The sequence below is a fragment of the Sminthopsis crassicaudata genome, chromosome 2 (genome assembly GCF_048593235.1).
Source record: "Sminthopsis crassicaudata isolate SCR6 chromosome 2, ASM4859323v1, whole genome shotgun sequence".
NCBI classification, from domain to species: Eukaryota; Metazoa; Chordata; class Mammalia; order Dasyuromorphia; family Dasyuridae; genus Sminthopsis; species Sminthopsis crassicaudata.
In genome coordinates, this window is record NC_133618.1 from 518,795,791 (window position 1) to 518,867,879 (window position 72,089).

General features: G+C 35.8%; 3 long non-coding RNA genes across 3 annotated transcripts; all 3 read right to left on the reverse strand.

Annotated features, from left to right (window-relative positions):
* Positions 1 to 3,575: 3,575 nt before the first annotated feature.
* LOC141557960 (uncharacterized) lies at positions 3,576 to 17,943 on the reverse strand. Its single transcript, XR_012486925.1, has 3 exons — positions 16,949 to 17,943; positions 5,708 to 5,776; positions 3,576 to 4,470 (listed from the first exon to the last, which is right to left on the reverse strand). It is a non-coding gene; the product is annotated as an uncharacterized LOC141557960 (long non-coding RNA).
* A 2,403-nt stretch (positions 17,944 to 20,346) lies between these two features.
* On the reverse strand, positions 20,347 to 40,781 carry LOC141557961 (uncharacterized). Its single transcript, XR_012486926.1, has 2 exons — positions 21,747 to 40,781; positions 20,347 to 20,867 (listed from the first exon to the last, which is right to left on the reverse strand). It is a non-coding gene; the product is annotated as an uncharacterized LOC141557961 (long non-coding RNA).
* Positions 40,782 to 67,628: 26,847 nt separating this feature from the next.
* Positions 67,629 to 69,690, reverse strand: LOC141553685 (uncharacterized). Its single transcript, XR_012485579.1, has 2 exons — positions 68,692 to 69,690; positions 67,629 to 67,839 (listed from the first exon to the last, which is right to left on the reverse strand). It is a non-coding gene; the product is annotated as an uncharacterized LOC141553685 (long non-coding RNA).
* Positions 69,691 to 72,089: the final 2,399 nt, after the last annotated feature.

The window sequence follows — 72,089 nt, forward strand, 5'->3', positions numbered from 1 at the left end:
GGGATGAGGGTGGGAAGCAGAATCAAAGAGAATAGGTAGTAGTCTGAAAGAAATTCTCTGTAAAATTCAGCATTATAGAAAAGGGTTAGATGTTTCTTTAACGATAGAGTAGAAGGAGATGGTGAATGATACTAAAAAGTCAATTAAAAAGATATTCTGACATCTTTTAGCTACATTTAACCAGACTATTTTGGAAAAGAATTAAGACCATGATATTATAAAAACAAAAGAATATAAGATGATGATATCATCTCAAATTGTAAGGAACAAAGAAAGCACTTGGCTTTAATTGATAGGGAAAACTGCTTTCCAGCAGCTCTCTACAGTATGGCACCTCAAATTCAGACCTTATCTTCATCCTAAAAGAATCAGTAGGATGTTGTTGGTTTTTTTTCTCCTTCATTTTTAAAATTAATTTTTATAATTATAACATTTTCTTTGACAGTACATATGTATAGGTAATTTTTTTTAAACAACATTATCCCTTGTACTCCCTTCTGTTCCGAATTTTTCCCCTCCTTCCCTCCACCCCCTCCCCTAGATGGCAGGCATTCCCATACATATTAAATATCTTATAGTATATCCTAGGTACAATATATATGTGCAGAACCGAATTGTTGTTGTTACAAAGGAAGGATTGTATTCAGAAGGTAAAAATAATCTGGGAAGAAAAACAAAACAAAACAAAAACAAAAAACAATGCTCACAGTTTATACTCATATGCCAGTGTTCCTTTTCTGGATGTAGCTGATTCTGCCCATCATTGATCAATTGGAATTGGATTAGCTCTTCTCTATGTTGAAGATATCCACTTCCATCAGAATACATCCTCATACAGTATCATTGTTGAAGTGTATAATGATCCCCTAGTTCTGCTCGGTTCACTCAGCATCAGTTGATGTAAGTCTCTCCAAGCCTCTCTGTATTCCTCCTGTTGGTCATTTCTTACAGAACAATAATATTCCATAACATTCATATACCATGATTTACCCAATCATTCTCCAATTGATGGACATCCATTCTAGCCACTATGAAAAGGGCTGCCACAAACATTTTGGCACACACAGGTCCCTTTCCCTTCTTTAGTATTTCCTTGGGATATAAGCCCAGTAGTAGCACTGCTGGGTCAAAGGGTATGCACATTTTGATAACTTTTTAGGCATAATTCCAAATTGCTCTCCAGAATGGCCAGATTCTTTCACCAACAATGCATCAGTGTCCCAGTTTTCCCACAGCCCCTCCAACATTCATCGTTATTTGTTCCTGTCATCTTAGCCAATCTGACAGGTGTGTAATGATATCTCAGAGTTGTCTTAATTTGCATTTCTCTGATCAATAGTGATTTGGAGCACTTTTTCATATGAGTGGAAATAGTTTTAATTTCATCATCTGAAAATTGTCTGTTCATATCCTTTGACATTTATCAATTGGAGAATGGCTTGATTTCTTATAAAGTCAAGTCAATTCTCTGTATATTTTGGAGATGAGGCCTTTATCAGAACCTTTAACTATAAAAATGTTTTCCCAATTTGTTACTTCCCTTCTAATCTTGTTTGCATTAGTGTTGTTTGTGCAGAAACTTTTTAATTTGGTGTAATCAAAATTTTCTATTTTGTGATCAATAATGGTCTCTAGTTCTCCCTTAGACACAAACTCCTTCCTCCTCCACAAGTCTGAGAGGCAAACCATCCCATGTTCCTCCAATTTTTTATGATTTTATTCTTTATGCCTAAATCTTGGACCCATTTTGATCTTATCTTAGTATGTGGTGTTAAGTGTAGGTCCATGCCAAGTTTCTGCTATAGTAGGATAAAGAGGTTTGATTCTCTAGGAAAGGATTTTTGGAGTTTAGATAACTTTGTGAGAGGGATTCTCTCAGAGTATGTACGTGTATGTGTACACATATACATGTAAACATATACATGAATATATACATGTGTATGTACTATACCAAGAAAATGTTCAATTGATTTTTAGCATTTAATAGACACTCTGTTGAACAAAAGAAAGCCATCAGGGATTATTTTGGGTCATTAGCCAGAAAGGATTTTCAGAAGTCAATCAAGTAGAATCTTTAATATCCATGGTGCCACTATGTTGTTAAGCAGCACACAACTTCTCACTAGTTGGAAATTTATGTAATATTGAGGATATAATTACAATGCTTTATAATCAGTGAATTCTTTTTGCTTTTCCAATTTGAAAAACAAAACAAAACAAAACAAAAAAAACACATCCGATTTAACAACCTGCTGTGGAAAATATAGTGACAAGGGCACTGGGTCAGGAGTTTGCAGATGAAGAATCTAGTGCCAAATCTATCACTAATAAAAGATAAAGTCAATTTATTTTAATTCTGAGAATAAATCTATAAAACTGGGATAATACCAACTTTCCCTACTTCTAGAAGTCTACTCAAGACAAACAAAAATGTTTAAAAGTGCTTTGATAATCATTAAAAAACACTGAAGACATGATCTGGTGAGGGAGACTAGTTAACTATCTTAATAGCAGACTCCCAATGGAGTTACATCAAGTCTAATGTTTAGCTTCAAAGATTAAGTCAATCAGGAAGTCAATAAACATCTATTAAATGCTTACTATGTTCTAAGCACTGAGAATACAAAAAGATTCCTGCTCTCAAGAAACTCACAATCTATTATGAAGGAGACAACAGGCAAATTGGGCAAACAAGATACATATGGAATAGGAAATATTTAAAAGATTATCTAAGATATCAGAATTAAGAAGGATCAGGAAAGGCATTTTGTAAAAGATGGGATTTTAGCTGGAACTCTGAGGATGTTAGTGAAGTCAGTAGATGAAGAGGAAGGAAAGCATTACAGTTCCTTGCTCATATGGCAGTGTCACTGGAGTAAGGAGTATACTGATAGGTTTATATATAAGGTATTAAGAAAACTGGAAATCTGGGGGAAAGAGGATAGGTTATGATCATCTACTAAACAAAGGATTTGTATTTGATCCTGGAGGCAAAGAAGACACCTTAGAGTTTATTGAACAGAATGACATGTCAGGTTTGTGCTTTAGAAAGAAATACTTTCTGTGGCTGAACAGAAGATAAAGAGGAGTTAGAAGAGACTTGAAGCAGGGATATGGTAGCAGGCCAACCATGAGGTATGAGGCAGCCTGGTGATGCAGCCTCAAACTCTCACTGGCTATGTGATCCTTGGCAAGTCACTTAAACATGTTTGCCTCCACTTCCTCAAGTGAAAAGGCAACCCTGGAGAAGGAAATGACAAACTACTCTAGAATCCTTGCCAAGAAAATCCCACAGGGCTCACAAGGAGTTGGATATGACTAAAAAAGCCAAATAAACAACAAATACAAGGCGAACTGGGTCTACACAGTATGATGGCAAAATCAGAGAGCAGAAGGGAGCACATTCAAAACAAAAAGGTGGAATAGACAGGTCTTGACAACAGATAGGATATGGAGTCATCCAGTTAAGAGGTGATAGGGTTTAAGGGAAACTATCCATACTAAACAAACTTACAAAAAGACTAATTTTTGTAACCAGAATGCCAATTTATTGACAAAAAACAGACATGCCTGTTGAGTGTTCGCACCAATTGTTTTGATAGAATAGAGGCTGAGCAAATTCATATAGAAGACCAAGTTACAAAGAAACACAAGCTTGCTTATTGGGATCTTTCCATTCCGATGGGATATGCCTTAATCATATATCTATGATAAAGTTCTGCTGTATCCAAAGATATGGAATTATTTAATGAGCACCAATGCTGGTTAAACAATGACAAATGGTGGCAAATTGGTTCTCCTTTATCAGAATTCCTTGTAGATCACCACCTTTTGTTTCCACTTCATACAACTGATGTTGTGAATTAGAAGTATTGACATCTTTTTTTCCCCCTCTTTGTGGAAATATCAGAAATTACCTTAATTTTGATAGTAACTCACATAGAGAGAATTCTGAGGATATGCTATTTAAAATGGCAACATTCTGCCACAGCTCTCTGAGCTTATAGTGGCCATTTTCTGAAGTTCTGGCTTGTTCTGACACCTCTTCAACTGCTACCTTTGGGAAGTGTTATTGTTCTTTTCAGAGAGAGAGAGAGACCTCCCAGGCAACATGCTTTGAGCTAGTCAACACATTTTCAGCTCTCCATTGTATCTGCTTCACTGACCCTCCTTTAGGTGCCAGCCTTTAACTCATACCCAAACATTCACATTTCCTTCCAATCTCTGAGAAGCTTTTAGAAAGCATTAGAAACAATGGAAAAGAAGGGAAAAGTTAGCTATATATCTTGATATTCCTGAAGCCTTATGAAAAGTCCTCAAATACATAAAGTATTATTTTCAATTTAAGCATCACATGTGAGCAAACAATTACAGGAGTTGGACCATATCCAGTAAAAGAAGAGCAGGAAGATGTTGGAACTATAGATGATGCTGCATGAGAATCCACTGAAGGTGTTGGCAAAGTTTAGCCTAGAAAAAAAGAAGACATATGATGGGTATGTAACTATATTTGAAAGATGTCAGAAAGATTAGTTTGTCACACTTGACTTATAGGACAAAATTAACATCTCATAACAGTATAATATCCAAAGTCTATAGATAATTGAAAGAAATCAATTAGATCGAAAGCCAATACACACATGTTCAGAGGATGTAAATAGCTTTCAAAAGAAGAAACACAGAATATCAATAACAATCTAATCTAAAGCTGTGTTCAAATCACCAAAAACACACAATGCAAATTAAAATAATGCAGAATGCAAATTTATGTGAAATCATCAAATTAACTGTTTTGTCTGTTTTTTTTTTTTTTTTTTTTTTGAATATGGGAAAATTCACTACTGAATAGCCAGGAAAACACAGGCTAGTGGAGCTGTAAAACTAGTTCAATTAATTTGGAATTCTCTTAACAAATTCTGTTATACCTTTTGCCCCAAAGATTTCACTACACAGGTTCAAAAGATTTGTGCAATTATTGAAACCATGAACATACTCTTATGTATAATGATATTCAAGGCAACATTATTTGTAATAATCTAAATCTTAACATACTTTTTTTCAAAAATGCATTATTTACTCAGGTTCTTAAAAGAACTGATGTTCTTTATTTGTCTACTTCACCTTGTCAAAAAGGCTGTTCCATTCTTCTGAATATAAATGGAAAAAAAAGGCCTTTGCTTAATGATGCTTGTTGTTCTTCTCTTTTTCCTAGTAAGTGTCACCTCTCCACCATATCCTCATATAGTATTTGGATGTTGAAACTTTCCTTCACCTCCAAGAGCAAGTGATCAACAAGAGCTTCTAAGACAAAGAATACTGAGACAACACTGTTCCAAGCAGGAGCAGTTATTGGCTGCTTTTAGCCTCCACTTAAGAAAAGTTGCCCTTACTTCCCCTTATTACTTCTCCTAACAAGGCCTAGTTGTTGAGTATACTTTAGCTACTCATAGGTATAGATCCTCTTTAATGGCCTCTTTATCAGAATCTTGGCAAATAGTCATGACAGTGCTTTTGAGTAAGCAGTTATCTTCTTCACATGGCTATGCCTGACAGAGCCAACAATTCTTTCTAAACAGATCAGAATCTAGTCTGAGATGTACAAATTAACCTTTATACATTCAGTTCTGACATGTGTGGAGTATGCACAGTTAACCCATTTCTTTGGTCTGGATTTGGAAGAGCTTGGGATATAAGGGAAAAGGTGAACCTGTTACTGAAGTCTTGCTGAGGTTCCTCTGAGAAGACTGGGGTGAAATTTTTTCTTTGAGAAGAGATTCTACAAAAAAGAAATTAAAATCCAATTAATTTATTTCTTCTATGTTTAGAAATATTATGGCCAAACCTGGGAAGACAGAACAACTTTGTTGCTGTGGGGTTTCTATAATGGGGTCAAACATACTAATTCAAGTCTTTAGCAATTGATAGAATCTGCACTATGCCCTCTCCCCATTGAACTGGGGACAATGAGATTTTTAAATTAGGAAGATATTATTTACTGATTCATATATTTCCTGCTCTGGACTAGTCACTGTGGAAAATGAAATGGTTGATGGGGTTATTTATAAATAGAACCAAAAGATACCTTCTACCTGTCTCTTCCAATAGCCTTCAGACATTCCTACTCTTTCACAGATTTTCAATTTCTCTCTCTCTACTGGCTCATTCCTTTATGACCACATCTCCCAATTCAGAAAAAAAAAATCCTCACATGAACCTTCCATCCCCACTAATTATAACATTTCCGCCTTTTGTAACTAAATCCTTGAAATAAGTTTGCAGTAAATAACTACCTTCTCTACTCTCTATTCTTCTTACAATCCAACAAATATGCTTTCCAATTGTGCCGAAGATCTTAAGAGTCTTCAGTAGAAGATAAATGATTTATAATAAGTATCTATGCTGGGATTAGGGCTAAAGAATGATATGGCTTTGAAAGCAAATGTATTTAAGGATATTAAGTTGAAATGTGTCTTCAAGTTCTTATGTATTGTGCCACAAATAGCTTTCACTTCCTATTTCTTGTTCTGTTTTTTTTTTTTTCCTCCCCATGTTCAGTCTCATAATATAAATAGGAGAATCCAAGAATTTTCCAGAATCACTTTTCTCTATCTATTTATTTGAATTTCCACTCTTTTTCTCTAACAATTTACCAACTCAAGGAGTGAGATGCTTTACATATCTAGACAACTATATTTAAAAGGAATTGGGTCTTGAGATATCTCAAAAACAAGATTACTCTATTTAACATCAGGAAATATTCATTTGAACCTGATTCTATCACTTACTATCGATGTGATTTCTGGCAATCACATCACCACTATGGTCTGAATTTCCTCTTGATAAAACGATTAATAATAAGTATACCATTTTGCTGATTGGATTTTTTCTAGCATCAGCATTTGTCTACTAGTAGATCCCACAGATTGAATCACTTTCATGTAAAGTATTAAAGCTTTTTTTATAATTTGTCCTATTAGGCTTTAAATGATCAATCATAGAGAGGGGTTAAGGTGGGCACAGGTCACAAAGACAAACATGAGATGAATGAGAAAAATTACCCCAATTAATGTCTTTTAGCTTCAGATTATTTCATAATTTAAAATAACTCCCTCCCTCTGCTTGCCAGTCCTGCCCTGCTTTACCTATTACAATCATCTTTTTGAGGAAAGAGTGAAAAACACTGATTTTTCTTTTCTAAATAATAGTTTCAGTTTCTTGAGGCAATCAACTAAGGAAGCAGATTACAGCAGTCTTCTTGATCTCTAAAATGACTGATCATCTTGGGAAGTGTTTATCAATGGTTCTTCCTCCCTCCAGGATAATCATCAGAGAGAATGGTTGCTCTAATTGAAAGTCTAATAACAATTTTCCTTCTTAAGGATTCATTTAGGGATACTTGTTAAAATATACCTGCATTATCCTAACTTTAAAATCAATATCATTGATTCCTTTCTACACACACACACACACACACACACACTATACATGTAGTATCATTTCAGGTTAAAAGATGACTTTCTCTTCTTGATTTTATATTAATGCAAGAAAATTACACTTCTACCTCCTTTTAACACCAGTAAAATACTTACTTAATTCATCGTTTGTCTTGACTTTTTAATGATCAGTATCTAGTTAATCTAAAAAATGCCTCCCTCAAATCTTGGACCTGAAAGTTGATAAAAACTTTCCCTCCCAAAGTTCTGGGTCAAAAGACTGCTATAAAGTTAAATGTCAAGTTTATACTTTGACCCCATAAGTCTCAGGGATAGAATTCTTTGAAGTGAGGTAAGAATTAGAAATTCATAGGCTGCAAGTTGTAATAAACTTACCTTGCATATTACTAGGAAGGACCAAAATCCAGCCACTTCACTTATGTGATCAGAAAAGGGCTGCATGGTAAACACACTTTAAGGAGTAGACACTATTATATTCTTCTCTGGCATTACAAATAAACAAATATGAAGTTTCTTCCCCCCCAATATAGCCTTAAATTTCCTAGCCTGTTTTTTCTTATTGGTTGGTTCCATCCTAAGCTTACTTGTTTCTGTGTTCTGGTCCAATCAAATAAGAATAGCAGATGCTATGAAAAGAGGAACTGTCCAATATGTATACCATTAAAATGCAAACTCCTTGTGAACAGGAATGATTTCACTTTTAGTAGCCACTGAACTTATCAACACATTAATTTGCATATTATTAACAACTATTTTTCATTCATCTCTGCTATGAATCAGTATAGGGGACCCAAGCAGCCCTGGCCTGAAATGTAAGTTAAAATGTGACTGTATTGGTGATAGGTAAAGTATATTTTTCTTAACTGAGGCAGTCCCAATGGACTTTACTCTTTCCATCTTGAATTGTGGAGCAAAATTATTTCTAGCATGAAACCTCTAGGATATTTCTTTTCCTAGGCCTACTCCTTTTAATGTTTATCTTTTTGCTCTTCCCCTGGTGGTCCTAAATGTCATGATGAGCTTATCCTACTAGTTTAGACTCCCATTTTCTTCATTTTGTCTCCAATTTTGCTGGGTATTACTTTTTCATTTGTTGTATTTTTTAATAGTTTTTATTTACCAGATATATGCATGAGTAATTTTTCAGCATTGACAATTGCAAAACCTTTTGTTCCAACTTTTCCCCTCCTTCCTCCCACCCCTTCCCCCCAGATGGCAGGTTGACCAATACATGGTAAATATATTAAAGTATATGTTAAATACAATATATGTATATATGTCCAAACAGTTGTTTTGCTGTACAAAAAGAATCAGATTTTGAAATAGTGAACAATTAGCCTGTGAAGGAAATCAAATGCAGGTAGACAAAAATAGAGGGAATTCTATCTAGTAGTTTGTAGTCATCTCCCAGAGTTCTTTCACTGGGTATAGCTGGTTCAGTTCATTACTGCTCTATTGGAACTGATTTGGTTCATTCATTGTTGAAGAGGGCCAAGTCCATCAGAATTGTTGTTGAAGTATATAATTATCTTCTGGTCCTGATCATTTCACTTAGCCTTGGAGGGACAATTTTTAATTCATTGCCCCCAAATTACCCTTCTTTCACTCGATAATGTCAGATAACATTATTTTAGATCTTCTTTTAGTATGCATCGTTTGTTTATTTTAAGAATCACATTTTTTTGCTCCCTATAACATGACTCCCAATTTAGTCCTATTATATCTATTAGAGCTAGCCCTGAATGAAATTTGGTTAATTTAATTTTTTTTATTTGGAATTTTTTTTCACAGTATATATGCATGAGTAATTTTTTTTATAATATTATCCCTTGTATTCATTTTTCCAAATTATCCACCCCTCCCTCTACTCCCTCCCCCCGATGACAGGCAATCCCATACATTTTACATGTGTTACAGTAAAACCTAGATACAATATATGTGTGTAAATACCATTTTCTTGTTGCACATTAAGTATTAGATTCCGAAGGTATAAGTAACCTGGGTAGATAGACAGTAGTGCTAACAATTTATATTCACTTCCTAGTGTTCCATCTCTGGGTGTAGTTATTTCTGTCCATCATTGATCAACTGGAAGTGAGTTGGATCTTCTTTATGTTGAAGATATCCACTTCCATCAGAATACATCTTCATACAACATTGAAGTGTACAGCGATCTTCTGGTTCTATTCATTTCACTCAGCATCAGTTGATGTAAGTCTCTCCAAGCCTCTCTGTATTCCTCCTGCTGGTCATTTCTTACAGAATTTGTTGTATTTTTAAGGCTCTCTTTATCCCATGCTGAACATGTTATCTAAGGATCCCTAAGTGAAAAAACACTGTACAAGACCAACAATGATAGTTATTGTCTGTTGTGATCATCCTATAAGTAAATCATGGATCTAGTTGATTTTCCTTGAGAGAACTAAGTATACTTCTGTTTATTCAAAGAATTCTTTCAGAATCAGTAACTGATCAATGATGGATATACTTTGGGGAAAGAGAATCCTCCCCTATGGACCCCAATTCCACATCATAAATTTGAATCCTCTTTTAGATTGACTCTAATCTAGCATCAGTTCAACAAAGAATTATTATCTTCATAGTTTCCACTAACAGGTGTTTCTAATTACTTGATTTTTAGTCTTAGTGAAGAGACATGAGAATAGTTAAAAGAGGAAACAGCCTTATTTTCCTGTTGTTTCTCAATAATAGTCTCCTAATTGAAGTCATGATGGCTTACAGATTCTTCTTCTTTGATAACCCCTGGGAAAGAGAATAGTAAGCCAGTTTTACTTAGCAGATCTTACTATTTGTGAACCTTCTGCCTTGAAATGTCAGGAATGGTAAGAAAAGTTAGGCATCTTTTAGCCTTGTTCCAGTTTCCCAATTGGAGATTTTTTTCCCAGTGAGTCTAAAAATATTATCCTGGTCAGAACATTCTACTTTTTCTATTCCATATCCTCCATAGCAAAGATACACCTACTAAAAATGTTTTCTTTTGATGTTGAGATTAGAAAATTCTTTCAGTGCTCTAGAGTCTCTTTCATGCTAGCCTCTTCCAAACCTCCAACAACAGCTTCACTCTTTCAACTCAGAAGTTTTACTTTTCTTTCATTCTTGCTAGGAATTGTTGATAGATGGCCTCAGCACTACACAACTAGTAATCACTATGACCAAGCATCTCTAAGTCTTCCTTATTCCCAGAAAGTATTTGTCTTTAAGTGTTCTTTACTGTCTTTCCCCAGAGGCCTCTCGCCTTTTTGCTAACCCTCCCCATTATTATGTTTTAACTATACTTTTTTCAAAACCATAAATTCATCTGATATCCAAAGCTCTTTGGAAGTCCTTTTGGTATGAGATGAACCAAATCAATTCCAATAGAGCAGAAATGAACTGAACCAACTACAACCAATGAAAGAACTCTGGGAGATGACTATGAACCACTACATAGAATTCCCAATCCCTCTGTTTTTGTCCGCCTGCATTTTTTATTTCCTTCACAGGCTAATGGTATATTGTTTCAAGTCCTATTCTCTTTGTACAGCAAAACAACTGTTTGGACATGTATACATATATTGTATTTAACTTATACGTTAACATATTTAACATGTATTGGTCAACCTGCCATCTGGGGGAAGGGGTGGGGGTAAGGAGAGGAAAAGTTGGAACAAAAGGTTTTGCAATTGTCAATGCTGAAAAATTACCTATGCATAAAATTTTTGTAAAAAATTAAATTAAAAAAAAAAAACCAAAACTAAGTCCTTGTGGTACATTTCCTTAAAAAAAATCTAAGATAACTATCATAGGGCCATTTTTGTCAAGAAATATTAAGTGCTGCTAGATCATTGCTGGTGACTGTAAAGCTGGTTTCATCCATTAATTGCAGAAAAGAGAACTATGTTGACTCCAGGTTCCATAATGGACATCTATGTGCAATTTCAATTTAACACCATGAAACATGTATTAAGTGCCTATTATATATAAAACAATTTGCAAAGTCCAGGGAGATAAGAACAAAGATTAAATAGTCTGTACTATCAAGGATCTTATTTCTACTGGATATTTTTAGGTACTGTACATCAGTAAGTAAACAGAAGATAACTGGAGAATCAACAAGCATGTATTATCTTCTGGCATAATGCTTGATGTAGATATCATCCAAAGACAAAAATGAAATGGTATTGTTCTCAAAGGGTTTACATCCTATTGCAATAGACAACTTATACACATATTCTATGCTTATGTATATATGCATATATCTGCATGCTTACATACACATATATATGTAATACACATTTATCCCACACATGACATATACTGAGTATGTAATCCTTGGAAAGTTACTTAACTTTTTACTGCTTTAGGTACCTTTTTTAAGACTATAAATAAAATATCAATGAAATTTATTTGCTTTGGTGAGGGGGTGTAGTAGCTGAGGTAATCAGGAATGCCTTTACATAGAACATATGGTATTTGGGTAGAATTTTAAAGGAAAATTAGGGATTCTCAGAAGTGGACAGCATGAGAGTACATTCTAAGCATGAGACAGACAGTGAAAAGCTGTGGGGATGGGAAATACACTTATATGAGAAACAGCAAGGCGGCCAATTATGCTAGACCACAGACTATTTAATTGTTTTTATTTGTGTCTGACTCTTGTGACCCATTTGGGACTTTCTTAGAAGAGATTCTGGGCAGGGTCACACAGCTAAGTATCTGAGGCTATATTTGAATTTAGGAAAATGAGTCTTCCTGACTTCGGGTCAATCATTCTATCCACTGTACCACCTAGCTAGGAAGGAGAGCAATGTATAAGGAAATTAAGACTTGTGAAGGCCCTTAAAAGCTAAACAGCAGATTCTCCGATCTTAAAGGAAATAGAGTAAAGGAATAGGGGAAGAACATGGTCAAACTAGTATTTATGCAAACTTACTTTAGCAGAAATGTGGAAAGTGGAGAGGGAAAAAAGACTGAAAACCAAAAGGATATTGTAATACAAGAAATGAATACCTGGACTAAGATAGTATCTATGTGAGTAAAGAGAATATAGATGAGTGATGTCATAAAAAGTCAAAAAAGGGGGTATGAAAACATATTTCCTTTTCTTCTTTTCAGATGAATGCTACATAAAGTTATTCCTTTTACATTGTGACTTTTCCTATCAGAGTTCAGCATAAAAAATTACTGTAAATGGGAATTTGGGGGGAGCTTTGCAAAAGTCACAAAAACATGCAAAGGCCAGCAGACTACACAGCTTTGACCTATATATGTTGCTGCTGTTGTCTTTTGTACTAGAAGAGGACCATGACATCAAAGCAGTGATGCCATGACATCAAGTGAATTGGATTTAAGTGAAGGTGGGTTATGAAAAGTCACCTGCTCGAAGAAACATCTGATACTGAAAGAGCATGGCTGATAAGGAGACTGTTAAAGAACTTTAAAACCAGCAGAGATTATTGGATTCCTTGAGGTAAAAAACTGTTGATGAGACCATTGAAGGACTTCAAAACTTGCAGGAATTATTGGATTCCTGACACATGAACTAATGGACAATGGATTCCGTTTGGACTATTTCTAGGACTTATGGGCATATATAAATTCTTAATTTATGATTAGTTGATCATGTTATTTATTATATCACTTCTAGCATGTGATACTATGTGTTTATGTAATTTATGTAATTATGTGTAATATCTTCCATATTGATGGATTTATGTATACCTGTTTCAAGGTCATGACCACCCTATGTTCTAAATCAAAAGAAAAGGGGAGAGGCCCACGTTGGGCGCCAAAATGTAATGTTCTGTTGTCTCTCAATTATAATCCTTCTCTGGGAGGAGGTTTCTTTTCTGTAAATCCTTTTCTCTGGGAGCAGGTTTCTTGGGAGGCTTCTGGAGACTCCAGTCAGAGAGTAGGTAGACATGGGAATGAATCAGACTCTGCCTCCAAAAGTGTGGGATTGTAGGTTTCCCAGAAGTCAATCCTAGTTGTGAATTTCCATGAGCAGGCTTTTCCTTTAGTTCTTGTGAATCTGCTCTTGTCCAAGTGATCCCAGGCAGCACCACAGTAAAAATCCTTTCCTTCCTGAATCTTGGCTCCTTTTATCCTCCCAGAGAATGGGCTTGTGGGAACTCCTCACAGACCAATGAGCAAGCTCCTTTTAAAGGTGTGAACTAAAGGTTTGAATTCTGAGCTAGAGAATTGTTAAGTATCGACTTACCACCTAGTAAGGAACCTAACAAGCCTGCCTCACTTTCTTCCCTAGAGCCATCTGGGTCCAGTGACCAGATAAAGATCAGGATGTTTAGAAATGGCCTTGTATATAGTGGGAGACTTGTTAAAGACCTACATACAACCTATGACCAAATACTGAATCCAAATTTTCCAATAAGGTATTATAAACACCCCTCCCCCCAAAAAATTCAAATTTCTTTTCTGGTATAAAGGGAAAAGCCAAAAAAAATTTTAACAGATTTTCCAGATCATGGGGTTACATACTCCTAACCCCTGTGATGTGGAAGGGATAACTGTACACTGTGAAACTAGGTTTATATGTCTGTTAGTTTTGTTTACCTATTTTTTTTTCTCATTAAAAAATTATTTGTCCTAAGAGACTTCTTGCTGGGAACAAAGGAAAAATTAACTTTAAAAAATGGTCAGATTTCTAGGCCACAGCTTAAATTATGATAATGTAAGACTTTTGGCTAGGAAGTGAACCTAATACATGCTATTAAAAATGTTATTTGTCTTTTTTTTTTCAAATCTAATTACAAGGCTTTTAACTCAGCTTCTATTCTACACAGGTAGTTTCAGAGGATTTGTGAACTTTGGGTAGGAAAAAATTTTCATAGCCTCTAATTTGGCATTTCTTTCAATTTTATTAATAAAAACACACTAATCTGAAGTCTGGGGGTTCCTTCACCAGGCCGCCAAAGTTCCAGAAAACAAAAAAAAGTTAAGAACTGCTTTCAAATTAAAAGGAGACAAAAAGAAAATTGCCTGTATGTATCTATTAGGTAAAAGCTAATGAAGGGAAAAGAATAGTGACTGAAATTCCCAGGAGTTCTTAGACCGCAAAGTACAAGAAAATCAGAATTAACACACATCCTCAAATTTCTATACAAAATTTAAGCAATAAGCTATTTTAAATAAAATTCTAAAACCCCAAAACTGCAGTAAATTAACCTCAGGATGAGTGAAGAAATTTAAACTTTTAATACATTTGTGTAGAAGCGGGTGTAAAACTCCATATGAGTTCACACACGATATAGAAAGACAAGCTTGTATACTCTAAGGTTATAGACCTACTCCTCCCTTCAGAGTTCTGGTTGGCCAAAGCCCTTCCAATTTAGTCTTCCACATCATTCTAGACATGTTCCCCCTCCCTGGTTATATATTCCGTATTCAAAGAACTTATCCCACTCCTAGGATATGTCTTGATAATATGCAATGCACCTTTAAGCAAGCACTTTCTGGTCACTGACCCTGGCTGGGTTAAGCAGTTTCTACCCTAGTCCCCTTTATCAGGATTTTGTGGTTAGGCTAGTTCTTTCTTCTGAAAGTAGAATGGTCAGTAATACTTATATTTTGTAAATGTTTAACAATTAGCTCTTTGAAAAAGCAGGACACACTTCAAAATTTAACATTTTTCTCTATCACTTTCTAAAATCTGGACAATAAACCTAAAAATTAATCAACTCCTGATTTATAGCATTTGCTGATTTCTGAGATATAAATGCTCACACTGAAAATTTAACAATCCATAAGAGAGAGAGACCTTAAGAACTGCAGTCAGCACATCCCTAATTACCTAGTTTAATTTTTTAAAAGTGATCATGCAACAAATTTCCCTTTTATAAAAAGAATGGAAAAAACTTGTCCGCCCAAGCCTCACTTCATATCTGATCCCACCCTTCCATTGAAACTGCTCTTTTTCCAAAGTTATCAACAAGGTTTTAACTTACCAACCTTTTCTCAGTTCCCATTCTTCTTTAAGGTCAGTGAAGCTTTTGTCTGTTGTCCCTCCTCCATGATGCTCCTTCCTCCTCAGGCTTTTGTGAAATTGCTCCCTTCCACATGCCTTCTACAAATCCTTCTTGTCTACTTTGCTAGATTATGTTATCGCCTTGACCCTGGATTTTTCCAAAGGTTCCATTGGAGGCCATGCTGTCTTTTCCCTCTACACCCCCTCTACAAATACTTATCAACCATGAATGAAATATCCTTTTATCGGTGTCAAGATATTAGGAGACACCCTGTTTTCCAGAGCCAAGGCCCAGCAAGGAGGCTGTGCTTGACATAACAATCCTTTGCACTCACCCCCGGGGGATGCCAAAGTTCTGGAATGGTTTCATATAATTACTATATGGCTTTGACCAGCAGCAGGTGCTCTCTCAGCTAGGACAAGCACCTGCTGTATGCTCCACAGTGGAGCCTCACTATGAATCAAACATGCTCATTATTGACTTTTCACTTTCAGGGCTACAGCTCACTGCAAGACCACTGTATAGGCCCCGAGATCCCCCCACGTTACCTCAGCTCCCCAACCCTTACATTTAATTTGCCTCTTTGCTTGCAAAGCCATTTCTCTCCTTTTAAAATTAGACTTTTTTGATTTCTGACTGTCTCCAGGCTGTTCTTTTCAGGTCGGGTCACCCAGAGGTTAAAGGCAGGTTTGGTGTGATTAACAAAGTTGACTCCACAACCAAAAAACTGTTTTGATTTTTGTTTTCTTCTCTCTCCTGCTGTTTGTCTCTCTGAGGGCTTCTCCAACTGGATGTCCTATATGCATCTCGGCCTAAACATGTCCAGATGTAAGGTCCTCTTCCAAACTTGTTTCTGATGAACTGCTATCGCCCGGGTTTCAGCCTCACTGCCAACTCTGATGCTTTCTTCCCCCTCCATCACTCGGTTCACTGAAGCCTCAGAGGCTCTACTTCCCCAGTATCCCTAAGGGCTTGCGCCCGTCTGCCAAGTCCAGCCCTCACTGAGTAAGGGCCTCCCTGCCACAGCTTTCAAAACGATGGTGGCCCCGTCCTTCTCCCTAGTCTACCTGCCACACAGCTGACAATGTTTCCTACGGCAGAATCCTGTTGCTCAAGGCCGTGCCAACCTGTGTTTGCAAGATGATTATTCCACATGCCTCCGGCATTTCTGCAAGCCTCCCAACCTGCCCTTCGGCAACTCCGCGACTCCTCGCCCCCACTCCATAGGACGCTCACGTTGGGCCATCTCCCCTTCACTAGCGGGAACTTACTTCTCTTTTCACAAAGTATTTCAGGAGCTCCTTTTTTGTCTTTCTCCCCCCAACACTTAGCCTGCTGCGCTGGACTATGCTGGAAATGGCGGGATGAAGTTTAACCGCTCTCTTCTTCCCAAGGCTCTGGTATCCCCCGCACCGAGGCCGGCAAAGGTTAGTGCCGCTTTCTCCTCCCCTCCCCCCCTTCACTGCCCGGTCAGCCCGCCTTTCCCGCGCTCTCCAGCCTCGGTCTTACCTGCAGCCTCAATCTATCGCCTCTTAGGCCTTCCATCCTTTTGACTGGAGGATGAACCAGAGGCATCGAAGGCCTCGGGGCTTACATCGACTTATCCAGACCCTTTTGTCAGGCCCGGGAGCCTCGGCCCCGGAGCGACAGTGCCTCAGGCGAGGGGGAAGGCCAGAGAGCGCCTGAGGAAGCCCAGGCAAGAAGTGCCCAGAAAGCGGCTCCCGAGGCAGCGCCCCCTGAGGCTCCCAGAGGAGTTGCAACCATGGCTGTGCCTGCGTGAGAGGAAGTGGGGGTGCGGCTTTGCAAAGACTTTTATCATACCCTTTGGAGCAAAGCTAGCAAGGTGTGAATTTCTAGCACCGACCTCTTCAGCTCTCTTCCTCCTCACCCCAGGCCATTGTAAGAAAGCACTAGAGCTATCCATGTGGTCTCTAATTTTGAAAGGGAATTGAGAGCCTGGGGCTCTGCTGGTGGGTCAGTGCGGGTGGGAGGCCTCCAGGGGATGCCACTATACGTTCCCCTTCCGTTTTCTTATCTCTCTCATCCTTCCCTTGAAAAATACCCAGAAGCCCTCACGCAGGCCTGTGAAGCTGGCAGTTTAGAGAAACTTCTTCCTGCAGAGGTGATGCTCCTTCAATTAAAAGAGATCAGCGTGCTGAATGAACTTCCTCCAAGAGCCCTTTTGTTCCTTCAGAAAAACGCAGGTTAGCGTCTCTTCCCTCTTGGTAAAATACAGTAATCTTGTCGGAAGTGCCTGATAGGGTTGGGTTTTTTTTTTTTTTCCTAATTTTAATTTTTTTTCCCCTTTTTTGAGGCTGGAGTTAAGTGACTTGCCCAGGGTCACACAGCTAGGAAGTGTTAAGTGTCTGAGACCAGATTTGAACTTGGGTCCTCCTGAATTCAAGGCTGGTGCTCTATCCACTGCGCCACCTAGCTGCCACTTAGCTGCCACCTAGCTGCCCCTTTTATGTTTTCCTAAACGAAAAAACTGCTTTAAGGACAGCTCTGTAGGGTAGCATAGATGGGAGAAATATTCAGAAATGAAAGTGAAATCAAAAGGGACCAACTACGAGTTTTGACGTAAGTTAATGTTGGAATGCATTCTCCTCCTATCCTCCCCTGCAATGCCCTGCAGTGCAGAGCGAGCTCTGAGTGTGGCCCTCACGAATTATTGTTCATTTAACCTCTATCTCCCGCTCCTCTAGTGCAGCCCCCACAGGCCAGGGTGGCTGTGAATATCAAATGAGTTTCTTGTAAGTGATCCGCCTTGCACACATTGCAAGATAAGTGTTAACCCTCATTATCCCATAGTCTCTGCTTACCACTCAGTCTTTTTCAATGTAAAATAAATTCCCAGATAAGTCCCAGATAAACTTCCTTTATATGTATACCATTAGTCAAAAGTCTAGTCTTTCTCCCCATTACAGGGAAACACGGGAAATATAAAGATCCAAGTACTGAGTGAAATCTCACGGGCAAAAATGAAACAAGTCAAAATCATTACCAAAATTAACAGAGAAAAGGGAAAATTAAAACTTGGAATCAAGAAATAAAATTGGTGTCTTATTGGGGAAATCGATGGAAGTGACTAAATAGAACACAATGAACAAATCCACTGGAAGGAAACTCGAACAGCCGAAGGAGATAATTAAAGAAGAGTCTCAGTGACCTTTACAATGCATATAATGTGTCTAACCAGCTTTTGACTGGGGCTAGTAAATTTTTTCCTAGAAATACTGACATCCAAGGACATTGTAGGATTATTCACTGAACACAAGCGCATTTTTTTAATAAAGGAAAATTAGGATTGATATTAGCATCTTCTTACCCTGTTAAAAGAAAAACAGCATTCAAAAGTTGAAAATATATTTTTAACTTTTCAGAATATTCCCTGACAACTTTATAGAAAATGGAAAACTTTTAAGTTAAAGCACAAGTGATTAACTTCTCTAAAATCTTTTCATTCCTTATAGTGCAGTAGTTTTCATTATTTCAGTTTTTAGGCATTCTCTAAATTAGTGACATCTTCAGTTTGCATTTCTCCACCATCACAAAAAGAAATGCTATTTTTCTAAATATCGATATATACATGTGTCTATTATAGATATTTTCTTCTTTCATTGATCTCCTTGAGGTATATGAAGTTCTGCCTCTTTATATATAGCCTATCCAACATTTAGATTTCTTCTCGAGAATCATCTCAACTATTCTACCCTTTGACAATTTGACAATTGACAGTTTTGTCAATTTGGAGAATCACTTCTTTATCATTAAAATAACATTGACATCTTTATCAAAAACAGTTGCTGAAAATTTCTCAGCAGTTTTATCTTGCTGCATTGGATCTTTTTTGCACAAAAACTTATTTTATGCAATTTAAAATTTTCCATTTTATCTTCTGGGATCTTGTCATTTGGTCATGAACTCTTTCCCTATCCATAGTTATATTTTCCCCCTCTTTTCTCAAATTTTATAATAGTGTGAGGAACTTGTCTAAATCTTAATTTCTCACATACTGATGCTTATTACTCTCTTTTAAGCTGGGAAATGGTGAGTTATTGAACACTAGTCGACTGAGTCAATTTGTTTTATGTTGTATACCTAATTTATTCTGTTCATTTTAAAGGTCAGGAACTCTATGATTGTTTTAAACCTACAAGGTGTTAGCTCAGTGGAATTGATAAGACAATGGTTATCTAGCTTAGCATGTAAGTTCTGTAGTTCAGTATGATTCAATCCTAAAATAAGGTGTTAACTCAGTAAAATTAAGGTGATTCTCTAATACTTAGTATAGTTCTACAAGTTGACACCTACAAGATTGACAATGATGTACTTATAATAGAGTATATAAAGAGCTAAGTAATCTGGAAGGGGAGGCAGACTTCAAGATATAGACCAGTGGTCCTTAAACTTTTTAAATAGGGGGTCAGTTCACTGTGAGCTGCATCTGTCCTTCAGGACATAGTTTGAGAACCCCTGATTTATAGACCTTTCTGGTAGCTCTCCTGCATCTCCACTGAAACCAAAACCATTCCAGTGGGCCTCCAGAAAGCTAGTGGAGACACAAAGGAGACAGACTCTGAAGACAAAGACTTTTGGACTTAAAAAAACAGGAATAGGCAAAGATTCAGAAAGTGGTGAATGGGAGAGACCAGTTAGATGAACTGCCTAACACCTTGTTATAAGATTAAAACAATCATACAGAGTTCCTGCCCTTTACAATTCATAGTATTCCTTAAGTATCAAATTATTTTGATGACGATATAGTTTAAAATCTACTAAATTTTTTTTCCCATTCCCTCCTCAAACTTTTTCTCTTGAGATCTTGATCTTTTTTCCCTTCAGATAATTTTTTACAAGTTCATAAAAGCAATCATTTGGTATTGATTACATAAATTTGGATATCATTTTTCTTATATTTGATCCAATTTATATTTTAATGCATTTTCCGCAAATTACAATTTTTTTAACATTTAAAAAAATTTCAGTTTCAAATTCTATCCCTCTTTATCCTCTCCCCCTCCCTGAGATGGTAAGCAATCAAGATTTAGAAATCATGTAAGCAATTTCTATATTATCATTTTGTATGACAAGATTCAGACAAGAATGAAAGGGAAAAATAGCATATACTTCAGTCTGTTTTCAAGCAATATCATTTTTTCCTCAGGAATCATCTATGCTACATCAATAGTCCACTGAGATTTTGAGTTGGATCATTTTTTTTATTATAGCTCAGTCATAGATCATCTTAAAACATTGCTTTTACTATGTACAAGAAAGTTCCCTTGGTTCTGCTCACTTTCCATCAGTTCAGATCTTTCTAGGTTTCTTTGAAAACATTTTGCTTTCCAGGCCATGCTTATTTTTATAAAATGTTTTGCAGTTGTATTCATATAGTTCTTATGTAATCTTGAAAGGTATGATGTTTCTGCAATAATTTTAAAAAAATTTCTGTAAAGGTTTGATTAGCAATATTTTCTGCATTTTAAAAAAGACTTTCCCCCATTTTGTTGTCTTCCCTTTTTATTCTAGACTTGCTTAATTCAAACATTAAGAAATTATGGTAGTTTGCCTTTACAAAATAGTTCCTATTGCTTTGTGAGAGCTCAAGTTGCCTCATCTCTCCTGCTAAGAATGGAACAGCTTTCCATCAACGTACTAACCTAAGAACAAGATTTCTCAAGAGAACTCCTTTACAAAGCCTGGACAATGTTTTAGCATTTTTATCTTCTGAACTTGCTAAGTGGTAAATTTCTACCTTCTCAGTCAAAAGATGTACTGTTTGTAGATTACTAGTCTTGCCATTATCAAAGACTCCAAAAGCACAAATCAATGGATAGGTACAGCTAGCATCAGTTAAAGGCAGGGGCAATATTTCTGTGACAGTTGTGTGTACAGATCAGAAAACCTACATGTTGACTCCATCGAGATTTTTGTTCCTGTATCCGTATCCCTAAAATTTTTCAGTGTATAAATGAAATGTTTGGTTGACAGTGTGTAACATAAAAAGAAGCTGAAAAGTGAGGATGAGGGAATGGGTGCAGTGTCTGGCAGTGAAGTCAGGGAAGTACAACCTTGAATGAAATGGTTGGCCAATGTAGGCCCTTCACCAAAATGGAGACAAAAGGAAACCTAGGTGGGGGAGTGATGTTCCCAGGTGAGAAGGCATTACTTGCTGAGGGAACTTCGAGAATGAGGCTGAAGCAGAGTTTTGAAGTCTAGAAAGTCAAACATGGAGGTAAAAGGGGAAGGAAAGATGGTTAGCTTGGGCCTTTCCTCAAAATGGGAGACCCTGGGAGCAACTCACCTCTTAAGAGGCAGATCAATTCCCCAGAGCCTCCACAGCTGTGGATCATAACATCTGAAGGAGTTTCAGGGCAGCCTTTGCTGACACAGGTGTTGTGGACTGGGAATGAGATAAAAAGTGGAGGCATAGAGAAGAGGAGAGAGGTCAGACAACAGCAATTGCCTCTGTCTCCTTGTATCATCCTCTCACACAAGGAGATCCATTCTGCAGGTCTGAGTTGGATCTCCAGTAGCCACTGTCAGGTGGCTCCCGTATTACAACACTCATCAATAGAAAAAAGTTATTGTAGGGTGAAATGGCTGTAGGAGAGTACAAATAGGGTATATCTAAAGGCACTTTTGTGTGGCCCACTGCATCTTTGCAGAATAGTGAAAAGTGACAGAGGACACACAATTTTTAGATCATGTAAAAACTTTTAAATCATTGGCATTTCATTTGTGAGATTCTTAAGGTATTAAAACTGGTTCAACACAAGAGGAATTGGAACTTGAATGAGACAAAAGTTAAGTTTAAAATGGCTCCCAGGTTCTTCTTGGAAGAACAAATAAGTATTGGAAGAGATCTTTTTAAATCGCATCCAATGACAAGTGTTTCACAGGGCTTTTTGTCATCTTGATCTTCATTACTCTTTAGAACACTATCTTATATCCATCTCTATTTTCTGGTTAAGTATAAAATTCTGTAGTATTCAAATTTCTTTTCCTTTGAAGTCAAGTTACTTGCAGAATTTAATGGTTTTCCATTATGTGTGTTAAGAATTTGCAGCCTTGCGTGCAGCTAGTTGGCACAGTGGATAGAACACCCACCCTGAAGTTAGGAGGACCAGAGTTCAAATCCAGCCTCAGACAGTAGTTATTAGCTGTGGGACCCTGGGCAAGTCACTTAACCCCAATTGCTTCAAGCAAAAAAGTTTGCAGCCTTAGGTCCTATTTTTGAGGTGATGTGTGGATTCTTTCAACTGCTATTTTGTTTTCAGTTTCCAGCAATTAGGGACTGTTTTCTTGAATTGTGGGAGTCAGATTTTTTTCATTCTGTTCTTGGAGACAAGATTCTCAAGTTTTGTCTATGTATTTTAGTTTGCTTGTATAGAAGGCTAATTTTGTACTTCCAGATTGAGAATGCAAAATACACAAGGACAATCATCATTTGGGTTCCGTTTCTTTGAGAAAGTCAGCAGCATCTGCCAATTTATTTCCGCTGGGCAGGTTATAAATTGTTATCCTTTTTTCTCTTTTAAACCACTCAGGAACAGCATAACCCATGTGGTTTCCATGTTCTTTTCAAAATCAATTTTTGGATTTTTGTAAGTATTTATAAATTGAAACCGTATTCCTTCTGCTCTGTCTTCCCTGTTGGATCATCTATTTTGCTTAAGGTTTTTAACTTTCTCCTGAGATCTTGGGTAATTTAATTTTTTCTTATTTTCTCCTGTTGCTCATTTTATTTCATTCCCTTCAGATCTCAAAGCATTTCAGCCTCCTCTCATGCTGGCACTCAACCTGAGTGACTTTTGGGGAGACAGAACTGGTCCAGCTCATGCCACCTAAGAGTGCTTAAACCGTTCTGCCTCCATAAAGTATCCCGCCATGTTCCCTCTTATTCCTGAGTTTTCTGGTGGAGATATAAAGTACTCCCATGCTGCTTTTATTGCAACCTGGGTAAGTTTCTCCCATTTGGAATCTGGATAACTGAAAGAAAATGGGGGAAGAGGGAGAGAAACTGCAGAATTGAGCTCAGACTTTGATCCTGCTCCATTTCCTCTGTTCTTTTGCAGAACTCTGTTGAAGTATAGAATGTTGTGGTACTAGCTATTGAAGTCTCTGTAAATTTCTGCAGTTTGATGTTAGGATCTCTAGGCATTGGAAAGGGGGTGGATGTGTCCAGGCAAGGGGTTACATTATATTGCTTTATTGTAGGTCAAGTCTAGCTCCCATGAGTATGGTAGGTATAGGAGAGAATTGATGCATTGAGGCATTTTGATTTTAGTGCTCATGATAAATATTTAACCATTTTCATGGGGACTTTTTTTTTCCAAATAAGATTTGTACTTGGAGTAATTCCTGAATCAGAATACTCACAAAAAGTCAGAGACACCAGTCTCTTAAAGATTAAAATTAGAACACATCTAGAAGAATTAAAAAATTTTAAAAAGGGGATAGTATAAACTAAAATTATTCCAATCTGGTCTATTTGAGTATTTAAAATTCATTATGGATGGAAGAAAAAATAGGTATTGATTTCATAATTTCATACAGAAATTTGAGGTTAAAAATTGCCATTAATGAAAAGATCAAAAAGTAAGCGTCTTTGCAAGCAATTACTTTATTTACTTGCCAAAACAACAGATTTTGGCAGTCACAGGCAACACCAGTTTAGAATATAAGCTTATTTGTAAAAGCTGATAGAGAAACATATTGGAAGATTACAAGCCTTATTTTCTTAAAACCAAGACAAGCAGTGAAGGGTAAAAACTAGTTTTAAAGAGAGCCTGGCAAAATTCCCAACTAAAATTAAGTCATTCTGCTGGCATTTTAGGATAAATATGTAAAGTTCATAAAAATACAAGATAGAAATTTTACCATCAAAACACTTCCTTTTAGTGCTTAATGTTTGACTGCTTGACAGAAGATCTAGGTTTAATATTTTGATTTCAAATTTTTCTTTTCTCCCTCCTTCCCATCCCCAAGAAAGCAATCAATGTTATACATGTACAAGAGAGAAGAACTCAAACAATAAGGGAAAATCACAAAGAGGAAAAAGAAAGTAGAAATAGTTTCTTTGATCTGCATACAGACTCCATATAGCTCATTCTCTGAATGTGGATAGCATTTTCAATCACAAGTATGTTACAACTTTGATCATTTCTGCACAATGTTGCTGTTACTATCTATGTTCTCCTGGTTCTGCTCACTTCACTCAGCATTATTCATGTAACTCTTTACATCTTTTCTGAAATATACCTGCTCATCATTTCTGATATTAATCTATGTGCCACAATTTGTTCAGCCATTTCCCAATTGTTGGGCATCCCATCAATTTCCCAATTCTTTGTCACCATAAAGTATTTGGGATATAAATATAATAAATGAGATGTCCAATGTCAAATACCCCAGACAATTAGAAGGAGAATAGGGTCAGACATTATATATATATATATAATGTGGTGACAGGATGTGGAAAAGACCAAGAAGTGTACCTGGAATCTGGAAAAAATAAAAGCAAAAACTCTACCAAAGCCCAGCGTTCAAGTCCAAGTAGCTGCATGGTTCAAAAATGGCAAAGGTGTGTTGTGTGTGTGTGTGTGTGTGATATATACACACAAACATATCACACACACACATACATGGACATCCTTTGACAGTAAAGACCTCTTCTCAGAATAATTTTTAAAAAAACATTTTTAAAAGTTCACTTGTCCTGGGTTTAAGAATCCTTGAGCCACAGAATGATTTTGTGTGTGTGTGTGTGTGTGTGTGTGTGTGTGTGTGTGTGTGTGTGTGTGGAGGACATTGTGTGGTGACTGCATTGACCTGGATTAAATCCAACATCCAAAAGTTTTGATTTAATTACCCACAAAAAGCAAATACAATGCAAACAATTCTTAAATGTCCACGCATATGCAGTTAAGTAGAAAAACCTTTTAAAAATCCACCCATCTATAGACATTGCAAATGAATTAGTTGGGTACATAGTTATTTAAGAGAAGGGTAGCAAACTTGGTTGATAATCTGTAATATTAAACACATTAAACACTAATTTTTCATTTTCCATGAAAATACCCACTTACTAACGTTTTATGGCTCTTGAATCATGAAGAAACTAGAATTCCTGAAGAATTGAAAATAAATGTTCAGAGGTCAATGGAAAGTTTGTGACTAGGTCAAAATACATAAAAGAGAACTACAAAATAAAGCTGAAGTAAAGAAAGTCATTTGCTGAGAATGAGGGACATCTGCTGATGGACAGAATAGTATATCCTTGTAATCTGAATAAAAATCAAGTGCCTGCAGCATTTTGGATGGACCTTTCTTTGGTAATGAATTCGGAGGGGGATGTGGATAAGAATCTCATGGAATAAGGAACAACTGGGTTTACAATCAAGTGGAAAAAGCATTAGCACTAATCCATTTGAGTTGATACAGACAAGACTAGCAGAGAGTATATTTCTTAGATGTACTTCTCTGGTTACATGCAAATCCTATATGAATCTTCCTCAGGTACTCTACCTGTAGACTTCTTTCCAGATCTTTTGACATTGTGGAGCTTGCTCCTGGGCAACTAATGGCTGAAATTATTTGTACTTTTATAGTATATTTTCACTTTGTATCCACAGTGCTTATTAGCATGAAGTAGACTTAAATGTTTGCTGATTTATGATCTCATGCTGTTACTATGAGATTCTTCCTTGGTGATATTTTTCAGCCTGCTCAAAGTCCCATTATGACCTTTTGGGTAACCCTTAACATACATGTCTAGCAACATACATGTCTAGCCTCTATAGTTGATCTCATTGACAGTATGATACTAGTTCTTAGTGGTAATACCATTTGTCAGGAGAAGGAAAGATCGTCTCCTGAAACCATTTTGAGTCCATAGGATGTGTTCACATAGCCTGAACAGAAATTCAGGTTTACTCTACCACCACTTTTAACAGGAATATTAGATTCATGGCTTTCCTACAAAATTGATAAGAGCACCATAAAGGTTTTTCACAGTATAGACAATGTCTGAAATTTGTTACTAATTATGTTACATATCCAAAATAGCAAAAAAGATCATTGTGTTGATTTTATAACTCAGCCTCAGTTTCTCATTTTTAAAATTGAAATAGTTCTTATATCTTCAAGAAAAACCAGTTGAACTCAATTTTTTTTACTTTTGCATTTGCTCATGATTCTCAAGGTTGGTGAAAAATTTTAAGAGGGTAGGGTACAGGAGGAGGAAAATTCTGGAGGTTCCTTATTTGAATTTGAGGAGATAGTGCTAGTGGGAGGTTAAAAAAAATCATTGAGCTTTTCATTTGCTAGTGGGAGGTTAAAAAAAAATTATTGAGCTTTTCATTTAAGTGCATTCATTGTATTTATCCTTTTGAAAGGTAACTTTCTTCCACTGGTCCTGAATCATACTATCTTAAATGAAAACTGTTGACAATTGACTGGCCATTCTGATTTGACTCTCTTTTTATATGTGGTCCCACCCACCCATTCACACAGCCAGTCATCTCTGGGTTACTGCAAGAGCTTACTTAGCAGCTAATCATTTTAGGAAAATCATGTTCAATCAAAGGTTTCTAATCTCTTTCACATGGAAAGTTTCCCACTGCCTGTCCTTTTCTATTTTTCCAATCTTATGCATTACTCTCCCTAATTCTTATACACCACGCTCCATCTCTTTCTGAGTGTCTTTGCACTGTCTTCCATGTCTACAATGTATTCTCTTCCTTCCCACAGTTTACCTGTATGTATGTTTTTTGCCCCTTCTAGAATACTAATTCCTTGTAAGCAGGAACTGTTTAACTTTTGTTTTTGTATTCCCAGTGCATAGCACAGTTCCTGATTTGTATAGTAATAACTTATTAATGAAGACACAAGGATTTTTAAAAATCTTTTGTTATTCATAGATATCATTAGCTTCAGTTTTCTCATATGCAAAAAACTCAGCAAAACATCAAATGTCTATTACATATAATTTGTCTACCTTCTCCATTTTAAAAAGCATATAATGCTGCCTCCACTTAAAAACATTATACTCACCTCCTCCCTCACTGGAAATAGGATGGGAATACTAATACACTGTTGGTGGAGCTGTGAGAAGGAAATTGGGAAAAATATGGAAAGGACATAAAATACTCCTGCAATTTTCACTTTCCCACCCTTCTTCAGACTATGCCATAGCCACTGACACTCTGCTCTCATCCTTCTTCCAGCTTTTCCTTAGACTGCAAGTTCTTTAAGGTCAGGGACTGTGTCATGTAGGTAAAATTTTATATAATTCAATAAATTCAGTTTAAAAACTATTCTCTCAAAATTTCATTTCTCTTTAAAAAATGCTTCAATAATATACAGACAGACATTTATATACATTTCATTCCCACTATTTCTCTGTTAGGAGATGGGTAGCAGTCTTCATCGATGATCCCAAGTTGAATTTTGCATTGATCAGAGAGTCCTTGAGTCTTAAGTCTTCAATAAAGTTGGTTTTCTTTACAATGCTGTAATTCTTCTGGGTCCTTCTTTTGTATCACTTTTTCAATAAAAGTGCTATAAGTTGTTTTGCATATATATATATATATATGTCCTTTTCCTTTGCTTTAGATCTCTTTAGGTTATAAGCTTATTACTGATATTGCTGGATCAATGTTCTTTGAAGAGTTTTATTTTAAAAAATAGGAGATAAAATACTAGTCATTTTCCCCCTAATATTTACCAACCTAATGGGTGTGATGTGAGATCTAGTTACTAGTGATCATTTATTTGTAAAGCCATATTTTATGCTGCCAAATGTGAATCTCTCGGAGGAACAATTGTTGGATCTTTCCCTTGTCTTCAGAAGGGGATTCCTTCTAGGTTCATCCCTAATATTTAAAGATACCTTTTTCCTCCGAGTAAAACTCTTAGAAGCCTCTTCCCACCCTTGGGAGCTAATTTACTGTGCCTGGTCACTTGCTTGAAAGTGTTCCTGGGGAAATATTTAATAAGACATTTCTTGACAAAGCCATCAACAAATAGATCTCAGGTCAGGATACAGAAGTTGGGTAGAGGATGACCAGAGGGACTTTTAGAAGTTCCTTTCTCCATTTCAGAAAACACGCACACAAGGAATGTCCCTGAAAGCACAATAGGAGTGACCCTGAGACATACTAGAAGGTTTCAAGTGAGATTGGTGGGAATTGCTTTTCCAGCAATTTTGCTGAACTTATTATACTTATACTTTTCCCCCAAGACCTTGGCAAACACCACCATTATAACTTTTTAAAGGGCTGATGTAAAAAGCTCTCCATTTCTCTATGTATATACTTTCTAACTATACTCCTTGCATTCATTCCATATAGTCAATTTACCCAATCTTAACTACATCTTCCATATATTTCCCTTCTCTCCACTCAAAACAGCTACTATCCTTGCTTTGTTGTTTAATCATTTTCAACATATCCAACTAGTTCTTCTTGACCCCTTTTGAGTTTTTTTGGCAAAGATACTGGAATGGTTTGTCATTTCTTTCTCCAGCTCTTTTTACAGATGAGGAAAGCATCCTTGTACTGATCCTTCATCTCCTCTGGGGTATTACAATAACTTTTTAATTAATCTCACAGTTCTGACATTTGTCACAGTGATTCCCTATTACTTTTAAGATCAAATATAAAAACCCTGTTTGAATTTAAAAGCCTTTCACAATCTCTATTGACCCACTATTCATGTCCCAGCTCAGGGGACTGGCTGTGCCCCCATGACTGGAAAACATCATTGACCCAATTTGCCAGGTTCCCTGTTTTCCTTCAAGACTCAGCTCAAATCTCATCTTCATCAGGAGGCCTTATATCTTGAAAATAGCAGGTTTTTTTTTTTAATAAGTTGTCCCTTCCCTACAATAAATTGTGATCTCTTTGTAGTAATTTCCACCTTTATTTGCATCGCTTGTACCTGACAACATAGCAAGCACTTAATAAATGCTTGCTGAGTGACTGACCAAGAGCTCACACTACATTCTAGAAAGCAATTCAATGGGGCCCTGAAGGGAGATCTTGTTCTATTGTTTGTATCTATATCTTCCTGGAGGCAATTTCGACATAAGCAACAATCTGGTTACAGGTGTTTCCAAACTATTTCAGGTTCTAGAGGGGTGTATATATGTGCCTTATTAGGTGTTCAAATTATGATCCCAATGCAGAATATTTTGAGCAAATCCTCAATCTTAATGAAATGATAATTGTCTATTAACTCATTCCCCCAATATGATTAATATGTATTTTAATTTCACAAGTTTAGCTAATTCCTATTTTCAAGGAAGGCAAAGTACATCATTAGAAGGCACTATGGAAAGTGAATCTGGAGCCAAAAGATCAGAGATCAAATCCTGGCTCTCCCACTTTTCACCTGGGTGGCCTAGGACCTAAGTCACATATTGACTTAGCCTATTAAATATTTTCCCAAATACATTTTAATCTGCTTTGGACTTAGCATGTTCTGACATCTTTAACTTAACCTCTTTGGGACCATTTCCTCAACTGTAAAATAATCAAATGGCCAATCAAATGGCTGTCATCTTTGGTTTTATGCTAGCCACTGTCCAATATTCAAAGCTACAAGATCCAAGTTCAGTAGATTCTTTTAGTATGTACAAAAGAAGCATGACCCCAAGAAAAGTCTTCCTGATACTATTGACGAATCAAGAAAGTAAACATGTACACTAACTCTTATGTGTATTTATCATCTCTGCCAATATATAATTACAGTAGATGGTGGTAATGATGCCCTGTGAAAATGTAGAAAAAATTTCATGCAACTGGAATCAGCAATCAGGGAAGTTTTCAGTGAGGTGGTAACATTTGAAGTTTTTCCTTTTTATTCCTGGCATTTTTGCATATAATTCTCTAATCCTCACTGCTGTTAAAACCTCTCATACAAACAGAATGAATGAAGCAGATTGTGAAGCATGGTAGAAAGAGTTGAATTTTGCTCACATGGCTCCATATTCTTCCTACACAGTAGCTATGGTATGTAATCCTACACTAGACATTCTCTTACGTTTCTTAATTACATACACTTTTGTCATTGTTTTACATTATGTTCACTGTATATTTTATTTTCCTGATCTACTCATTTGTTTGCCTTAGTGCATTGAATTTTTACATTTTTTTGAATTTCTCACATTTATAATTTCTTAGTCCATAATGATTAGCTATGCCCCAATGATAGGCAACCATTTTATTTTAAATTATCTTCATTTATATGATATTTCCCTTGTAAGAGTCCAAGAGGAACCTCACACAGAGTATTAAGAGGAGGTAAAGAGGCTTTGATGCCTGAGGCACCCGGATATGATCTCTGCAGCTAGTAGGGACCCCCCTCATGAATGGGAGCTCTGGCCACATTGAGAATGAGAACGCATCATCAGCAGGAGACGTCTCCTTCTCTAATTGGCTGTGCATATGACCTCATAGACCCTATATAAGCAATGGGGACCAGGAAGTAGGAGGAGTTCATTGGGAGTTCAGGAGTTGAATAGGAGTGCAGGAGGAAGTAGAGTAGTGCAGGATGTGATTTCATGAATAAAGTCTTGAGTTCGCAAGCCACTGTGTCCAGCATTCTGTTGTGTTGAACATTGAACTACTCTTCAGTGTGGGAGTGGCCAGAGACATCTGAAGACCTGGGATTTTCGGTAAACTGGCAGCCAATCAGTAACCTCTGAGGGGGAGGTTACAATATATCCCCTCACCTGTACCCATAGAACCCTCCTTTATAATAAAGCAAAAAAAAAATTAAAGTAATTCAGCAAAAGTAACCAGCATCATCAAGTCTTATAGTCTATTCTTTTCTCTTCTTTGGGGTCAAACTTGATTAGCTTTCAAGTTTTTTTTCTTTTTTTTTTGTTCATTTAGTTTATATTATAGTTATTAGGGTTTCCAAATTTCAATTTTTCACTTAGCTATTTACTTCTTGCCTCTCATTGCCATTTATCATTGATCCTCTGGAAGCATGACCAGTCATTACCTTAAAAGAGTTTTTCATCTTTTACAGATTTTTAATTCTTCCTGGTTCTGCTCACTTTTTGCATCAAATCCTACACACTTCTAAAGTATCCAATCCATTTCTTAAAGAATAGTATCCTATTTCAAATGTTTCAGTCATTCTTGTTTTATTTCATATATATCACTATATATGTATGTGTGTGGCATATGTAACATTTACACCACTGATCACAAAAATGTGTATATATACATATGATTATATAATCAACACACACATATATACATATAATATATACATATATATACACACACATACACACATATGTATATTTTATCCATAGTTCATAATATATGAGGGAACTGAGTCAAGCTGAGGTTAAGTGATTTGGCCAGAATCACTAAATTAGTAAATGTCCAAGAATCAGCCTGTACAAAATTACACCATCTAGTCTGAAGAAATGCTGAGATTGTTGCACAAGTTAAGACCCACCCAAATAACCAAATGGTCATATGAACTATTTGTGTCCTGCTCTCTGGCAGAACATTCGGAGCTCTTATTGATCTTATCAGCCAAAGTCAAGCACACTACAACTACTTAACTGATGCCATTTTGGTTCTCTTTTGAGAATGAAAGGACATTTTTAAAAGGTGTGAATCATGTTGTCACTTTTTTGCGTAATTTAAAATTTTGCTGAATGTTTTATGCCATTTAAGTGCTCCACCAACTTTTTATTTGGTGAACCCCTTTTTTGATGTCCCACCAACAATGATTATTTTTGTCTTTTGTCTTCTTATTAGCAGGTATAAAGGCAAATTAGGTTGTTGTGATTTCCATTTTTTATCAGTAATATGGAGTCATATAGTTAAAAAGAGTTTGTACTTTTATAGAAAGGTGTCCCTATTTAACCATTTGGTTCTTGGGTCTCTCAATTTGTTTCATTGCATACTTAAGATACTTGATGGGATATTTAAAGGACAAATTGGGAGAATTTTATCCTATCCACATTTTGTTCATATAATCAAAATTATACTTCATTATTTGTGATTACCACTTAATTCTTATAGCACTAGTTGTAAAAATTCTCAGTTCATTTTCCTTAGATATGGTATGTTAGTATAAATCTATTTTTGGACAAATTACTTTCCCATCTGTTCTTTTCTCTATTTATTGGCTTGCTTATTTTATTGCATTTTTTAAAATTACAAATTGAGGATTTGTGGCAACCCCACATAAAGTATCAGCACTTTTTCTAATAACATGTGCTCACATTTTGGCATAATTCCCACAATTCTTTCAAATTTTTAAATTATCTGTTTTTAATTGTAGGGTGGAGTTAAGAGAAACCATACCCATAGATGGTAGAATTATGTTGATACACGTATGTACTTGACTGTTCCATCTACCTGCAGTCTTCTCTGGCTGCCCTATTCTCTGAATTACAGTATTAAAATTAGACCCGATGAATGATCCTACAGTGACCTTGAAATGCTCAAGTGAAAGGAAGAGGCAATTGATTTAACAAAATTCCATTTTTGTCTTTAATTGCCACAGCCACCGACCTTCAAAACTGAGGCAAGATCCTCCACCAACAAAACTATTACAACTCATTGAAAGCTCAATGGTTATAGCAATTTTTAAAGTATGTTCTTTTTTTTAGACATACTATTAACATAGCTAATAGATTGTAGTATAGCATATGTAGCTATTTAATTGCTATGGTCTGAAACCAAATCACAACATCTAAGGTATACTTGTATATTTGTATTTATATTTTTATTGAGTTTATAGAACATGAGACTTATGAGCAAAGCTCATTATTTACTCAATTCTGAAAGTCTAATATTTTAATTTTTTAAACAAGCCTTAGAACTTTGATGAATAAATGGTGCAGTGGCCAGGAAGACAGTTTAAATTCAGCCTGAGACACTAGTTGTGTGAGTTTAGACAAGTCTTATTTGCTTTGGTTCCTTTTCTATAAAATGAGCTGGAGGAAGAAATGCTGCCAAGAAAAGCCAAATGGGGTTAGAAAAGTTGTACATGCCTGAAAAACTGAACAAAAAAATTTGAGGTCCAGAAATGCTATTCTTTCATTCCTGCCTTGGGGTTCTGATCTTTGAATTATTGGAAAGTGTCCTTCATAGCTAGCCCAAACCCAGGTTCACTTTTTGACTATCTTTGTTCATATTATTGACCTTTACCTCCCGAAATTTCTAAATTGTAATAGTTTTTATTCACCATTCTTGTGATTTTGCAGACCATACCATATCCTCATAGCTACCACTACACTATGTTTGTGGAATCTATATCCCTTAGTGCCCTATATCCCAGAGCTTAAAACAATACCTGACACAGTATCACATTAAAGCTTGCTTCATTTGTTAATTTTACATTCTTGAGTCTAGATCTTGTTCCAAATTATTTTTTCTACTTGTGTAAAATAACCTCTTAATCTTCATTTTTATTACATTGGCATAATCTAATCAAGGGCAAAGAATTGTTTTTTAAGTTTTATTAGTGAGAATCCTTTGCCAGCCTGACCTAGAGCTACCAAACTACCACCCATCATCATACTATGGCCACCTTGTTCCATACATACACTGCCTCTGATTAGTTCCTACACAAGGTCTCTGGGTCTGAAATAAGATTAACCTGTGCCCGACAACTCACCCATCTTCAATTCTTCTCACTAGAGAAAGTTCCTTGAGGGCAGAGCCTATCTTAATCCTCTTCATTAATGCCTAGCACATCAGGATTTTAAAATTCTTTTCTAAAATTCCATTTATATTTTTTCTAATTGCATTCTGTTCTGTGCTTGCCAATTATATGTCTTAAGTTATTTTAGCAGCATATTTCCAAATATATATTTTCTGTAGCTATTTTAAAGGATCTTTTTTTCTCTTGTTTCCTTATTTTTAAAATTACTCTAAAATGCTCAAGATTTTAGTGAATTTATATTTATGTTATTACTTTATTAAAGTTTCTGGCTTTGGGCTTTATTTTCAAATTCTCAAGTTTTCTAATGATTGTGTAATTTAATTTTATCTCCATGCTGCTTATAACATTGATCCTATTAGTATAGTTCCGTAATGAGAAAAGTTTGCAACCTGCTTTTTACATCTATTTTTATAGGGGAAGGCTCTAGATTATCTCTTGCAAATATTGGTTTGTATTTTCTATTTTTTAACTGCCAATGTCTACTGCAAGGTCTTGTATAGCTAGCTTTAATAAATGCTTATCAATGGATTATCAGACAAGCATTATATTTTACCAAAAACTTTAATTTCTACTGATAATCATGTGGCAGTGGTTTTTTATTTCATTATGCTAATTGCTTTCCTCATGTTAAGTCATCCTTGTGTTTGCTATAAATATGTCATAGTGAATATACCATTTTGAATACATTGCTCTTCAAGTATTCTAGAAGTTTTCTATTTTAACATTTTTTCATTGATGTTTATATGATAAGACTTCCAATTCTTTCTGCTCCTTTCCCGCTTTATTAATATAAGCTAGTACCATATTTGTCTCAAAATTTAAAATGGTTTCTCTTTCTCCACTATTGAGAATTTATGTATCACATGATTTAAGTATTTTGTGTAATTTACTTATAAATCTAGCTTAAACTGGTTTTGTTCTCTTCCACAGCCTCCCAACCTTGAGATACTCAGGAAAATCCTGTCCTCCCAATTTCTATTCTTTGCTTGACTTACATTAACTTTTAATCTATTTACCTCTTAGCTTTGATGATCTCAAGTGTATTTTTATTTCTTACTCAAACCAATTGCTTGAGACAATTCTGTTGCTTAAGTCTTGATAATTATAAAGTTGCCCCCTCCACTGATGACAAAAGCTTAGCTTTGAGAATTATATTTCAATTTTTATAACTGTTGCTTTTCAAAATAATTCCAATCTGGTTTTTCAGTTATTTGAATAAGCTTCTCACTGGAGACCATCTTTAGATTTGATCAATTGCTATAGTGGTGGGCTTTTTGTATTCGAAGATCCTGGTCAATTTTTTTTTTATTATTTCCTGCAGTATATTAAATTAAATTTTTAAAAAATCCATAGTCATGCTTTTTCAGGAATTTCTATGTTTTGTTTTTCTATATCATTCATATGCTTTTTCAAATACTCTTTTTGCATAAATTTTCTTCCACTTCTGAAATTTTAAGTGTCAAAATATTTTTTTCGTTCAAGGTTTTCTACTATTTTTTCCTGCTTTTAGAACTCTGGAAATAGTCTGATATTTTGCTGTTGTTCCATTATGTACTCTGCAGAATTCTAATTGTGATTTGCAGAATTCTAATTGTGATTTTCTTTTAACAGTTTAAATTCTTACTCATTTTTCCTTCTTCTGAGTCTTGCATTCTTGGTTCATAAGGCTTGGCAGCTAATCTTATACTGTGCCTTTTGTTTGATAAAACTTTTTTAGTATTTCCCCATACTTCTTTTCTCCTACTTCCCCAGCTTGTTTCTTAGCTTCTCGGCTCCTGCTTCTTTCCACTGCTGTAGGAGTATACACCTTTTATTTAGCCTGCATGGTATACTGAATCTGGGCCATTGTCTTCAAAGTTTTGAGGGGTGGAGGTAAGCTTGTTTAGAGCCATTCCCCCATTAAACCATGTGGAGGAACATGGCCAGATTTCTAGTTTTGTTTTGTTTTTGGTTTTTTCCCTTTTTCCTTCTTAAGTTTGCTTATGGAATTCCCTTTCTACTTATCCAACAATCCATAGACAGGCCTTCAACCCCTCAGGTTATATACTCCTGTCTTTATGTAGCTAGACAGATGCAGTATTTTCCTGCTTTTTGTAGAGTTTGGAGAGTTCAGACTGGCCACAACAGAGGTCACCACTTCTGGGCACAAATACACCTCTGAAGATATGCAATGTACAATAAAAGCAGCGAGAGGGAGTTTTTGATGTTTTTAGTTTTCTGATGTTATTGAAGACATCTTTGTTGAAAGCACTCTAGATTTTATGCATTAGACTTTTATGCTTGTTAGATTGAACTCTTAAAACCCATTTGTGGTTTTAAGCTTTTAACATAACCCCAAGATGCCTCCTAGTTCAATGACATTTTATAAAAATGTGCAAATCTTCCTTGTGTCTTGGGCCTTTATGGACCCAATTCATTCCACAAGCCATCAGCTCATTTTTTAGAAGCCCAGGAAATTTAGCTTCCTTTTTCAGAAGTATGGATAATCAATAAATGTGAAATTCATAAATAGTTACTGAATTGATCTAACCACAACTCCAGGACTTTTCTGAATCACTTAATCAGCTTTAATCCTTTACTAGATCAACCGTATATCTTATCTCTTGTGTATATCTTATCTCTTGTTTCTCTAACTGCAGGTCTTTTTTGCAACTATCTTTGAACCTTCTTTCTGGTTCACATATTTCCTTATTACCTTAAGTTTTCCATTAAAAAAAAAAAAAGACCTAGGAATTTTCTTGTTTTGATTCTATTAATTTTTTCTACATCATATTCCCTGTCTCTCCTCCTCCCTTTGACAGGGTTCTGGGGAAGTTGAGGTATCCTGTCTGAATGATGTTTTTAAATGCATAAAAATAGTGTTATAAATTGGTTTAGGAAAAAAGTGTATAAAATCTGTTGAGCCCAAGTTAGGAACTTATGTTTTATGTTTTCCCACAAAGATAACCTTAGAGATGAAAAATGCCTTTGAAAAATTCTGTTTTAGCTCAAAACAACTTGTTTTGCTTCTTTCTGTACCCCTTTTTTCACAGAGGCTCCAACTTGGTCTGTTCCTTCCACTCCTCTCTGTTAATGATCATAAAAATGCATTTTTTTATTTACCTTGTGTGACTTTTATAATGAGTTCTCTTCTATTTAAAGTCCGAATGCCCCAAAATTACCCTAGTAAATAAAGCCTGCAAACCAAATAAGTCTTGAGTTCAGCTTCTTAAAATTTGTGTTTCAGTTTTAATTAAGCTTGACTTTTGCCTTGCAGTAATATCAAAGGCCTCTAGTTGACCTAGTCTCTGCCTAGGAATTAACTAAATATTTTTCCAGAGGTGAATTACATACCAAAAGCATTCCATAGAGGCTCCTTTTTCCTTAAATGTTTACTTTGTATTCTTCCAACACTTATTTTCTCAGTATTTGTTAAACTGGGGTAGAATATTTGGGGAAAATCAATTTTCCATGGAAATTCATAAAATCATATACCCTACTGATTTCTTTGGGTAAATATAATCTTTATAATCATTAATATTCCTAGATACACAATGAATTTCTCCTAACCTGTTTACAAATTTATATATATTATACAGTATTTTTGAAATTCTAAGTCCTGGTCAATCAAAAATTTGACTGTTGCCATTGCCAATGTATTTTTTTTTATTTCATTGCTCTTAGATGAAATGTTCAACAATTGTGAAAATAGTGAAACTTGTTTTCTTGGAATTTGGGGTCAGTACTTTTAAATTATCCCTCTTAGCATAGCTCCCAATTCAATCTAATTTTCAAAATATTTTCCTTCAAAGATTTGTTCTTTGACTTGATGTCTTTGCCAATTTGCCTTCCAGGAATTTGATATTTCTCCATGTTTTGTTACATTGTCTTTCTGTTTTTATTTTTGTTTTGTTGATTCTATGTAAGAAAACAAACAAAAAATGCCACAAAATAGTCAAGATATCTGAAATCTTATGATTTATTCAGAAAGTTAAAGGAGTGATGCAGTTCAAGTTTGAGTAGCTACATGGGTACAATAGTGCTCTTGAGACTTTTGATAGGGACTTTATTTGGATATTGATTTGATTAAGTATTTCTTTTTCGTGGAATAACTTTTCAAATTTTAATTATATGTATTCAATAAGATAGGAGGAATTTTTATTTTTGCTTGCTCCTTTTATTCTTCCCTTTTATTGGAAACTTGATTGCTCTTTACTTTTGGTTCCTTTTTCATTTTTATTTGATTTTAAGTTGTTACTATTGTATTAGGAGATATGGAAGAGCTGGGCCCTTCCACAAACTCCTGCTCTTTCTAGAATACCCTTTGCATTTTTCAATATTGAGTTAAATACCATTAATTGGTTCTAATGGTAGTTTAGAATAAATTAATGAAAAATCAGTGTTTATATATGTATATGTTCTTGGTTCAAATGCATTGAAGCTTTAGCGACCTTCATGAGAGTTCTCTTCTGATTTTTTTTTTTTTTTTTTTTAGGAAATCGTTTGCAAATGCAAATTATAGAATCTTCTTTATAACAAAGCTACTTCCATTTCTTAGATGATCTACTCTATTGCCCAGTAATTCTTTATTGATATTATAGCAGATATAGAATCTATATATAAAGGGTATAGTTATAGTTGATTGTGTTATGGAAAAGGGAATAAAAGAATCTTTAGAAATTTTTTTCTGCTTTTAGGTAATAACTTTCACTTTTTTTTTACATAAAAGTCTCCCAATTAGTCCCAATGAATATCCAAAAGCAAAAGATCCAAATTTATCCAAGAAAGGAAAAAGGTTTCCATTTTTTCCTTCACCTTTCTTTGTTGCAAAATCTTATTCCTCTTACACTAATGTAGTAAAAGGACAATATAAGGATAGATCCTTCAGACTGGAAATGTTATTTCTGTCTCCTCCCCCAAGTGGGTTCCCACAGCAACACTGCTGTCCTTTCTTCCTAGCTTTCATCTTATTTCAAGACAAGAGAGCAGAAAGCATCAAATGCAGAAGAAATAAGCTGATGGGATTTTCACTGGTTTTTCAGAGGCTATTTTTTAAAGAGGGAACTTCACTCATTCAATAACCATCAATGTCCAGGGACCCCAATAACAAATTTACGCCTGCCCTACTCCTCAAGCTCCTCACATTTAAACTACAAGAAGCTCAGTTTCGTGTAGCTCCAATACTGACTAAGAGAATGACAATTGGGTAAGTAAACTGTACATACTATGACCCTGGCAGAACTGTAAGATTATTAAGAGGAATTTGGAGGCCTCAGCCTGGATCCTGGCCTATTTGGAAGTAATCTTGGGTCCCCCCAGGGCGGAGCTATCAAGAAAAAAAATGAGATATTCTTTTCTGAACTTTCCCCCCACCTGAAACATAGTTGAGTTGAACACAGTATACCAGGACACAGAAAAAGAGTCCACTGAAGAGGAACCAGCCCTGTGAGGAGGTCCAAGAGAAGCTAATGCCTAGCCCCTACCAAAAGAAGGAAGAGGAGGAAGCCAGGGTGGCCATTCCATGCTGGCTCTTCTTGGTTGGGGGGTCTCCAAGGCTTTGGTCCTTCAGAACTCTCGTTGATCACTTGCAGTGTGAGGTGAAGGAAGTTTTCAACATCCTGAGTGTTTTATGAAGACCTGGTGGAGATGAGGCACTACTAGGAAAAATAGGAAAAGACCAAGCATCCTCAAGCATAGCTCTTCTTTTTCATCCCTATCTCCTTGTATATATAATAATGGAGACAAAAGTCTCTACCATATGAAAAATAAAGAAAAGGGGTCTTGTCCCCATGAAGGAACCTACATTATGATTTCACATTATAACTTAATCTTTTATTAAATTTTTTACTTAAGAATTCTTCCCCTATCCACAATATTCAAGGATATTATATCCCATTTCCCTCATTTTAATGGTGTGAGTTTCTTGTTCATTGATATCTTTTGTTTTTACATCACCTACAGTTCTTCCTGTAAATCCTCTTTTTCACCCCCCCTTTACATTTTTTAAAAGAAAAATAATCAGCAAAAACAAGTTTTAAAAAGTCTTGACATATTTGTATTCCATATCTGTAAACTCACCACTTCTGCAGAGTCCCCAATAGTTCTTTTCAAATAAAGAATTTTTTTCCTTCAATAGATGGTTTCATATTTTATGTTTAGATCTTAATTCACATAATCTGTTATACAGATTAACTTTTCTACTTTAAATTCAACATTATATGTTTTTTTAATTTGGTATTACAAATTGTAATAATGCCAGTTAGATTATAGTGCAAAACTATTTCTGTATCTTTTAAAATGTTAAGGCATTAAATGAAAAAGGAATGGAGGAAAAATAAAATGATCACAAACTACTACAGTATTTCCAATTACATGCAAATAAAACTATAAACATGGAAGCAAACTATAATCAATCAAGGATTTATTAAATAATGTTAATAGGTGTGGAAATAAAAGGTAGAAAGGAAACAATCTCTGCCCTCAAAGAGCTTATATTTCCTATCTGGAGAAACAACATGTACCTAGAACACCTCCCCCCCACCTATTCCCAATTTAAAAATTCTGATTGCTCTATTTTTCAAAAATATTTACATAAGATTAACGTTATCCTAATTATTAATTATAACTAAATTATCTCTTATCTCTTGCTTAATCTTCATCAATTCTTCCCACCTTGACAAAATTTTTTTTATGTTGCTATTTTTTCTATTTAGATAAACTATTTCATTTCCCAATATTTCTCTCATCTCTCTTTCCTATCCTAATAGCTATCATTTGCAATAAAGAAAAATGAGGAAAATTTAGCTAACTATAATACATTCTCCAAGGCTGATATCTGGAGTGTTCCACACCTCCCAAATACTTTTGCAAAGAATGAAAAGATGCTATATCTCATCTCTTATTCAGGGTCAAACTTAATTGAGTTTCAGTAAGTAATTTAAATTATAATTTAGATTATAAAACACAGAATAGGATCATAGACCTGGAGCTAGAAAGCATCTCAGAAGCCATCTTGTTCAACATTCTCATGTTATAGATTATAGGGTCACACAGTGAGTAAAAATTAGCGGCAGTTGAACTGAGGTCTTGCCTGCAGAGCAGTGCTCTTTCCAATGTTAGAATATAATTTTGACAAGTTCTTATTTGTCATTTTAAAATTATTTCCCTTTTTATATTCTTCATTTAATTCTTCCTTATTTACTTCCCCACAAGTTCTATAAATTACTTGGTAATTTTTAATAGTGGCATTGCCCCCTTCTAGACATGTTGCCAATTCAATTACTATAGTCTTAAAACCAAAGAGCTTTGAAAACTACATTTTTGTGAATTGACAAAGAAAAAAGTTAGATGAATATCAAATTACTAACACCAAAAAATGAAAATACACAAAGAAAAAAAAAATCACAGATTACACTACATTCAATCATATGCTAACTAAAACTAAACAGTATCAGGGAGACAAACTGAGGAACCAATTGTGTTACACTCTAGTAATCAAGCAGTTAAGAGCTAGCTTCATTTTATCAAAACTGACCTTTATGAGCTTAAATATCTAGGCCATTAATTTTTTCTCACTTGTTTAATCATCTATAGTGACCCTGAAAAGGAATGGGTAGGGCAATTCTTGACCCAAATCTAGAAAACAACCTCGCTACTACATAAATCATTTTCAAAAATCTCATAGAAGACAACCTTTCCATACTTCTATGGGAAATATATAGATATATAACCCTGATAACCCACCTAGGGAACAAAGAGCATAGACAAATTAGTATATGCCAAAATATTTAAGATTATATAACCCTGATAACCCACCTAGGGAACAAAGAGCATAGACAAATTAGTATATGCCAAAATATTTAAGATTATAATATATCCCAAATTTTTCACTGTGTTGTATTTCTGCCAGTATAAGAATTATTGAACATTAAGAAAATAATTGATGTGATTTATCTTTCCTAAAGTAAAATAAAGGTAACAAAATCCCCATGATAGCAATAGTCATAGAAAAAAGAAGCCTTAGATCATGAAACAAGCATTCGATTCTATCAGTGCTAAAATCTGTTTGAAAGAGCTTTGAGGGAATTTCTAAAACCAAGAACTAGTATTTATAATAAGAGAAACACTTCAAGCTTTCCCAGTAACAGTGATAACACTGCTGCCTCCACTAATATTTGATGAATGCTAGAAATACTAGATATAAAATATTACTAAAATAAAATAAGAATGGTCAAAGAAGCTGCCCCAAAATTCCAATTTTTTTTTAATCTGAGGATTTCAGCTACTTCACAGAATAAATCAAAAAATCATTCAAGAAAATGTACAGGTTCAGTAAAGTAATATGCAGCAAATTCACAAAGAATCATTATCAAAAAAATTTGAAAAATTACTGATGAATACCATTTAAAATAGCAAAATGCATTGAATATATCTGTGAATTAGCCTCATACATGGTTCATCTTTTGTTACTGATGATATTTCAACTCAATATGCATTATTGAAACTTACACAGCAATGAAATCATGTAAGAAGTTCCTAATATACATGATGATTTTTTCCCCTTTGTAATGTGTTTTATTAGTGGCATCTTCCTTATCTGGCTTCTACAGTATCTTGGGTCCCCTTTAATTCTATGACTTGAAGATATAAGCATATTATTAATATCACTTATTTTCTTAGGAGAGCTAACAAGGGAAGTGTTCTGTGGGATCTGAGGGATCTTATGACAGGATTTTGACTTTTAAGTTAATTCAGACATTCTAGACCAAAAACTACTTCAACTGGGGTTGCATAACTAAACATGGGGGTCACTAAATATTTGGTAACAGTTAAAAAAAAGTTTAATGAATGCAAACCAAAAGTTAATTCAAAATCAAACATGTAATGAATGGGAGGTTATTTCTGGCAGCACTTGACTGTTGTATCTTGGTTTTGAGCACACATGTGTACTTTGCGCTGCCTATGCAGGGACACCACACCATCACCAAGAAACGCTGCCAGAAACACCTTGGCTCAGATTTGAGATTATTGTTAAGAATTGCAGTGTTTGTACCATACAAACAGTTTTCTGTGTGGAAAATAAAGTATTTAGTATTTTCCTGCCATCATTCCTCAGAGGCATGTAAAAATCAAATTATATCTTTTGGATTGCTTGGCCGTTATGTCCGTTTACAGACACGTAAGAGTTTAATTGCAGCAAGGAAAGGCCTTTAATATTTTTCCACCATCACTATTGTACATGTAAGTGTGCACATCAATTATTTTTTTTGTTTCCAGTAATACATATATACATTAAATACATTTCATTATGTTGAGAAAAATCAGAAAAGGGGAAAAAAAAAAAAACAAAGGGAAAAAAAGTGAACATAGTATACATTTAATCTCCAAAGTTCTCTTTCTGGATGAAGATGATGTTTTCTATCCAAAGTTTATTGGGATTGAATTGGATCACTAAACCTTAAGAACCAAGTCTTTCATAGTTGATCATTGTATAGTCTCTTGCTATTACTGTTTATATAATGTATTTCTTGTTCTGCTTGTTTCATTCATCAGTTCCATGTTTACCTTTCCTTTATTAAATCAACTTTTTATATAATAGTCCATTACCTTCATATACCACAACTTGTTCAGCCATTCCCCAATTGGTGGACTTCTATTCATTTTCCAATTCTTTGCCATCACAAAAAAAAATTTCAAATATTTTCCCTTTATCATTTTCTTGGGATACAGACTCTTGACACTGCTGGATCAAAGGGTATGCACAGTTTGATGATAGCCCTTTGAACATAGTTCCAAATTAGTTCCAAATTGCTCTTCAAAACAGTAGGATTATTTCACAACTTCAGCAATGCATTACTGTCCTAGTTTTCCCTTTCCCAGCCAATCTTGAGAAGTATGAGGTGGTATCTCAAGTTGTTTTAATTTGCATTTCTATAATCATAGTGATTTAGAGCATTTTTTCATATAATTATAGCTAGCTTTAATTTCATCATCTGAAAATTGTTCATAATTTTTGATCATTTATCAATTGGGGAATATCATTTTAAAATTAAGCACAACACAGGTTATACATTCATAAACTGAAGCTAGAATTTGATAAATTAGAATAAAAATATTTTGTTATGAATAAATGACTAAATTTAGACAGAAGAGATTAAAAAGATTGACAATGTGGCAGATTCTTCACTACCAGGTGTAATACACCTAAATTGACAAAATGTCAATTTTTACAATGTGGATTTACTTATAATTATGATGGCATGAAAAAAATCTCTTAATCCGTAATGAAGTTTTATCTGTGGAAACCATGAAACCAGCCACTAAACTATAAAACATCTTTTAATACCAGACATGCAATAATAAACCAAAGAAATATTTTGAATAACTTATCTTCAAATAATGTTGACAGATGTGTTACTATCGATGAAAACTATTTACTTGTATCTTATGAAACTTAATTGAAAAAACTAAAAAGCCTTAGCAAAAGGAGAAAATTTCATGCTTTTAAAATCTTCATGGGAAAAAGTATGGGGATGAAATTCATAAAATTCCTTTATCAAAGACTATTTCTGAAATAGTTTCTGAAACTAGTAATGACCAATAGCTTATTACCAAGCTTAAGGGCAGCCCAATGTTTGCGATTTTAGGTGAAACTATTTCTAATATGACATAGTAGTTACAGATGAACTAGAATGTTGAATTTGTTGCAAAAATTTGTGGCAATGAACATATCACTTTATTGCATGATCCATCAGAACGCACTTGTAGCCAAAAGAATTCTCAATATTATCAATCTCTGGTGAAGTGCAATATCTAAATCCATTAACTTCATTAAAAGCTGTGCCCTTACCAGTCATTTTTCAAAGCTTTGCAAAAGTGTGTTACTCATGAGGCTCTCAAGATTGAAATTGAAAGCTAAAGTTATGTTTTTGAGCAAAATATCTTGTTAATTGTTTTCATAATGACTTACAGCTTTAAACTTTGTCAGATATTTTTAAAAAGCTTAATGATTTAAATATGTTGCTTCAAGGAAAAAAATTAAAATTGAAGTTTTCCTAAAAAAAAGTTAACATTTGGAAGAATAGGGTAGAAAATGATTCAAGTTAAAAGACCTGTTAAAGTTCAAGTATCAAGTGGCAAAGATTTTAAACGAGTTTTCTAAAAAATCATTAATGAATTTTGGCTTTCTATTAGGAAAATTTCTGAAGGGGACCTACACAAATTCTACCATTTTGTATAACATTTATGTGAAGTGGCGTTCTCAGCGTGGACAGTTCTAAGATCAAAATAACTAAGCTTTTTATATTCTCTGAAGTATATTCTTTCAAGAATTCTTTATGTAAAAAAGGTTTAAACAAGAGCATCCATCTCAGTGTGCAAATTTGTTTTCTTTAACAAGTTATATGAATACCAAAGATTTGTTTTAAATTCAATTTATGATTTATTATCACTACTGTTTGATTTATAAGGCCTATATTTTTATATGCCTGTACACCTGGGGTTGCATAAAAATTTCTGGAGGCAAGAAGGGTTGTTGAGTGGAAAAAGTTTAAGAAGCCCTTATTGCTTTCTAAAGGTTTATTGGAGCTTCAGGGGGCATTGAATGAATAAATGCTGGTTCCTGAGGATATGATGTGCTTTCACAGAAAAAAGCTGAGTATTTATAGTCTCTAGAGACTTAAGTTTCAGTGGAAGGTGTCAATCATTTGGGGTGGGGTAGAGGGAGAGTATAGAGACAGGGGCATTTAAATCTATAAGGCAATAATATACTTTCTCCTTTTTCAGATAGGACTAAGGTCTGGGGGACCTTCCATTGGAAGGGTTTAGTTGCCTATTTGATCAAAAGTGGGGCGTTTCATTGCAGAGCTGAAAATGTGTTGACTGGCCTGAAGCATGCAGCCTAGGACAGCTCTTAAATAGCATCTTCCTGAGGCTGTTAATAGTGGAGGGGGGTGGGAAGGAGAGAGATAAAAGGCTGAGTAACTGTAGTTTCTAAGTTCAAGAAAAGAGTGACAGAATGGTTGCCTCTGTAACCCACTGTAAGAGATGCCTTCCTGAGAAGATTAGGATGCCTTCTGAAATTCCCCCAGGAAGACATTGTTATAAAATATGAGAAAGCATTACAGATACTTGTGGTCTGTTTATCTCTGTTGTAAGGCAATGCTGGCAAAACATTATGGGTGGTAGTCTGAATGAAATTCTGATAAAGGAGAACCAAAGAGGAGGGATTTGTCATTGGTGCTGCATTACAAATTTCAATTCATGAAGGGATCAAGTTATACCCTAGATATGCCCAAGTATACCCTAGCTTGATGGAAATATTCCTTTGTTAACTGCCCAAATCTCATTCTAATTCTATGTGAATCAAGATTATGTTAACAAATTTATTGAACTGACTTTCTCACCTAGAAGATGACCTTCATCCAGATGATAATTCATTTGTCAGTGTTGCCTTCTACTGACAATTTTGAAATATGGAATTCTGCTTTTACAATTTGGTGTGTGTGTGGTGTGTGTGTGGGTGTGTGTGTGTGTGTGTGTGTGTGGGTGGGTGTGTGGGTGTGTGGGTGTGGTGTGTGTTTCATTGAGTGATTTCCCCAGGTCATATTTCTCCACAGGGGGGCCTGATAGATTCATGTTTCTGAGTCTTTGAAGTTGAGGACCAAATCTGAGATGAGCTCCTTAGGACTCTGCCACTCTTAAAAGGCACTGCCTGAGCAGTCAACCAATCTCTCCCTCCAAATGAGACTTCAAAATATTTTGTATTCATTTGTAGAGAGAATAACACTTTTCAAAATACTCATTTGCATTTGAGCTTTGCAACAACTCCCAGAAGTATGGAGAGTGTGTCTTTTCATCCCCATTTTACAGATAAGGAAACTGAGGGTGAAAGATTACTTCAAGATAATCAAGATCTCATTTGCCCATGAGTACTGCATCTGGGACTACAAACCTTGTTTGCTGTCCCCTGGAGCCCAAACTATTTTATGAAATTGAGGGGAAGGAGAATGGTCCCTTTCCCAGTGGAGGACAGAAGGATTTGGAAACAGAATTTGAGCTAAGCACAAATGCTTGCAACTTGCTATTTTCTTATTTGAATGCTGATTCAGGACTGAAAATGTTAAGTGCATTAAATGCTCTGCTTTTTTATACTTTGTCTGAGCATCAAATCAATCATTATTCTTTTCCCTTCCACCTCATGCCACCAATGGACTATCCAATTTCTCCTTGGCATCTGTGGATATGGTGACCTATATCAAATAATTTGCCTACTCTCGATTTTGCTTCCCTCACTCCTGATGACTCAATCCACTTTTGTCATTGTGAAAAATATACTCCAGCCCTGCCCAGTCAGCACATCTCTCTTCTTCCTTTTACTTCCCCTTCCCTTCTCCCTTCCTCCCCCATTTCATCCTCCCTCTTCAAGCAGTCCTGTGCCTTCTCACATTGTCTTTTTGATAGCCATTTTCTCATTATAGAAAGGGGAGAAACCATTTCAGGTTTTCTTAAGCTTTGTGAAAAGACCGACTCAGGAGAGCTGCTTTGTCAGCTTTTTCACCATCTGTCCTCCAAACAGAGCTTCTTTGAAAGGAGAACCAAAGAAGTGGAGTTCCATTTTGAAAAGATTCAAGAGATTTAACTCAATGAAGAAAATAAGTTAGTTTGTAAGTCTCCCTTCTGTTACAGATAGTCTCCTCTCTCCAGGGCTTAAGCAGTTTCATTTCTCCAGCTGCTTGAAGCATTGCTGTTTCTCCAGCCTACTCACATGATCTTAGACTGGGAAGCCACGGAAATAATGGTGTAAACATAAATGTGTCATTTTAGAGATAGCATGGCACAGTTGACAGCATGTTGGATTTGGAGTCAAGAAAACCAAGGTTCAAAAATTTTGCCCTACTGAGCATCGCATACACATTTTAAGTTTCTGGGTATTCTCCCAAGACTACAGAGAGGCCATGAAAAAATTCCTCAAAATTTCCCACATAGAAGTCTTTTCATGTAATGATGTTATCGTTTGCCTTTCTACAAATGAACACAATAGCCTAAAATATTCTATACTCAATTTTTTTCCTTTAGAACCAGGAGAATTTTAAACCTCTCCCCCCACCCAATTTACCCTGCCACTGATAACACAGGGCTTATCATGATGGTGGTCATCCAATCAGATTCCTCATGAAAAAAAAAAATTAGTTCCCTTAAAAGACTTACTGGAAGCCTTCATTCCCCTTCATTCAACAGTTATGTGAGTAGGAAGCTTTTATTCCCCTTCCCCTCCCTTTTCCCCACACCCTAGAGGTTTTCCTGCCCAATTTCCATCAGGACCTAGACACTTATTACCTACCCTCTTCCCAGCCAAACTCCTGCCCCTCCAACAGGTTCAGAGTTGCTGCACTGTTCTCAACCTTAAAAAAAATCCACAAACTGCCCCCTAACGGCCCCTATACAACAGTTACCAGTTGGAGATATATGGCAGCTCACACCACTTGGATAAGGAGTGAGCATTTACAATATGCTTTGTCCTTAACCTTCCTAAATGTGTTTTCTCCTTTAATTGGAATGTGGGCTCCTTTTGAGAGTGGGGACTGTCTTGCTTTTTTATTTGTACCCCCAGTGCTTAGCATAGTGCCAGGGACATAGTGCTTAATTATTTTAATCCATTCTTTTGAGCATGGTCTTGGCTTTCTATGGTAAGAACTGTGGAATTCTCTGGGTCCTTATCCCAGCTGGATTTTTCTGGTCCGGTGACACAACCATCCAAAACAGATCAACTCAACTCGTATTAGGCAATAATAGTTATGAACCAAACATTACTGCCAAGAGATTGCTGTTTGAATGCTAAGAAAAGTATATGCAGAGATCGAAGTCTTAGGTGGTCAAGTAAAGCATCCAAATATTTTCAGTTTTTCTGATTTATTCAACTCATTCCTATAAGGTTATTTCTTAAGTTAGTAGTCTATATAATCTCTTGAATTTCATGCAGAATGTTTTTGGATATATAGGAGCATAGATCCTGAAAGGAAATGAACATACAAGATATGTAGGGATAGAAAAGACTACCAGAAACTCAAGATTTTGCTTTCAAATTCTTTGCCATTAATTTCGGAACAAATCTTAAAAGATTTAGACAAGGGAAATACACCCGATTTTCCTGGTCTCTCCCTTACAAGGTCTATGCTACAAGATGTCTGCTTTGCAAAGAGGGATCGTTTCATTCTTTATATTATATCAAGTGCCCAGCACAGTGGCTGACACATAGTAGGTGCTTAATAAATGCTTGTCAAATTGACTTCTTTGGTTTCCAACATTTTTAGAATTGACATACATTTAGATGTAGGAGGCATGGTATCTAGTTGCAATATGACATTTTACAGATGAGAATCAAACTCGAGGCATGAAATCACTTACCAAGAATCATTCAGTTACATAATGGTGGAGGGGTTTCCAACTCTGCTCCCTTCTAATAAACTCCCCCTTTAAAATTTCCCAACTACAGTCTGGGTATCATCTGTGTGTATCCTAGTTCTTTCTTTTAGATGATTCTCCTTCAGAGCTTTTGTACCTTGAAGCCCTGAGATTTGAACCTCAATTTTCTTCCTGTCATAAGTGTTATTGGGTTCTATTGATTCATCTTAGGTGACCTTTTTGGGCAATTGGCATTTGTGGGGAGGGATGGATTGAAGTGCTATTGTACAAAGAGGCCAAAAACTATCCTGACTGCTCTTGGTTTTCACTTTCAAGGCTCATTCAACAAGACTGGTACTTAACAGAATCCTCACAGCTGAGGTTCTCAGCTTTTCTTGTTGCTCATTCCAGAGGCTGGGGGGTCCAGCTGACAAAAGGCTACAGGTTAAAGGCATCAGAGCTGAGTCTTTACTGTTTCTGACCTATCTTTGAATATAAAAGTCTTTCCCGATCACTCCTTTTTCCCCAGGATCTTTTCAAAGAACAGTCAATTCCTGAAACCATTATCTTTTTCATTTCACAAAAAAAAAGATATATGCTCAAACCAGGACTTCCTGATTGAGGAACCCAGAGTATCAGTTTTTTAAGAGCTGTTCTTTGACCAGCCTGATAATGTGGTCACCTTTGGGCTCTCACCTCCTCCTCAATGAGTTCTCTTGGAATCCTTCAATTCTCTTCCCTCCCTCCCCCCTCTCTGCTTCTTAAGAGGGTGTTTTCCCTCCCTCATTGGTATTTGTGTGCATCTTACTCAGCAGACTAGGTGTCCATGTCCTAGCACATGGTAAAGCCTGTCCTGAATATATGTTACTTTGTATCCTAATTAATCCAAAGCTTTCCCTACCCCAAACAGGTCTGAATGTAGGCTTTGCCATTTCACAGTTATACCCTTTACTGTCTGTACATAGTATGAACATCTGACCCATTTTTCCTCCCCTGAGTTGACTTTCTGATTTGAGGAGAAGTAGGGCTTCCTGTATACAAAAGGAAGAATTAAGGAAAGTAACCTCTCTCTCTCCTTTTATCTGCCTCAAAAATAATAGCTCACATTTATATAGTGCTTTAAGATTTACAAAGTGCCACTCATTCTTTGGACAGCTTTTAACTCCTCACCAGCAGCTTTGCCTCAGTGAGGTCTTTTCCAGTCCTCCTTTACATTGTTTTCCTTTAACACGAAAGTAGGGACTTTTTTCTTATATTTGTATCCCCAGCACTTAGCACAGTGCCTGGTACATAGTAAGCACTTGATAAATGCTCTAGTTTTGTTTTTCTTTACATATATCATCTCATTGAAGCCTCACAACAACACTAGGAGATAGACACTGTTAATTATATTTCACAGATGAGGAAAATGAGGTTCAGAAATGAGCACATGTTTAAGGTCACAGGTGGGTAATGCTTCTGAGGCAGGTTTTAAATCCATGTCTTCCTAACTACAAAGCCTACCAAAGATCTTCTCCAATATGCTACAATGCCAGGATAGATTAAGGAAAGTGCTCTTAATGATGTTGATCTATATGAACGGTAGTAGTGTGTACTTTGATCCCAAGATCACTGAACATCAAAAGAAAATTAAAACATTTTTTCATTCTTTGTGGCTACCCATCTTCTGTCCAGAAGTATTACAGTCAAGGAAGGCAAGACAAAACAAGTTAACCCTTTTTTGCTTTGGGAGTTCCTTGAAAGATGGCTAAAGTCCTATTCTTGGTCTGCAAGGCCTGAAGAGGAACCATAGTCTCATCCCAATACTCTGCAGGATAAGGCAATTCTGAAACCTATAGAGTAGATAAGAGATAAAGAGGAAGTTGCTAGATTTCTGGTTCTTTCCTTCTCCCCTCTCCCCTAAGTCAACAGTTGCAAATGTTAAAGAGTTTTCTATCATTGCTAAATGGGAAAATAGATGGAGAGATATAGGGAAAATAGAAGGAGAGATACAGGGAAAAATTAAAGGTAATTGGTGGAAAAAGAAATCTATAAATCTTTACTCAGATTTGCTTCTTAATCTACGATTGCAAGTCTTACAAAGTAGGCATTTTCCATCTGTAGCATGGTTAGAGAAATAATTGACTTTGGAAATCAGCATTATTAAAGGTCTGTATCAGATAAAATAATTTGATTGCTATACTGGAACTCAAAAGATTATTATATTGCCTGAAAAAGATTTATATACTCAAGACTCTACTGTACAACCTTTCTTTTTTCCCTCTCCATACTCTTCCCTCCCTCTTCCCTCCATTTCTTTGCCTCTCCTCCTTTTTGAGCCCATTCGCCTTTTTCTCTAACATGACAAAAGCAGTCTCCACAACAACTGACTTAAGATTCCCTTCTGCTTGTCTGTTTATATAGGAGAAGGTTCAGAATTTTGAATTTTTGAAATGTTGGTCTCCAACCGTTTTCTAGAACATTCCACATTCTGAACTGCCTCCACTCCACTTCCCTTCCCCCCTTTTCCCCACCCCTGGTCAAATGCCTTAGGATTTAGACAGAGCTGGTTCAAGTCCTAATCAGACTTGCATTAGAGCTAATGTCTAATTGCTCTTGAAAAAGCTGGGATGCAATGGCAAGAGAGACACTGGGAACCAAACAATATATCCTACACTCAAAAGAAACTTCCCCTCTGATGCCTCATTGCAGCTTGCATTTGAGTGCTTTTTTAGAGACTGTTCCTATGGAGAACAAGCTCTGGGGCAGGGGTCACCAAAGTAGAAAAGCTTTGACTGTGGGCCTGGTAATGATGCCCATAGCCGAGGGAGCAGGCAAGTTAAGTTCTCAAAATCCCTCGTCAGCACCAAATAGACAGCAGCAGTTCATGAGGTTTTCTGAACACAGAAATTCAGGAAAACTGTCTCCTAAGTCCTGGAGAGGGTTTTAAGTTGTGTTTACTGCGGAAGGACACATCCTTAAGACCTCTTAGGAGGTCTTATTTATTAGGAAGTAGAAAAGCAATGCAGTATAATTCACAAGATCCAGATTTGGAGGTGGAGGATCATAGGCTTATAGATTTAGACATAGGAGACACTTTAGAAGTCATCACAGTCTGTCCCTTCATTTTTTAGATAAGGGAACTGGGGCTCAAAGAGGTAAGTGACTGGCCTTCGAGTCTCAAAGCAACTAAGTATTCAAACCTAGGTCTCTAGTGTACTTCATTGACTACACCATGGGTAAGATGAAATAATATTCCTGGATCTTTAATAAGTCAATGTGACATATTCAGACACTGGATTTGGAGTCAAGAGCACCTGGATTCAAATCCCATCTTAGTGCTTTCTTGTTGTGCGATGCTGGGCTAATCACTTGAATACTCTTGTCTCAGTTTTCTCATCTGTTAAATGGAGGAGTTGTCAGTGGTGACCTCTAAAGTCCTTTCCACCTTCACATCTATGATTTTACATCTATTAATTAGTTAACTTAGATTAGAAGTGTCAAACCCACTGTATACAACACTCCCAAGAGTAGCTAAACCAGACTAAAATGTAATTGGGAAATATTTGACAAAATAAAAATATAATAAAGCAGAGATAACTGTTAATTTGTGGTTTTCTAATCAATGATTGTTTCTTTGTTTTTATTTCCTTGGGGCCTAGAGCAAAGTAGTATATAGTGTTAACTCTTTTTTTTCTCCAAGGTCTATCCCTTTCCTGTACATGCTTATATTTTAATTCCACAAATGAGAGTGGTATGGGATAAGGATAAATGAGGGTCTGTTGTCTTTTGAAGGCATTTTGGTCACTGTTGCCAAGAGCAGTTATATATAAAATACCAAGAGACCAAGACAATAAGCCTGTAAAGAACTATACTGTCACTTGGATAATCTTCCCATAAGGATATGGTATTATTGATTTGGAATATAAAGACCCATTACTATGATTGTGTTTTTGAGGACAAATCCTGATACTGTAAAGACCTGTGTGCTTCATGGGTCAGAGGTAAGAATTAATGTTCAGGTTTGTAGGGATTGGGTTAGTATTCAGTAAGATAAGCTAATCCACCTAAGAGTTTGTTACACTTTTATTTAAAAAAGAAATTGGTTTGCGAGGAGGAAAATAGAAAACTTTAGAAATTTGAAAAATGTTACAAACTCTCTTATCATTTACTGATTTTCCCTATCATACAGATACCTAAAATAAGGATGTCTTTGAATAAACCTTTGTCATTTCTATTTCCAGGTCCTCCGGGCTTTACCAACATCATCATCTTTGCATATATAAATAGGATGGTTATGTAAAAGGTGGTCATAAAATGGTCAGGTATCTTTGTTAGTGATCAGAAGAATTTATAGTGTAAGAGAGAAAGAACATCTTAGAAGTCTTTTTGAACAGTTTTCATGTGGGAATTACACATTAATTATGTTAATTATGAAGAATGAGAGACTTTTGAGTGACATGTTTAGTAATGATTGCAGAATGGTGGCAACATTCCACCACTGGAAGACAAGAAGTGATTTCTATTTAAATCTACTATACAGGTAGAAAATATATAAAACTGTTCCATTTTTCAAATCAAAGGTTAAGGTCTTAAACAACTATATTTCCTAGTTAATGTTAATAAATCTAGAGCTTACAGAAATAGTTATTTATGTGACATACTAATTCTTAAAGTGTCATTGTATGGTATGAATTTTATTTACATGTGTATATGGTATAAACAAATTATTGAGGTAAAATAATTGTTACACATGATCAGTATTTCCTTATGCTAATTGCAAAATATATAAGACTATCTGTACACATATCATATACCTGCTTAATTATTACCTTCTCTACATTACTATAAGTGAGGGTTCAATCAGCTTGTAGCTATTAAACTCTTGATAAAATCTTTACAATTTTCAACTCAAAATAGATTAAATAATCATCAGTACATAATGCAGAACAAAGTAAATATCAATAAGAAAAATATTAATGTGTAAAACACCACTGTAATATGCTACAATATGAAGTAGGTAAATCTACCTTAACTACTAAAGAATTGAATCTACTGACTCATTCCCATGAGCTTATTTTTGACTTGAAGTCTAGACCCTTGACTTCCAAGCAATTAGGTAGCATGATAGATAGAAAGAGCATTGGATCTGGAATTAACAAGATTTGTATTTATATCTGATCTCAGACATTTAATTTGCAAATCTTAAAGTGCCTTTTAAATGGTAGCCATAAAGTATGTTTTAATTATGTAATAATATATAACAAAACATTTCTACATAGTAATATTGCTACAAATAATATGTAATAATGATATGCTAGCATTTAAATAGTGTTGTAATAGTTATAAAATGCTTAACATCCGATCCTCATAACTTCCCTGGGAAGTAGGTGCTATTATTATCATCCTCATTTTATAGATGAAGAAACTGAGGCAAGCAGAGGTTAAGTAATTTGCCTAGGACCCCACAGATAATGTCCGAGTCTGGATTTGAACTTTTTTTCCTGATTCTGGACAATTAAATGAGTGCATTTAAGACATTGAGCATTGGACAAGGAATTAGAAGTAATATTTAATCCTAAAGCAGAGATAAACTAGAGAATTTGTTAACTAGAGAAGAGAGTTGAGATAAAAAATAAACAATCTTGCTGGCTGTTATTTAGCTCATTGTGTTTTAGGAAGAATGATATCTGAGGGTAGGTTTTTCCTTTTGGAAAGGGAAAAAAAATTATAGCCAGGGTTCTGAGAACTAATAGTCTCTCCTTTTGGAATAGAAAAATAAGTGAGAATTTTTCCTGGTCTGAGAACTAGACATGAAAGGGCCTTCCATAACCTTTCCAAAAGATCAAAGATGTAAGTCTTTGGGCTTTAAGCTAAAAGAGAGACTGCAGAGCTCCCTCATATAAAAACTCCATCCAGAACCATTAGGAGTAGAACAAAACTCTACAGTCTAATGTTCAGTCAGGGGAAAAGTGCCATCCACCAGTAACCCTATGATACCTGTAGTTGGCTATCCCAACATCTATGTGGCATGATCACAGGCCGAATGGAGACACATTTGTGCAAGAAGCATAGTGATGTCACCAGATGGCAATGATGGTCCTCCCCCAGTGGAGACCTTCTGTACCCAAGTTAGTTATGCATGTTCTCTCCAGGTAGGTTTTCCCCTGTAACATACTATATATGTGTGTCATATATGTGCCTGCATGTACATACATATACACCTCGAGTCAATCTTGTATGTGTGTACATGTATGCACATATACACACCACATACACATATACATGCATACATATGTATTATATATATATATATATATATATATATATACATTTTCATATATATATATATATATATATATATATATATATACACACACATACATGTGAATGCACACACAGGGACACATTTTTCCACCCATCTTCCTTGGTATATTCATTTTTCCCCTGAGATTGGGAGAATATATTTGTGAATGGTTCATGAGGAAAAAAATGGCAATAAAAAGTGACAAATAATTTTTCAGATCAAGGATCTTTCTGTTTACAATTTTAGGAAGCTGAGAGATGAAGTGACTTATGGGCCAGTACATGTCAAAAATAATCCTTGGGCCCACATCTTCCTGATTGAGATCCACGCTGTTTCCATCATTATATGTTCCCATGTTCCCTCTCTGACAATTTTTCTCCCTATGTTATTTCATTAAATACTTTGATTTGGATTGTGGCACCTAAGAAAAGGGAGCATATTTGAAAGAGCCTGTAAGTTATAACAGCTGAGTTGTGTGGTGGTATGAGTATTGGAGCTGAAATCAGGAAGATTTTTTCTTCTCTGGAGAAACCTTTGTCTTAATGCCCTATTCTCCTGACAGGTGACTCCTGTTCCAGGATCAGTTTCAGGAAACACTTTGGACACACTCAGTTTGATGCTGGTTGTGTTCTCTGTAAGACTAGTCCTTTCAGATTGATTTATTCCTTTCTGATTCCCAACCCTTAATAGCTGAAGAAGCTAGGACTTTTGATTCACAAATCCTGGTCAAAAGCACCCCTTTGAATTCCAATGGGAGATATCCAGGCTCTCCCAGCCCCCATCGGATCTGAGCCAATTTGGACTGTCCCAGCCCCCATTCTAATGATCTGCTCAGGTTTCCCAACCCCCACCGATCAAATTCTAGCCCCCAGGGAGGAACCAATTTGGGACTCCACCCATAGGCCCCTTTAGCTAAATCTCTCCTTATAAAAGAGCCACCTCTCTTTGCAGAGGTTCCAAACATGGCAGCCTTATGCCTGGCATGCCAAGGACTCTCTGCCTACTGGAATCCTATTTCCGGTGCTCTTTTTACCTCTACCTTCACCTTTTACTACCTAGACTAACTTTACTTCCAAACCCCATAATAAACCTCTTTTATCAATCTAGATTTTCGAGCCTGTAAATTCCTTTACAGGGGACTCTGTGCCACCAGTAAACCTCATTTAACTCTTTATCCTTGCACCAAATCCAAAGGGGTTGCAGGGAAGCTCCATTTGACTTCCTGTTCCCCGAACCTCCCACTAGACCTCAATTAACCCTAGTTTCATTTAGTTACCCCATATCTAGATCTCATCATGTTCACTTCAGGCTGGACTCACTCTCCACACTTGTCCTTGACAGCTGTCTCTTGACCATAGAGAAATCTCTGCCTCACATCTCAGACTCAGACCTTTTGTCCACATTCTCATTCTTCCCATCATGGAAAAATCCTTTACTCCAAGGCTCTGTTGTTTTGATGGGAGAGGCACCCAGCCAGGCTCACTCTTCAGACCTCTCCACTTCTTGGCCAGTAGCTCTCCAGCTTTCATCCTCCTAGTACCTTCTCCTTTCTAGCTCCCCTTTAAGTATTATCTTTCTTCATAAGAATATAAGTTTGTGGAGGTAACAAACTACATTGTTTGCTCATATATCTTTAGAGCTTAAAATTGTATCTCCCACATAGTAAGTAATAAAGGCTTTATTTATCTTATCTGTTAACCTCAACCTTTCCATTTGTATTGTTTACAATTTTCAGATCAAGTGTCATGTACATTATCTTATTTGTTCCCCCCATTGTGAAATATGAGTTGTAATATTGTTTTTATCTTATAGATGAGTAATTTGAGATTCACAGAAGTAATAAAACTTATGCTAAAGTTCTTCCATCAGATAAAGGTTGGAAATCCAGCTAGAATTTTCATCTTTTAATCACCTATTGTAAAGGACTGAAACTCTTAAAAGGTGTGCTTGAATCAGACAACAGAGCATTTTAAGGCTAATTATCTATTGGACAATAACTCTATTAACATATGTTTGGAATTTCTCTTCTCTCAGTTAAGGCTGGTTCAATGTTTGGGGTTAAGAGAATTGTAGGTAAGGATTAGGAGGTAGAGTGAGAGAAGCAGAGAAATTCACTTGGCCTCAGAATAAGGAGGAGAAAAGTGTGGAGATTCCAGACTCTAGAATCAAGGAGGGAACCTTGGCAAAACTCCTAGAAGTTTTATCCATCTCATTCCCTTCTCCCCCCAAAGACCAAGGACTTTTGCTTATTCTGACTCTGGCTGATCCTGAGATCTCCAAGGAGCTGCCTCGGAATTTACATTTTGGCACGTTCTATAAACCTATACCTTCATAGTTAGAGAGTTTCTTATAAAATAGTTAGTGGATAAAAGCATAGAGAGGGTTTTTGTGTGTGTGTGTGTGTGTGTGTTTTATTAGTGGGAAAATAAGATATTTTTCAGAAAACCATATAATAATTCCCTGAGGCTATGTTTGTTCCTTTAACATCATATTGTAAGCCTTTGGTCGCCTTTGTTTACTTTCAATATCACAGACAATGCCAAATAACTTTCTTTGGGTTTTCTTCTTCCTTGGTTCCAGAATTGAAAAGACAATAACTATCCTATAATTTTTACTTGTTGTTTAATTCTTTCCACATAGTATATGTGTATATACATATATAAACACACATACATATATATACATATATATATGCATATATATTCCATCTATTATGATATTGCTCTTAATACTTTAAGTTCCAGCAGATGGACAGTTCCAACAGATCTTTACAAATTAAAAAAGACTTATAATATAGGCCTATTAATGGACTACACTTCTGAATCATATAATTTATAAAATCACAAAGATGGACAGACCTCAGAGACCATGCATATCCAAAATTTAGTTGAATAGTAATTTCTACATTGTCTTTATTTTCAAAAGTTACGTTTAAATAATTTCAACATAGCTCTACCACCCAAAAATATGGCCAGGAAGTACTAAATTTTTTATCATAACAATTCATGAGGATAGCATAGAAAGATGCATGTGGTATTGGTGATCTACACATGAAAAGGGATTCTACCCACACTAAATAACATAAGTTTGTATCTTGAAATACGGTATTTAAATGACAATTATATCATAGTCCCTAATACTCTGCATAAGAAACTAAAAATAGCATTGGAGAAAACGGAGGAATCAGTTGAACAAGAACTCGGATATACAGATAGATGTGATTGATGCTGGAGGTGGCATTATTTTGGGAGAATTGAGGGATTCTTTTTAAGTATCAAAGAGGGGAGGATACCAAAGACTTGAAAAAATAATCCAAAAAGTGACCTCATATGTTCATATGACCATTTTTTCTTCTCTCCAATGTGAGTGTTTTGATTGCTTATATTTAGATGTGCAGAGGCAGCTTGGTGGTAAAGTAAGATAAGACTACCAGGTCTGGAGTCAGGAAGATTCCTCTTCCTAGGTTCAAATCTGGCCTCAGATACTTACTAGCTGTATGGCTCTGGGCAAATCACTTAACCTGTTTGTCCTAGTTTTCTCATCTATAAAATGAGCTATGAAATAACAAATCACTCCAATATTTTTGCCAAGAAAACTCCAAATGGGGTCATGAAGAATTAGAATCCACCGGAAAAACAATAGCTGCAGTGTTTTTTATTCATTGCTAGCTTATTCAATTTCCTATTCACTATCAGTAATTTATTCACTTTTGTTTCTTCCTTTGGAAACTTATCTGGTTTTGAAAGAGAAGCATGAAAGTCCCTTATTCCTCTTATACTTACTGTAATGGTAGATTGTCCAGTATACCCGGATTTTTAAGTAAGCATCAATGTGTTTAATTGAAACAATCCCAACATGGAAGAGCTTAGGGAACCTGCTTCCAGAAGAATTGTGATGATTATTAATGGGAAAAAAATTCTGTAAGTAGTGAGTTATGTGATGAAGCAAAGTTTCTTTGATTAGCTGCAGAAGGAAACTGAAGGTACATTCCAAGGGCATAATTAGTCCAGTCAGAACCACCACTTTTTCTTTGATTTCTTTGTCAGATTTATGGAGGGAGAAAAAAGATAATGCTCTGTGAGGGAAGGTGGGAGGAAATGTCTTAGACCCTCCCATTTTCATTTGCAGTCTATTTGATTTTTGGTTTAGGTGAAAGAGATAAGAAGCTATGACCGCAAGAATTTCAGAAGACCAGGGAATGAGCCACTGGGAGTCTGGAGGGAATCCCTGCTAGAATTTGTAGCTGGTCCAACTTTTGATTTGACAAGTAAAGAATGACCTTGCAGATCCAAATAAACAGTAACTGAGATAAGGAGTGACATCACATGAGAGACAATGTTTTTAGGGGAGAAACACCAAACCCCTTTAAAGATCAACATGTAGCAAGAATTCTACCTTTATAGAACACTGGGCCTAGAGTCAGGAATATCTGAGTGAAAATTTGACCATAGTTATTAATGGTGTAACTTCAAGCAAGTCATATCACTTCTGTTTACCTCAGTTTCCTCATATGTAAAATGAGCATCATCACAGCACTTATCTCCCAAAATTATTGGGATTTAAATTATTGGAGTTTAAAATATTTGTAAAGTATAAAATATTTAGCACAGTGCCTGGCATATAGTAGGCACTATATAAAATACTTCTCTCCCCTTCCCTTAAAGTCCCAACTAAATTTTCATCTTTTACAGGAGAGCTTTCTATGTAATGCCAGAGAAATTGAGGCAAGATAGAGATTAGAGAGTTTTTAATAATTTATGTATTTGGATTTCTGAGAGAGAGAGATTTTCTGGGACCCAAGGATCCATTTTGGTCCCAGGGTTGATATCTCAAAAGCATTCAGCAGCAGCAGCATCAAATGTGAGATTCCAATGAGTTATATATGGCTCTGAGCAATCAAGAGAGACAAAGGCAATGGTGGAGTCTGAACACTGAGATCAAGAATTTCCAAGAAGGGACTATCAGTTTGGTCCTGACAGATTGGGGATAGAACCACAAATTCTGATAAATTGGGAGTGAAGGAGGTAGTTAGAGACAGAGAGTTTGAAATTTAGAGATAGAGGATACCAATTAGGTATCCGAGATAGGACATCTGGAGTTTTATCTGTTGGAATGCCAGAATGGCCATATCTCTACAGCCCTAATTATCTCAGCCCTCATAAACAGGAAAGGGGTGTTGCAACCAGGGGGATTGAGGTAGAACAATTCAAGGAACTGAGACAGAAAAATTTAGGAAAATTGAGGGAGAACAATTTAGAGAAAGTAAGGCAAGATGATTTAGGGGAATTGAGGCAGAACAATAAAAGGGAACTGTGGCACAACATTCTACACCCTCTCTTCTGAATATTCAAATCATTGAATTACCTTCCCCAGATACCTGGAAGATCACAGCACCATAATTTTGACCAACTCTTATCTGGAATAGATAAACAAAAATAAAACTAGAAAAATGTAAAGTCTTATGGCAAGGACAAATCTCTCCCTGAAAACCCCAGAGTTAACAGCTGTACAAAGGTTCCCTGTTTTTTAGGTCTTCTGCTATCCCAGAGCATCTCAGCCAGAGAATCCAGTGTGAGGTGGACAATTCATTGTTGAGTTAGGTGGTCTGCAGTCATTTGTTCACTTAACTCAGTCTTTGCTTATAGAGCAGCAGTAGTACACAAGACAATTGTACTGGTCCATCTTAGGAGGGACACCCCACAGCTGTCAGAGACTCCAAGGGGAAAAGATGAGGTCTGGAGTTGCTCTACCTGTTCCTGCTCAGAATAGGCAGGCACTGCTACCAGGATACAGAAAGGATCCGGATTTCTAAGCAGAGTTATCAGAGTATGCATACTTAGAACATCAAGGCAGGCAAACCCGGAACTTTCAGAGGCCTGCTACCAAACTGCAATGTCCTCTGAGAATGCTGAAATACTAATTAAGGAACTGGGGTTACAGGTTTGGAGAAACAGATTAGAGAGACTGCCAAGTCCCCAAAACTGAGTCTGCCAGGGTAATTCCAACAGAATAAAGGGTTTCAAAGCTAAAGTATAAACCAGCAATCATAGCCCAGTATGGTTTAAATAATAAACCAAGTAAGGAGTAAAAACAAAAATGGACTGGTAGAAGGGCTTTCAATTCAATCTGAACTGGTGGGGTGGGGCAGAACTGCCTGAAACAAAGTGAATAGGAACTAGGGGTTCCCATTCTTTCAGGTACTTTGAGAAAAATCTACCAGCTTTCCTAATTCCTTATCTCTTCCTCCCTTTTTGTTTTTCCCTAAGGCATCATCCAAGGAGAAGTAAATAAATTGTCAAGTAACAATCCCATATATAAATTCTGAAAGTTCCTATATATGACAGACTAGTACAGTAGAAATTTTCTAAAGATCCCTCAAATAATTGTATGTTCTGAAGGGAACATCCTTAACAGCAACAGTTACCCAGTTTTAACAATTTCCATCCCACATCTTAAAAACACAGTAATACAGTTAGAATTTTAACAATAATTCATCAATCACTTTTAGTTCCCCAATATCAAAGTCCAAAGTACATTAGGAACAGGATCGAGAGTCTCAATCAAAGTTGTTTCCCACTGAGAATGGACTCTTGGAAGAGCTGAAATCCTAGTCCAGGAAGGGGGATGGGTGTGATGTGATGAAAGCATTCAGTGGACTGATCCAGATCCTATAAGCAGTTCAATACAGCTGTAATTTAACCCAAAATCTAGAACAAAAAGCAAATCTAACAAATAAAGGTTAGAACAGTCTGATATAGAAAGACTGGTTCACAGGAACTGTTGTAAAATGTGGAGAGGCCAGTATAGACTGGCCAACAGCTTTCTATGTAAGAAGAAACAAGTTTGCCTTATAGGACAGGCAAACAGTTATCAGCTATAGTCCCAATAAACATAATAGCAATTATGTTTCACAGACCACTGTGCTAATTGTCCTCTCATTATTTAGAAACCTTTAAAAAAAAACCTGAATGTCCACAGACATAACTATCCAGGAACAGATAGATTACTAAGGCTAAATACTAATTTGCCTAAGTATTTAGGATATAATGATTATATATAATCAGATTGGAAGCAGCAAGGTACACTAATAGTTCTTATTGACTATTGTACTGATCATAGAAATCAGTTACAGGAGGAAAAAAAATGCAGGGATGTGACTTTTACATAATATAAGCAATCAAAACTGATCCTTCAGCATATACAGGATAAAATAGCCTTAGCTCAGTTTTACTCCAGGTAATTATCTCAATAACTTTCAGAAGGTGGAGCTTTAAAACTCCCAAATAATATTAGCTACAAGTCCAAGAAACTTTACCTCCAATAACAAATCCCATTAAACAAAGTTTCAGATAAATCCTATACAGGTATTTACCATGACCTTATATTGATAACAGTAAAAAATTTGTCCCAGAAAGTTCACATAATTATCTTACATATCTAAGTAGAAGTTTCATAAGCTAAAGATTACACAAATGATTTTGCTTTAAAATACCCATTACATAGAAAAATCCCAGATTGCATAATTGTCCATAACACAAACATTTTCTTTTTTTTTTTTTTTTTTTTTGAGGCTGGGGTTAAGTGACTTGCCCAGGGTCACACAGCAAGGAAGTGTTAAGTGTCTGAGACTAGATTTGAACTCGGGTCCTCCTGAATTCAAGGCTGGTGCTCTATCCACTGCGCCACCTAGCTGCCCCCTCAAACATTTTCAAAAAGACAAAGGAAAACTATTATTTTCAGATTTATTTATTTATTATTTTAAATAATGGATATAACCTCAAGATGACTCAATACAATTAAAGCTTATACAGAATATCCTAATTCCACATAAAAGAATCTGAAAGATTCTTTAAAACTCATCAATTTGTGACCATATTCCTTAATCAAGGAAATCATTATGTATCTAAAAAAACCAAATATTCAATCAATTAACTTACTACAGTAAAAGGTTGTCCCTTTAAATAATCTCTCCACTTCTAAAGACGCAGCCACAAGCAGTGAGGAGGTGGGAAGGGAAGGTGAGTTAAATCTTCACCCTTGAAGATAAAAGATTCTTTTCCATTCCCCACTCAATTTTTCTCCATTCTTCCATTTAAAAAAAATTTCCTCTTTTTTTTTCTTTACTACGTAACTCTTCTCTTTCCCTTTGTTGCATGCTTTTTCCCTTCTAAATACTGTCTCTCTCCAATTTCCTTCCTAATACTGCCTCTCCCCTTCTCTCTCTTCTCCTTCCAGAAATCATTCAAACCTTCAATTGTTCCTACAATTCAATCCTTCTAAATAGATGCTCCATTTAAACTATTAATTGCTTTTGCAAATCAATCTTTCTCATCCCAGTTCTTCAAAATCCCTTTCTTTCCTCCTTTCCTTTCCTTTTGTAACTTTTAAGATTCACAATACAGTGGATAGCTAAATAACTCTATAAAACCCATACATGTCTAGCAGAGATGACAAAATTAAAATAACTTATGTTTGCAAATTACTCAATACTCCTAGAAAACAACATATCATCTAAGTAGGGAGATACAAACACATCCTCCCCTAAGGTAAGCTACCAGCACTTTCTTTTAATAACCTATATTTTAACTTAAAAACCAGTCAAACACCACTTAAAAAAGGTTTTTCTCTTCAGCAGTAAAGGTTTCAATATTCAAACAATTTCCTAAGATCTTATACTCAGAATAAATCTAGCATGCATCAACAATAGTAAAAGTATTTCCCACACTTTCAGAATCAGTACCATTTTAAAATTCCCAAAAGGATATGGTTTATTTTCTCCTGCCTGAGTTTCAAAGCAATTAGCATCAACTTCTCTGTTCTCTCCTTTTCTCCAGGTGACTTCAAACAGATAAGGTTTTTATTGCCCTTTATTCCTCTCTAACAGGCTGCTTTTTCTGCCAAAGTTTTAAAAGTAGCCACACTTTTCTGATCCTTTTACTTACAAATTAGTGCAACAGGTTAAGAAATTAGAAATCACAATTTTTTATACTAAACACATTTGCAACATTGAAATGACCAATTGCCAAATTTCCCCATCACAGTTCTTAAAACTTAACACTAATCACACAAACACAGACTGCACAATTACAACATTTAACAAGACATTTAACAATCAAATAGTGCCAAAGGCACTCAGAACCAGAATTAGCCCCACATGGTATTCCAGAGCACCCAGATTTATTGTCCAATGATTATTCAGACCAGATATGTCTTAAAGACACTCAGAACAGGTAGTGTCACACAGCATCCTGTTGACACTTCCCAGATTATTTATGATTTGTCAATCTAATGTCTGGGGAACTGAAGTGCTAGTAACAGACAGACAAAAAAATCACTTACCCTGCAGGGATTTTAAAACAGACTACTCTCCTTTGGTCAGGTAAAGGTGCCCACAATGAGTCTTGCTGTTGCTGAAAACTGCTCTGTTCCCAGAAACTCTGGAGCAATCCACAGGGCCAGTCTTTCCAAACAAAGAGCCCAGACCCCAGTCACCCCAGGGCCCAATGCAGAGACCCAGAGGTCTCTAATCTCTAATCCTCCACTCAGATCTTATGGGGTCCTTCAAATGTAATTCTGTAGAAACTGAGGCAACATAGAGATTAGACAGTTTTCAATATTTTATTTGGATTTCTAAAAGGGAGAGATTTTCTGGGACCAACAGATCCATTTTGGGCCCAGAGCTGATGCCTCAAAGCATTCAGCAGCAGCAACAGCAGCAAATGTGAGATTCTAATGAGTTATATATGACTCTGAGCAATCAGGGGGAAAGAAAGGCAAGGGGTGGAGTCTGAACACTAAGAGCAAGAATTTCCAGGCAGGGACCATCAGTTCAGTTCTGACAGGCTGGGGCTAAGACCATAAATTCTGATAAACTGGCAGTGAAGGGGGTAGTCAAACTAGAGACAAAGTCTGGAGTGATAGAGAATATCAATTAAGTATCTGAGATAGGACATCTGGAGTTTTATCTTTTGGAATGCCAGAGTGGCCAGATCTCCACATCCCTAATGATCTCAGCCCTAATGAACAGGAAAGGTGGGTTGCAACCAGGGGGACTGAGGCAGAACAATTCAAGGAACTGAGGGAAAACAATCTAGGGAAACTGAGGCAGGACAATTTAGGGAAACTGAAGCAGGATCATTTAGGGAAACTGAGAAAGAACAATAAATGGGAACTGTGGCACAACATCTTAACCCCTCTTAATTCTAGGGCCTGTCTTATTTACTTCCTACTTATTTTTTATATAATGCTTGAGAATATGTGTGTTTGTTTGTCTCTCCATTTAGACTGTGAGCTCTGAGAACAGGGATTGTCTTTTGCCTATTTTGGCATCCCCAGCTCTTAGCATAGTGTCTTAAAGCATAATATTGCACTTAATAAATGTTTATTGACTGGTGAAACTCTGCCTCCTTTCTTTTGTTGGCTGTATTTCTGGAAACTCCAATAACAATGATTTAGATATCATAGTACTGGTCTTCTTTAGAAGCAGAAAGAATGGCTCACATATGTGTACCTTACAGCTATTCTTAGAATATGCAAATAACATATAAGAATCATGTATAATTAACATAGCTATAATTTACCACAGAATACTGTGAGCTCAGAGTTCTTCCAGACCTCACAAGTCTCCTGACACAGGATAAGTCTAGGCTTAAGAGTACTAAGAAATGTGCACTTTGGAATTGCTTAGTTCCATGTTACTGTTGCCTTTTCAGTAAGCAAAGAAGTGTAACAACACTGTTCCCTTAGGATTCTTAACTCATGCTTCCAGTTAGACCAATCAACAGGTGTCAACATCAAGATTCTGGAGGTACTTTGAATCTGGGACCTATGGCACAAGGGATTTTTTTTTAGGAATTTGGGTAAATACACCAAGTCAAGGCTGTGAAACTCAGCACTGGCTTTATCATCACTGTCAGGGAACTTTGATTTCTTCTGGATTTATTTAGCCTATCAGAAAGCAGTTGGAATGGATTCAGCAGGCAAGTTTTGAAGGATATGGAGGAATAAATAAGCCTGCTTCTGTCACTGTGATGGTATCCCTCCACTCTTATCACTTACTGTTGTCATCCCCCAATTAAATTCCTGGCACTGGGTAGCAAAGTGGGAGACAAGAGAAAATAGAGTGCTATATCAGGTATGACTCAGTTTCCCCTATAACTTAGCTGAAAACTTTTGAATTTGGACTTTCTGTATGAATGCACTGAGCATCACTTTTCAAGACAAAAGCAAAAAGAGTGCTTGTCAGACCTCTAAGTAGGCGCACAATTTCTTAAATTTGTTGTTGAGTCTTTCTGAAGCGTTTAGGAATAAGGTCCAAGTGTGATTGCAGATGTCAGTTTAAAATAAAAACAACAAAAAAGGAAAAATGTGCTGATGTTTATATAGTATAATAATATTTACAAAGAGCTGAAATTGAATTCATTGCACCTTTTTCCTATGACATAAGTATAATTATAATATAGAGAAAAAAAGATTTTGGAGGTTTTTTGGACTCAACATTTGAGATTTTAGAAAAACTGGAAAGGAACAAAAGCTAGGGTCTAGAGGTGAATTAAAACAGCATTTGCTACAATTATAGCACACCAGAGTCATGAGGAGAGGCATGAGGAAGGCATTCTCATTTTCATGTATGCATATATTTTAAAAACTTTTATGAATTTAACAAACCTCAAAATAGACCTTTTCATATATTCAGAGAATAGATTGTACATGATACAACAGATTATGTACAGCTGTGTACATTAACTCCAATAGATTTAGGACCACTAAATCATAGTGCGTTTATGTTGACTTAGAAAACCACATATTAACATGTTTTAGCATATTTTTATTTTATCAAATATTTTGAATTATATTTTAGTCTGATTTGGAGCTTCACTCAGAATCATTACTACTTTTGAAGTTGTCTTGTTTTCTTTCTAGCTTTGTATTTTCTGCATTATAAAAAGATGACTCAATGACTTTTCTCTCTGTTTTTTTAAAAAATTTCTGTTCTTATATCCCTTTTCCACTCAGCCACTTCCTATTGGAGGAAAAAAAAGGAAAAAGGAAAAACAAAGTCACAATAAAGATTCAGAGAAATCATTATTAGCTACAGTCTGTAAATTTTATACTATTTCATCATAATTATCTTTAATATGATTATCATTTCTATGCTTTTTTTCTTTAATTATTCTTTATGATTAGATACTTTGTATCATAGATTCAAAGCTTCTGATTGGTTCTGAATTCATACTCAAGTCTTCCATTGCATACCTACCCTCTAAATTAACTTAAGTGCAATGTAAATATATGACCCTTTTTTCTTCCCCTAAGTTAATGTTCTGATTCAAGAAGATTTAGAGCAGTGCTTTTTAAACTTTTTCCTCTGGTGACCCTTTTTCACTTAACTTTTTTTTTTTTTTTAACCTAAGTCCAGGTACATAAGTATGTAAAACAAGTATACAAAATCAAACACTTACTGATAAATAATAATTTTGTGACCCCTCCCCCACATACATTCAGTTATGAGACCTCATGTGGGGTCACAACCCACAATTTATGAAGCTGATTTTTAGAGTATCCGGATGCCTCCCTCCTTCTATGAGCTTTGACTCATAAAAAATTAGGAGATAGATAAAGTTAATATTGGAAATTTTGAGTGTTGTGGCCACACAGAGGTAGAGATTCCTCTGGTCATGAGACCTCCCACTAACTAAACAAAATCCAGTAAATTTACTCATTCCTTCCCATTCAATCAATCATTTTCTGGTTAGAAGTGCAAGACAGAGTAGATAAAGCCACTATGTCACTTTGGTAGCTTTAAGTGTAGTCAAAGTTCTGTTTCCAATACAAGTCTGACAATACCAGACTCTAGCCTATTCAAATTACTTACCTTGATGTTGCTGGAGTACATCCAAAAGACTTGAATTCTAATCCAGCCTCAGACATTTAATAATAATTATGTAATGTTGAACAAGTCACTTAGTCTCTCTCTGCTTCAGTTTCCTCAACTCTAAAAGGGGATCAAAAATAGTAACCACCTTCCAGCATTGTTGTGAAGATCAAAAGAGACATGTATTAGTTAAAATGTTTACTTGGCATAATGCCTGGCACATAACATGCCCCTAATAAGTGCTTGTTCCCTACCCTATCAAAGTTTCCTATTGTATGATTAATAATTGAATTTTTAAACCAACAGGAAAGATAAGTAGAAAAAGGTTTTCTAATCCTCATCCCTTTCACACTTACAACTCTTGGTTGTGTATGTGTGCCTTATTCAAGATTGTACTGAGAGGTAACTGAAGAGTTAATTAAGAACATGAAGGTTCAATGTCCTTTTCTGATATATTTTAAGTTGTATGACCCTAGACAAAGTAAATCTCTTGTCCCAAGCAACTCAATAATATAAATTGTATAAGTGATTCTAATATGTATTTCTGGGCAATTTTTCCTAACTAGTGATTTTCTACATAAATGAAATCACAGGTACAGACAAAAAGAAAATGGACATTATCAGGACTGATCGGATGCTTGATGGGATTAAATACTAGTAAATAAAAGGTAATTGTTACTTAATGGCAGAATATGGAATGGCTTAAATCTTGTTCTCTTATCCCATTGCTGAACAAATATGCAAATAAAGTATTAGCAGGTTCTTTCCCTCCTCCCTTTAGAACAGGAAGAGAATAGGAAAGAAAGATGAGCATGAAAGTATAATTTTGTTATTATACTCCTATAAAGTGGTATATCAAATTTCTCCAAAAAATGGCAAATTTTGAAATATAAAGGATCCTAATGAACATAACCCCAACACCCTCTCTACATATCTACTGATTGTTCACTCTGTCCCTCTTTCTGTTTTGTGTTCAACAGATTTTTCTCTGGAATGCCCTCATCCATTCTTGAAAGGGTTCCATTAGTCCCTGGAACTCAGAAACACAACTGTCCCCTCAGGGTGACCGTTGGTAGAAAGCTTAGAATTCTATGCTTTTGAAATAGTGGTTTCCAACCCTTTAGAACCTTCCACATTCAGATATTTTTCCCAGTCCCTTAGCCAAAGGTAAAAGGCTTCAGAGTTTCCCTCTTATCTGGAGTCCTACAGTTTAGAACTGGTCCTAATGGACCATAATGGAGATGGAAGGCCTGGGGAACTATATACCTTCAGAGACAGTAAAGCCTTTCTAGCCAGTTCCTTCTTTCTAACTCTAACCTGAATCATCCTCATCTTTCATTTATAAATCTTTCTAATCTGGATTTTATTCCATTCATTACCAATCATCTCTTTCTTTTATTTATTTCTGTCCTCTACTCCCCCTTATACTCCACTCACTGCTCCCAAACTTATTGCTTTCCTAATGTCCTACTACAAAAAGTTTAGTACTGAGGACATAATAGAATAATAGCCCTGGTGTTGACTTTACAGATATTTTCTTCTAAATCCTCCTCAATTTAAAATCAAGAAAAACAATCTCATAAAAGTACATTAACTTAACCCAGATTACATAGAGATTAGCCAACAAGGAGAGATGGATGTTTCTGTCAAATACAATTAATATCATCAACTAAGGCCTGAAGTGTTAGGTGGATTATGAATTATGAAGACATCAATTAAAGAAATGATAGACTATGGTAGTACATAAGAAGAGTTCCAGATTTGTAGTTAAAACAGATTTGGACTCAGAATGGGGCTATATACTATCTGTATATCCTTTTGCCTTCTAAGATCTTGGTTTTCTTATTTATAAGATAACATGATTAGTCTAGAATATAAACTTGGAAGGGTCATCTTTCAAAACTAAGAGGTCAGCACATATTTGAACACTGTTTTGGTGGAAACAATGTCCCATAATATTGAAATCACAAATCTTTGAAATATTTAAAATAAAATTACATAAAATTTAAAGTGAGACCTGGATACAGGCTGTCAAATTAAATTTTCCTTAAATGGTGTAGAAAAATGAGAAACTGACATAAGATAGAAAAAGGGAATTAGAAGGGGCCTTGTCAAGGTACTTTACTCCCCTATTTCTGCCTTCAGATAATTTGAAGAATACTTGGCTTAATTGCAGATATCATTAAGAGTATTTGGCTTTGCACCATTCTGCTTATTTCACTGTCTCTTAAATGCTCAAATTCTCATAATCCCTTTCATTCATTTTTCTATTTTTCGATGTTGGCTTCCAATTTCTCCAGACATGTTGTACTTTTTTCTTCTGTAGTGCCCTTGATATGGAAGTCCTCAAAATAGAAATGACCAATCTATTCATACTCTACTACTAGACCCACTGACTTTCTATCAATATATATATTTTTTTCCTGTAACAATGTTATCTGTGCCTAAAATGGTCCTAAGATATACTAGGACTCAACTTCTTCTAGTCAAACATCTGATTTCTAGATGTCAATAGGTAGAGATTTCAATATATCCCACCTTTTTGGAAAATTAATTTTATTAATTTTATGTTCAACACTTGTCTCATTCATGATTCAGATATCTTTGCCAATCTGAAGCATAAAAGATTTGAGATCCCCTGGGTTTTACTGATCTGAAGATTAGGCTGTCTGCTAGCAGTTCTTACCACAAACAGTGGGGACAAAGATTTAAAAAGCTGTCAGAAACAACAGCTAGTAAAATTTCTTCCAGTTCCCTCATACCTCAATCTGTTCCCAGAATGTCCTCAGCTTCCATGTCCTAGATTCTACTTAGAATTAGTCTTTTCTTCCCCCTCCCCACCTTTTATGCTCTTTTATGCTCCATACAGGAGTTAAGTTTGAGAATTCTATAAAAAATGTGCTGCCCACTTGTTATAAAAATTGTGAAGATTTATTATGATAATTAAAGCATACAAATAATTCTTCAAAATTGTTGGAAGATAATAGTTAACTTTTTTGGTATAGTCACCAGTGACTTCCTCCCTTTGGGGCTGGGAATATTTGCCCAAGGACCCTAAAGGTTTGAATAAAGAGGAAATTACTAGCATAACAGAACCATCACACCCCAAAAGATGCCTGCCTCTGATTTTGAAAGTGTTTATAGTTTTCAGGAATTGTTAATAGAAAAATGCCAGCCCAGCCCTCAAGACTTGCCTGGGGGCTTAATTTCTATCATCTCCAAGATCTTATTCAATATATTTCTGAGGGGGAAAAATGGTTTGAAAGTTTTCATGGGGGAAAAAAATTGCTTCCTTCACTTCTCTCAAATAACAATCCTAGGCCATAGGAAATCTGAATACTGTGGTCAGTTTTGTTTTATTTTGTTTTGTTTGTTTTGTTTTGTTTTTGCTTCTAGAC